The 71,300-nt window shown below is 46.3% G+C and overlaps 2 protein-coding genes across 5 annotated transcripts; one reads left to right on the top strand and one right to left on the bottom strand.

Annotated features, from left to right (window-relative positions):
* Nucleotides 1-11,542: 11,542 nt before the first annotated feature.
* On the bottom strand, nucleotides 11,543-35,123 carry ATPSCKMT (ATP synthase c subunit lysine N-methyltransferase). Of its 4 annotated transcripts, XM_045003756.1 has the most exons (6): nucleotides 34,912-35,123; nucleotides 25,937-26,234; nucleotides 24,736-24,804; nucleotides 24,214-24,351; nucleotides 22,357-22,407; nucleotides 11,543-12,096 (listed from the first exon to the last, which is right to left on the bottom strand). In XM_045003756.1, exons 1-6 carry the CDS (start codon nucleotides 35,121-35,123, stop codon nucleotides 11,896-11,898), a joined length of 969 nt encoding a protein of 322 aa, XP_044859691.1. In that variant the 3' UTR covers nucleotides 11,543-11,895. The 4 variants fall into 4 exon arrangements, with proteins under 4 accessions (XP_044859691.1, XP_044859692.1, XP_044859693.1 ...); XM_045003757.1 differs by lacking the exon at nucleotides 22,357-22,407; XM_045003758.1 differs by lacking the exon at nucleotides 24,736-24,804.
* Nucleotides 35,101-47,202, top strand: CCT5 (chaperonin containing TCP1 subunit 5). Its single transcript, XM_045003754.1, has 11 exons — nucleotides 35,101-35,341; nucleotides 39,435-39,495; nucleotides 39,588-39,752; nucleotides 40,255-40,453; nucleotides 40,668-40,860; nucleotides 41,086-41,235; nucleotides 41,569-41,688; nucleotides 42,102-42,287; nucleotides 43,306-43,443; nucleotides 44,342-44,522; nucleotides 46,898-47,202. Exons 1-11 carry the CDS (start codon nucleotides 35,237-35,239, stop codon nucleotides 47,023-47,025), a joined length of 1,626 nt encoding a protein of 541 aa, XP_044859689.1. The 5' UTR covers nucleotides 35,101-35,236; the 3' UTR covers nucleotides 47,026-47,202.
* The last annotated feature ends 24,098 nt before the right edge of the window (nucleotides 47,203-71,300 follow it).

The raw sequence follows: 71,300 nt of genomic DNA, 5'->3' as shown, positions 1-71,300 counted from the left end.
CCGCAGCTCCGGCTCCCGGAGCACCAACCCCGTCAACCTCCGACGGAGGAGACAGAGGAAGGGCTCGATCGCCAGAGCGTACAGCTGACCCGAGAGGGGGCACCCCTGCCGTACTCCTCGCCCGAAGCTGACCGGCTCGGTCAGGGTCCAGTTGAGCCTGACCAGACACTCCGCGGAAGCGTACAGCACCTGGAGAAAACCCACAAACTGGGGTCCGAAGCCTAACGCTTGCAGAGTGCCCAGGAGATACCCGTGATCCACCCTGTCGAACGCCTTCTCCTGATCCAGGGACAGGAGGGCGAACGACAGACCATCCCTACACCCTAATTCCAGAAGGTCCCGGACCAGATACAAGTTATCAAAGATTGTGCGGCCCGGGACGGTGTAGGTCTGGTCCGGGTGGACCACGTCCGCCAGCACGGACCCTAGCCGAATCGAAATGGCCTTCGCAACGATTTTATAGTCCGTGCTGAGGAGCGAGATGGGACGCCAATTCCGTAAATCGCGGAGGTCCCCCCTCTTCGGCAATAAGGCGAGCACAGCTCGCCTGCACGAAAGAGGGAGGACCCCGCTCCGCAAAGACTCGGCCCAGACGGTGACTAGGTCTGGGCCGAGGACGTCCCAGAACACGCGGTAGAACTCCACGGTCAGCCCGTCCATGCCCGGAGATTTATTGGTGGGCATGCGACGGAGGGCTTCCGAGAACTCGGCCAGAGTGAGAGGCAGCTCTAGCCGGTCCCGGTCGCCCGCGCTGACCGTCGGGAGTCCGTCCCAGAGCACTTTGCAAGCGTTAAGATCGGTCGGATCCGGGGAGAAAAGAGCCGCGTAGAAGGCCCTGGCCCTCCCGCAGATCTCCGCCGGATCCGTGAGGGGGGTGCCGTCCTCCGCCAGGAGGCAGGTGACGTGCTTTTTGGCCCCCCCTCCTTTTCTCCAGGGCGTAGAAGAAGCGGGAGCCGCGATCCATCTCCCGAAGGAGGCGGATGCGGGATCGAACAAAGGCACCCCGGGCTCGATGATCCTCGAGGGCCCGGAGCTCCTCCCGCTTCTCCCGGCACGCTCCGCAGAGGGATGGATCCTCGGGGCTGGCGGCCAGACGCCTCTCCAGCTTCAAAACCTCCCGTTCCAACTGCCCTATCGCCGCATCCCTCCGTCGGCTGGCGCCCCGGGTGTAGTCGCGGCAGAAGAGCCGGGCGCGCACCTTCCCCAGGTCCCACCATCGCCGCGCCGAGGGAAAGGCGCGTCTCTGCCCTCGCCAGGCCAGCCAGAACTCCCGGAAGGACGCCACGAAGCCCACGTCCTCCAGCAAACTATTATTAAAATGCCAGTAGGCCGGCCCCGGCCTCTCCGCGCAGAGAGAGGCCGTCACGGTGGCAAGGTGGTGATCAGAAAAGGGGGCCGGCCGAACGCTGGAGGAGTGGGCTCGTGAAAGGTGGAAACGTGACAGATAAATGCGGTCCAGCCGGGAGTGGCGCGACCGATGGGCCTCCACCCGGACGAAGGTGAAAGTCGAGACGTCGTCCGGGTGGTGGTCGCGCCAGACGTCCACCAGGGAGTGGTGTTCGACGATCTCCCGGAGGACGTCCGCTGCGGCCGGGCACTGCTCGGTCCCCGAGCGGTCCCGTTCCTCGAGGGTGGTGTTAAAGTCCCCGCCCAGGACCAGGCACTCATGAGGATCCAGGGAGCCGAGGAAGGCGGACGCCTGCCGATAAAAACGCAACCTCTCCGGGCCCGATGTCGGGGCGTAGACGTTGACGAGATTAACCACAAGCCCCTCCATGCGGACCCGGAGGTGCAGCAGGCGGCCCGGCACAGCCTCGGCGACCCCCAGCACCTCGGGCCGTAGGTCGGGGGAGAACAGGGTCGCCACTCCCGCCGAGCGAACCGAGAGGTGGCTAAAGTAGACCCTGTCCCCCCACTCCAGCCGCCAGCTAGCTTCAGCGGCCGGATCCGTATGGGTCTCCTGCAGGAAAACCACAGAGTACCCTCCGTCCCGAAGGAAGGAGAGCACCTGGCTCCTGCGGAGACCCATCCTACAGCCCCGGGCGTTCAAAGTGGCAAAGATGATCGTCGCCATGAGGAGTGTTGGGGGGGATCCTCGCCGGCAGACACGCCCACGGCCTCCGTCGGGCCGCGCAGCAATCCGTGACCAAACCCGTGGGTGAGTAGAGAGTCACGGAAGAAGCAGACCCGCCGGTAGGCCGCGGCGGCCTGCTTCCCGGTCCCCTTACCCTCCCCTATGAGGGCCTTTGCGGCCCGGAGGATTAGATGGAAATCCCCCCACCGCTGGAGCGCGAGTTGGACTTTGTTACGGGAGCCACGGACGTCCTCAAGGAACGCCCGCAGCTCCTCCCTCAGCACATGGGGGGGCGGGGTAACGGATCGATGACCGTCCCCTAGCGGGGCCCCCATCACAGCCCCGTGGCCCACCAAGGCGGGCAGGCAGGGGGCAGACCCTCGACGTGGCGTCCGATGGGCCGACGCCACGCGGCCCGCCCCGCTCCCCAGTTCAACAGGGGGCGGCGGAAGGAGAGCAGCAGCCCCTGATGGGTCAGAGCAGGGAAAAACAACTAAGGCCGCACCCTGGGGCGTATCCTGAGGGGCGGCAATGGCATCACGGGAGGTGGAGGGGACAAGAGTAGGGCAAGGGGTCGGTTGGCCCACACCCAAGAGGGACACCCCCTGGGAATCGGGTCCGGGCAGCGGGGCATCGGTCGTCGCCTCGATGGGCTCGGCGGCCGTCAGCGGGGTGCCACCCGCAGCCGGGATGATGGAGGATCCCAGGGGACCCTCAGAGGCAGGAGCAGAAGCGGCAGTCAGGGGAGGGGAAACCGGGGACAGGGGGACCGAGGTGAGGTCATTCAGATCGAGGCCCGCTAGTAAAGGGTCGTCCTCCCCCTGCGTAACCGGGGTCAGACCCAGGGCCTCGATCTCCTCGTAGATGGAGGGGAGATCGCCGTCCGCCACCCCGGGGCCCTCCCCGCCAACACCCGAAGCGACGCCCACCTCAGTCCTCGCGGAGGCTGCGGATGGCAAGCGGGCAAGGGGGGCTCCCTCGGGGGCTTCCTCAGGAAGGGACCCTGGAGGAGGGGCAGCGTCACCGTCCGGTGCTGCCACGTCGCGCCCAGCCGGCACCACAAAACGGGCGTCGTCGGGGGGCAAGGCGGAAGGCTCGTCATCAGAGACCCCCTTCCTGCTCTTCCGGGGGGCCTCCGAATCCGAAAGATGTAATGGGACCGGAGCCTTCCGCTTGCCCCGCTTCCCCTGCACTAAGGACCAGCCCTCCATGGCATCATCCGGGGGCTGGCTAACAGGGGTCAGGTCTGGGGGCAAGGGCAGCGGCTTAGGGACTCGGGGAGGCAACGGAGGGGCAACAGGAACGAGGGAGGAGTCTCCCTGGGGCGGGCCCTCTCCCATGCCCGGCGTTATCTCTGCCGCACCCTCCTCCACAGCGGTGGACTGAGAAGGAGGAGGGGCAGCTTCAGGTGCTGGGCAGCTAGGGGCACTGGCGGTGACGGGGCCGGCGCCATACCGGGGCTCGGGGGTCCCGGACGCTCCTCCGTGCCGGGCCAAGGGGCAGTCCCTCCGGACATGTCCCATCGCCCGGCAGAGGTAGCACCGGGCCTCCCCCGTTGAATAATGCACCCGGTAGCAGGCTCCCTGGTAGGGGACCACAAAGGACCCCTCGAGCGCCTCTCCATCACGTGCCGCCGGCGGCAGTTGAAGCTGCACTTGCCGGCGGAACGAGAGGACGTGACGGAGGGTGGGGTCCTTGCAGCCCAACGGGAGAGGGCTGATGACAGAAATAGGGCGCCCCAGGGCAGAAAGGGCGGGCAGCAGGGCGGCATTGGGCAGGAAGGGAGGGACGGAGGTCAGGACCAAGCGGACCCCCAGGTCTTCCAAGGGCTCCAGGGGCACGAACACACCCCCCACCGCCAGACCCGCCTCTACCGCTTCCTGGGCGGCGGCCTCCGACGCCAGGAAGAAGACCACCTTCCCGTACATTTTGGAGGCCGCCACAATGGCCGTGGGCCCCACTACCCTCGCCAACGCCCTCACATAGGTTTCGACGTGGGGCGAGGCGGGCACCAGGAGGCAACGGACGCCGTGCTTCCTAGTCAAGGTGGGAAAGGGGCCCCGGCCGCTAGAGATGGTAGTGGAAGCGGCAGGCGGAGGAGTAGCGGCAGGCGGGGGGGCCGCCGCCACCTGGGCATATGCCCTGGGGGGCCGGGGGAGGGACACCTGCGGAGCTGGTAGAGGGAACAGCGGGGAGGGATGCCGCGGCCGGTAGCGGGACCACGGCAGCGGGGGTAGTCCCCGCCATGGAGGGCCTGGTCTTTATAGCTGGGCCCTTACCCTTCTTCCCACCCCGACCTTTCCGACCGGCTGGGGGGGCTCCCTCCGAATCGGAAGGGGCGAAGGACGTGGCAGCAGCGGACGTCTCCCCGATACTCGCCGTTGCCGGTGCCCCAGCGGGGGCAGTGGCAGGTAAACCGGCAGCGGCGGTCGAGGTAGAGGCTTGGGGATTGGACACGGGGGTTTCGGGAGGAGGGGCGGTGGGAGCATCGCGAGGGGTCTCCCCCGCCGCATCCCCCGCCATAACGAGAGCGGGAAGGGGGACAAACAGCGAGGGGAGGGGAGGGAAAGGAGGCGACCACCCCTCCCCGCTAGGCTGCAGGCAGGGGAGGAGGGTGCCAGAAAGGGAAGGCTAAAGGGGCGTGGGGAGCAAGCAAGGACCCAGGGGCGGGAGGGTGGCAGGCCACCGACCCAGAGGGGAATTCCGGCTCCTCTAGTTGCACTAGGGGATCAGGGGGGCTAACAACATGGGGGGGGTGCAGTGAACAAGGGCAAACTCAAATGGGGGAAGGGCACAAGCGCATGGGAGGGGGCATGGGCGCACGAGGGGAGGGGCCAATCAGGGCTGGGGGATCACGGGGGGGGGGGAAGTTGAGCTAGGAGCGGGGTAGAGGAACCACGGGGCTAGCTACAGGGCTGGGGCAGGACAATCAGGGCCACAGAGGGAAATGGGTGGGGCAAACAAATGTGGCAAAGGAGAGGGGGCCAGGCCAAGGGGGTGGGGGTGGGGGGTGCGCCCACGGGCACTTGTGCAAATAGTCTATGCAGCTGGCTGCTGCAGCAGGCCCAAATGGTGGAGGTGGGCGTGGCAAGCCAGGTGAGCAGCTCAGTCCCAGAGGCAGGAGAATGAGGCAGATGGAAAAAACGCCAGCGGGGGTGGTGGAGGGGGCAACGACGGTGGTGGGGGCGAAGGGGGACACAGATAGACCGAGGGCAGGCTCCACGCCACACCCCCAGTGTCCCAACAGACACAGTCCAAGCCCCCACCACAAGAGCACAGTCCGAAAAATACTCAGTCCTTAGGTGCCCCCTCCACGGTGGCCTTCAGAGTCTCTACGAGGTCCTCCAGCAGCAGCAGGCAGCACTCTCCTTCTCCTCGGGGCTCCAGCAGCTCCCCAGCAGCCAACACAGCAGCTCCAGCAGCTCCAGGTGGTGGTCTGGTGGCTAGGCAGGAGGGACCCCGCTCAGAAGATGGTGGTGGTGGCTTCCTCAGCAACAAGGCCTGGAGCTGGGGTCCCTCACTCCCCTCCTCTGGGGAGCGGGCCAGCAGCCCCCCCCCCAGGGGCTGTAGGTGGAGTAACAGCAGCAACTGGGTGGTGGGGGGGAAATCTACTAGCCAGCCAGCAAGCAGACAGCAGAGAAAGGGGGTGGGTGGGTGGTGGTGTCTAGCCCAGCCAGGGGAGCAGCCGGAGCAGCAGCAGCAATGAGGGCCCAGCAGGAACAACAGCAGCAGCAGCCCTCTCCCTCCTACCCTCTACAGCAGAGGAGTCAAAGGGAGGTCTTCTGGCCACTGGAGAAAGAGTTTTCTGTTCCCTGAGTGACCAGAGCAGGGGCTGCACTAGAGTAATCAAGAACCTGCTAGAACCAATTAAGGCAGACAGGCTGATTAGAACACCTGCAGCCAATCAAGGCAGGCTAATCAAGGCACCTGGGTTTAAAAAGGAGCTCACTCCAGTCAGGCCAGAGGAGAGGAAGTGCATGTGAGGAGCTGGGAGCAAGAGGCGTAAGGAGCAGAGAGAGGAGCGAGCACGCACGCGCTGCTGGAGGACTAAGGAGTACAAGCGTTATCAGACACCAGGAAGAAGGTCTTGTGGTGAGGACAAAGAAGGTGTTTGGAGGAGGCCATGGGGAAGTAGCCCAGGGAGGTGTATCTGTCATGCAGCTGTTACAGGAGGCACTATAGACAGCTGCAATCCACAGGGCCCTGGGCTGGAACCCAGAGTAGAGGGCGGGCCCGGGTTCCCCCCAAACCTCCCAACTCCTGGTCAAACACAGGAGGAGTTGACCCAGTCTGTGGGGAAGATCACTGAGGTGAGCAAAATCTGCCAATAAGCGCAGGACCCACCAAGGTAGAGGAGGAACTTTGTCACAGCACCACAACTCTGCCCAGTGGATAGTGGGGACTACAAAGGAGCTGGTTGATCCTGGCATACTTTAGAGCAGACTTAGGGCTTCTCGGAAGCATGCTGGCTGACTATGGCCCCTCAGAAGCTGTTATGCCAGCCCAGAAAAGCTGGAATACTGTACCACTCCAGCCCCCCTCCTCTACTCCAGGGACTGCAAGTAGCCGGTGTGGAAACCAGCTATGGAAGCTCTACTCTAGCTGGGGACTCCTCCATGCCAGAATACCCCACTGGGAAAGTTCAGTGGCCTTTTCAGAGGCTGCTGTGAAGAAAATAACCTGGTTCAAAAGAGATGCCCTAGTTATGAGCACCAGCCTATAGATTAGCCACCAGACACAATCTAATATTCATTCCTGGACAGCAACTGCACATTTATCTTCCAGCAGCCTGAAAACAGGAGCCCTAAGTCTGCTCCTGTAACTAAATTTCCCACATATTAAGAGTCATGCATTATATTTTATGAAGCTAGCTGACATAGGAACTGCAGCAGTGCATACAAGTAGACTTTGGTTCAAACATCAAAAGTAGAGATCAAGGGCTATCACAAAACTTGATGTGCTGAATAAAAAGTGAAGTGCTAAGTAAATATTAAGAGATTAGATAATCTGTCCAATCATATTTGATAGATTAGAATATTAAGAATGACTTTTTAAAATTTTTTAAAAAGAGTCTAAGATAACACTTTCATCCAAAATAATTAACATATGAAAGCATGGTCCTGAAGGTCAGCAGAAAAAGCAGTCATCTTTGGGTGGGATTTTTATTTTTTTAAGAGGGAGAGGAGGAACAGGAAAACAGAACTGAAACTCTTTATCCAAAGCCATAAGAGAAAAAGAGACAAAGGCTTTTATTCTAGTCCAACTAAACCTAAGGCAAATCTATCTGGCTTAGTTTTTGCTCAGTACTGTGATCTGATAGACACAGGTGGAAATAGGACCATAGATGAGAATCATATTTAAGGAGCATAGTAACTGATATACAAAGAGAGCCTGAATATTTTTGTGGGGGAAGAGTGGGAGGGGCTTCTGCTTGTTGTTTTTGCATTAGAAATACCAGGTCTTGTGTTCTCTATTTTGGCTCCAGCCCTTCCCTGACCTTGAAGGACTAGAAAACTAGTTTTTTGGGCCTCAAACATGCAGCAGTGCTGAGTCTCTCAAAAAAAGCTCTTCTCTCAAGTGTTTGCCAAGAAGTTAAATAGGTTTTATAAAACCAAACTAAATTCAAGTATCAGAGGGGTAGCCGTGTTAGTCTGTATCCAGAAAAACAATGAGGAGTGCGGTGACACCTCTTCAGATGCATGGAGTGAGAATTACAGATACAGGCATAAATATATAGATATGTAATTTGTTACTATCTGTAATGTTCACTTTTCTTTTATATATATTTATGCCTGTATCTGTAATTTTCACTCCATGCATCTGAAGTGGGGTTTTTTACCCGTGAAAGCTTATGCCCAAATAAATCTGTTAATCTTTAAGGTGCCACCAAACTAAATTCAAGGAGTTTTAAATAGTGACACACAAATTCTCTCTCTCCCAGTTGCAGATTTCAACCTCCTCTGATCTCTCACTAGCTCTCCAGTCTTCCAAAATGCCCTTCTACAAAAAATGGAAGGGAGGGGGATTTTCAGGCTTTTTTGATATATGATAAAGCAGCAGAAAGGACACAAACATTTTTTTATCCCCAGGTCACAATTAAGTCCTTTGTTTTGTCTCATTTCCCAACAGAGAGAGTGAGTGACTCTGGTGTAAGGAAAGTCTTGATAATTTGCAAACACATATAACAGTAGACGTCTCTCCTAAATCATCATTTCTGCAATTTTGCCTAAAAGGAGTTAATTAAAATAAGTTAACTCAATTTAACAAGGCTATCAAGATGTGTATATGCCCTACTGAGTAGCTGGGTTAGCTTCATATTGTAACCCAGGTCCTTCCTCTTCCCTCTATGACTGACTTGTTCGTCAATCTGAATTTAGATGTAAGCTACTCAGGTCCAGGGCTATGGGCCTGGTTCTGCACTGCCTTGCACAATGAAGTCCAGTGAGAGTAAGGTAGATGCAGATCAGAGTGCTAACATTTTACACTAATTTTATAGATGTATAAATGACTCCACTACTTTGCACTTCGTTGTTTCAGGCTTCAAGTCATTACTTGTTTCTGCAAAGCAGCTTGCCAACCACTGGCAAAAGAATCTGACACATCAGAAAATGGCAGACAAATAAACAGGGACAAGTTTTTAAAGTGCTTGTACACAAATGCTAGAAGTCTAAATAATAAGATGGGTGAACTAGAGTGCCTTGTGATAAAGGAGGATATTGATATAATAGGCATCACAGAAACCTGGTGGACTGAGAGCAATCAATGGGACACAATCATTCCGGGGTACAAAATATATCGGAAGGACAGAACAAGTCAATTATAGTGAGGGATTTCAATTATTCCCATATTGACTGGGAACATTTCACTTCAGGATGAAATGCAGAGAGAAAATTTCTTGATACTTTAAATGACTGCTTTGTGGAGCAGCTGGTATGGGAATCCACAAGGGGAGAGGCAACTCTAGATTTAATCCTGAGTGGAGCGCAGGAGTTGGTCCAAGAGGTAACTATAGCAGGACCGCTTGGAAATAGTAATACAATAGCATTCAACATTCCTATGGTGGGAAGAACATCTCAACAGCCCAACACTGTGGCATTTAATTTCAAAAGGGGGAACTATGCAAAAATGAGGGGGTTAGTTAAACAGAAGTTAAAAGGTACAGTGACTAAAGTGAAATCCCTGCAAGCTGCATGGGTGCTTTTTAAAGACATCATAATAGAGGCCCAACTTCAATGTATACCTCAAATTAAGAAACACAGTAAAAACTAAAAAAGAGCCACCGTGGCTTAACAACCATGTAAAACAAGCAGTGAGAGAGATAAAAGGACTTCCTTTAAAAAGTGGAAGTCAAATCCTAGTGAGGCAAATAGAAAGGAGCATAAACACTGCCAAATTAAGTGCAAGAGTGTAATAAGAAAAGCCAAAGAGGAGTTTGAAGAACGGCTAACCAAAAACTCCAAAGGTGGTAATGTTTTTTAAGAACATCAGAAGCAGGAAGCCTGCTAAACAACCAGTGGGGCCCCTTGATGATCGAGATACAAAAGGAGTGCTTAAAGATGATAGTCATTGCGGAGAAACTAAATGGATTCTTTGCTTCAGTCTTCACGGCTGAGGATGTTAGGGAGATTCCCAAACCTGAGCTGGCTTTTGTAGGTGACAAATCTGAGGAACTGTCACAGATTGAAGTGTCACTAGAGGTGGTTTTGGAATTAATTGATAAACTCAACATTAACAAGTCACCGGGACCAGATGGCATTCACCCAAGAGTTTTGAAAAAACTCAAATGTGAAGTTGCGGAACTATTAACTAAGATTTGTAACCTGTCCTTTAAATCAGCTTCGGTACCCAATGACTGGAAGTTAGCTAATGTAATGCCAATATTTAAAAAGGGCTCTAGAGGTGATCCTGGCAATTACAGATCGGTAAGTCTAATGTTGGTGCCGGGCAAATTAGTCGAAACAATAGTTAAGAATATAATTGTCAGACACATAGAAAAACAAACTGTTGAGCAATAGTCAACATGGTTTCTGTAAAGGGAAATCGTGTCTTACTAATCTATTAGAGTTCTTTGAAGGGGTCAACAAACATGTGGACAAGGGGGATCCAGTGGACATAGTATACTTAGATTACCAGAAAGCCTTTGACAAGGTCCCTCACCAAAGGCTCTTATGCAAATTAAGCTGTCATGGGATAAAAGGGAAGGTCCTTTCATGGATTGAGAACTGGTTAAAAGACGGAACAAAGGGTAGGAATTAATGGTAAATTCTCAGAATGGAGAGGGGTAACTAGTGGTGGTCCCCCAGGGTCAGTCCTCGGACCAATCCTATTCAATTTATTCATAAATGATCTGGAGAAAGGGGTAAACAGTGAGGTGGCCAAGTTTGCAGATGAGACTAAACTGCTCAAGATAGTTAAGACCAAAGCAGACTATAAAGAACTTCAGAAAGATCTCACAAAATTAAGTGGTTGGGCAACAAAATGGCAAATGAAATTTAATGTAGATAAATGTAAAGTAATGCACATTGGAAAAAATAACCCCAACTATACATACAATATGATGGGGGCTAATTTAGCTACAATGAGTCAGGAAAAATCTTGGCGCCATCGTGGATAGTTCTCTGAAGATGTCCACGCAGTGTGCAGAGGTGGTCAAAAAAGCAAACAGGATGTTAGGAATCATTAAAAAGGGGATAGAGAATAAGACTGAGAATATGTTATTGCCCTTATATAAATCCATGGTACGCCCACATCTCGAATACTGTGTACAGATGTGGTCGTCTCACCTCAAAAAAGATATACTGGCACTAGAAAAGGTTCAGAAAAGGGCAACTAAAATGATTAGGGGTTTGGAGAGGGTCCCATACGAGGAAAGATTAAAGAGGCTAGGACTCTTCAGCTTGGAAAAGAGGATACTAAGGGGGGATATGATAGAGGTATATAAAATCATGAGTGATGTGGAGAAAGTGGATAAGGAAAAGTTATTTACTTATTCCCATAATAGAAAAACTAATTAATAGGCAGCAGGTTTAAAACAAATAAAAGGAAGTTCTTCTTCACACAGCGCACAGTCAACTTGTGGAACTCCTTACCTGAGGAGGTTGTGAAGGCTAGGACTATAACAGGGTTTAAAAGAGAACTGGATAAATTCATGGTGTGGGTAAGGAATGGTGTCCCTAGCCTCTGTTCGTCAGAGGATGGAGATGGATGGCAGGAGAGAGATCACTTGATCATTGCCTGTTAGGTTCACTCCCTCTGGGGCACCTGGCATTGGCCACTGTCGATAGACAGATACTGGGCTAGATGGACCTTTGGTCTGACCCGGTACGGCCGTTCTTATGTACTTCTGGATACCCAAAAGTAATAAATAAGCTTATGAGCACCAATGATGAGAGCTCAAAATATGGCCAGAACAAAAACAGTTAAAAATAACTTTAATATTAGTAGAACATTTAGTTTATACGTGTGTCCTTAACACTACTGAACCCTTTCTGCATCCTACCACTTTTCATGTAAAAGATAATTTTTTTTTAGAAATACTAACAAAATTTCTTCTTGTAATCAATGCATACAAGTCTTCTTTGCTTTTTTCCATTGTACACTTTGTCTACATTTTACTGGCCTTCGCTTTGCTGTAATATAAAATAAGACTACAGTGCAGTTTTGCTTAACACCACAAGACATTCTGACATTGAAATGGGTTTGAGAAACATTCAGTGTTAATTATCGTCCCACCACTTTAAGTATACTAAGAACCAAATCAGACGGTCACTATTTATTTAAAGTTTAAAATTAGTTCCAACAACATTTTTTAACCTGAAATCTTACAAAGGATGCATCTTTTGCACAGTTTCTGAGCATGTCTTTTCATTTCCTTTGAAAGCTTTTGAATCATAGGCCCACACCACGTCTATTCCTTCTCCAGTAGTATGATCTGGCATCCAGTGTGGGAAAGGAAAACGGCAAGCAACGACTCTGGCATTGTGATCAAGTTCTTCTTCAAGCTTCTTCTCTAACTGTGGCATCTGTGGAACAACAACAAAAGCCCTTCAGATGGTGTGCAAGACAGAAGCGTTCCCACTTGAAACTACTTCAGACACTCAAAACTAATCCAAGGCTTGAAGATCTCTGTTTTAGTCTTAGAAAGCTTCCATGATGCAGGGTCATATGCTAACTTTGATGTGCAGGTACACAGTATATGAAGCCAAAACACGGTCTTTAATTTATTCTGATTAATGGTAAGATCAAGAAAGTTTTAAGTTTACATAACTTTTTAAAACTTATATCACATTTATTGGGAGCTATATCATCCTCTACAGAGAAACATGTGTAGGGGGACAGGATACTCCACAAATTTTGACTCAATTTAATCCAGCTCACAGGACTAGGGGTGGGGTTTGACCCTCTATGGAACATCCATGTGGTTTCAGTCCCCTAAAGTTTTATGTTCCAGGATCCATACACATCTTGGAGAGTTCTGGAGTTTAGTGCCTCTATGCTGCTTCATGCCCCTATGGCAGCTTTTGGAGAAGTCAATGGATCCCTGGTGGCTAATGATCAAATCAACAGGAGTGGGGGTTGGAAGGTGGAGTTACTGAATAATATTGTGATTGAAGAGGAAACAATATTACAGAAAGGCCAATCCTCTTGGGTCTACCCTCACGCTTTCTGCAGGTTAATCCCTCCCACAATAGCACAGGGCCAATATGCACAACTCCCCTCACATGTACAACCCTCTGGTCCGAGATCCACTCAATCCAGCTTCCCTCCTCTTGCAGAAGGCTGAGTATATAGTTAGGGACAAAGAAAATAGGATTTGCCAGACCAGAACAGACCAATGGTTCGTCTAATTGGTCATTTTACCTCCAACAATAACTTATACCAGATGCTCAGAGGAAAGTGAAAGATCCAAAATGTACCTAGACCTATAAGGAATTCCTTCCTAACCCCAGATGCTCACCACTTTATGACCTGAAGCAAGAATGCTGACAGACCTTCTAATTTGTATCCTGGCTCAGAAAAAGGCTCATGGTATGCATATACCTATCCAAGTTTAACTGTTTAGATTTGCCTCAAAATCTGCTTGTGGCAGTGAGTTATACAGACTAGCTGTAGTGCTGTGAGAAAAAGTATTTCCTTTTATTTACTATAAATTATTTTTTTTATTTTCTAAAAAAATGACCACGTATCAAAGAAGAAAAGACTAATTTATGCATATAAATAAGTTTAAAAAGCCACAAATCAAAATTGTTAAACCAAAAGTTTCTCAAAAATACAAAAAATGTTTTATATGGGATTCTCCGTGTCATCAGTGGCCTTAGTCAGACAATAAGACATTCTTTCACTAGTACCAGAAGACAAATTTAGAGAAACATCATCAAAGGTTGCAAATAGCTTCCACTATCAAAAACTTTTCTACAGCTGCAGAATACCTGTCATAATAATTCTATTAATAGCTAAATTAAAGTTTCAAGTAGATCCCTTACTTTGAGGCAATGACATAACAATGTACCAAAGAGAACTTTAAAATAATGTAGTCCCACACAAAGAATGATTGTAAACATTCATGTTGATATTTTATAGTTTCCATTATTTTAAAATGACATTAGAATCTCAGACTGAGCCAAGATAAACCTGAAAATAAAGGAGCCAATTATGTATAGAAATTAAATCACTAAAGCATGCATAAATATGCAACTAATCTAATTCTTAATATATAGAATACAAAGTGGTTGTGTGTCATGTTTGCATAATATCAGGCATAATTATGTTTGAGAGTTATATAAATTCATTAATTGTAACCCAGTTATAACTTTTATCCCTCAGCTGACAAAGTAGAGATATAAAAGAAATCTTAAAATAAACTAGAATTTACCCATAAAATTATTAGTAACAATAAATGTCTCAGACATTGACTGTTTAGATAATTGGGTTTTTATAGAAGGATGCTGATTTTTATTTTGTGCCAGCACATGCTCATAGATTTATTTACTTCAGCTTAACAAACACTAAAGCAATAGGCACTATACAAATTTATTATAAAATATATATAAAATTTTCACTATTAACATGTTTAAAAAAATTTCCCCAACCCATCCCAAGTTCTTTCAATTCACCCAATATGCACAAAACAACATCTCCATCCACCACAGATAAGATCCTCTCCCTTCAATCCACCCACACGCATATACTGATCAACCCTCTCCTTCAGAGAAAGTTTGTGGGAACAGAGGTCTTGCTGTGTGGCCTGTGGATCAATAAATCCAGGCCCTGTCTTTGTAAGTTAGTCTTGGACATTAAATAGAAAAAAAGTAATATGCTCATGGCTTCAAACTAGGCCAACACTGTAACTGATCTTTCTATAAGTAATAAGATATATTCATCCACAGAAAAAATGATAGAGAAACTGTGTTACAAAGCATCCTGAGGCTGGGCACTCTCAACCACGATACTGAAGTCAATGGGGGCATTCCACAACCCTAAGAAGGTCCTCAGCATTTACTTCAGACATTTGGGCCCACTGCATTTATGGCAACATTTGTGATCATATCAAAAAGTATTTTATTACTGGAGGGATTTAAAAACACAAACAAACAAACAAAACACACTACTACAATACCGGATGAAGTAGTAAAATACTGTTTTCTTTGCAAATGTTGTGGCTCTTCCTTCTACCTTATTAGGTCAGATAGCAACAATGACTAATTTACCTCATCTTAGGCTGCCACTAATTCTGAAGTTTGTTCCAAACACGTATGTATAATCAATTTGCTCACATTTGTTTTTCTGTGCAACTGTTAACTTCCTATTTGCCAAATAGTCTTCCTGCCTCTGCACCTTTGCCCTTAGAGATTCTGCAATGCGGCTACAGAATTTCTAATTGCAAATTCATATCTGTACTGGCAAGTGAACCAAAGTGTGATCATAATATCACTCAGTTCAGAAAGGGTGGTCTAATTTCCTCACAAATTAACTGCTTCAAAGAACAATTACTACATGACAGTCTTGTAAAAATCATGCAACTGAACACTTGGTTTTGTAATTACAGATATCCCTGTAAAAAAGGCATCTACTGCCCTCTCCTGGAACAAAGACTGCTACGCTGCAGTAAATCAACCAAAATGGTTGGGTTATTATCCAGTCTCTTGGGAATGCATACAATAAAACTGCTGGAACACTTGATAATGCAGACTTTCCTTCAGTATGCCAACTACAGAAGTAGAAATAAAACTACATTTTAAAATACAGAGTTTTCAAAATGAGAGTGCTGTGGTTCGTGTCTGAATCAGATAAGCTTTTAGTCCTACTACTTACAAGAGAAAAAAAGGACAGAAAACAAAACAGAATGTAGGTATTATTATGCTTCCGACTGTGATGCCCTGTTTATGTTACAATAATATTTTATCACACACTGTTCCCATTTTATACTATGACCATATAACACACTGCTCTGGCATAAACTCTTCACACATTCCATCCCACACAGTCGCCTGCCCTAAGGAATGAAACTACTTACAAACATTAATGGGGGAGTGAAAAGGAGATCTCTCTGTGCATTCATAACACATACAAGGCAAGTGCTCTTATAATACTACTGTCATAAAAGTATGTAAATGGAAAAACGGTTACTTACCTTTGTAACTGTTGTTCTTTGAGATGTGTTGCTCATATCCATTCCATGTAGGTGTGTGCGCGCCGCGCGCACGTTCGTCGGAAGACTTTTACCCTAGCAACTCAGTGGGTCGGCTGGGCGCCCCCTGGAGTGGCGCCACCATGGCGCCGGATAGATACACCAGCCGACCCACCCACTCCTCAGTTCCTTCTTGCCGGCTACTCCGACAGTGGGGAAGGAGGGTGGGTTTGGAATGGATATGAGCAACACATCTCGAAGAACAACAGTTACAAAGGTAAGTAACCGTTTTTTCTTCTTCGAGTGATTGCTCATATCCATTCCATATAGGTGATTCCCAAGCCTTACGTAGGCGGTGGGGTCGGAGTGAGATGTTGCAGAATGCAACTGCTGAGCCAAAGGCTGCATCATCTCTGGACAGTTAGACCAAGAGGCAAAGGTCCGGATAGAGGACCAGGTAGTAGCATGACATAGCCCCTGGAAGGGTATGTGAGTCGGAAAGGCAGCAGAAGAAGCCTGAGCCCTGGTGAAACGAGCAGTAAGGTGGCTCGACGGAACATGGGCCAGTCACAGGAGGTGCAAAGGCATGACGTCACCCAAGATGGAAAGCTCTGGGAGGAGACAGGTAGGCCCTTCATCCGGTCTGCCAATACAACGAAGAGTTGGGGGCGTACAAAAAGGCTTGTCCGCTTGACATAAAAATCGAGCGCCCTACGGACGTCTAGGGAGGGCAAATGTGCTCCCGTCGCAATGAATGGGGCTTCGGAAAGAAGACCGGAAGGAAGATATTCCGGATGATATGAAAGGTCAACAGCACCTTAGGGAGGAAGGCCGGACGTGGCCACAACCGCCCCTTGTCCTTACGCAACATAGTGTACCGTGGGTCCACTGTGAGAGCCCGAAGCTCAGAGACTTGTCCAGCTGATGCAAAGGCTACAAGGAAAAAGCTGTCCCTCAGGACAGGTATCACAGCGAGCATGTTGTCAGTGGTTCGAATGGAGCAGGCATAAGTCTGCTTATAACCAGGTTGAAGACCCAGGAGTTGGTGGGGCGGTGAACCTGGGGGTATAAATGCCCCAATCCCTTGAGGAACCTAGAAACCACAGCGTGTGAGAATATGAAGCGGCCACTCTCCCTTGGGAGGAAGGTAGAGATGGCTGCCAAGTGCACCCTTAATGATGAACTGCGCCCGGCGCTGCTGTTTGAAGATCATAGGCAATCCCAGAGGAAATAGATCGGAACCTCTGTGGGGGAAACCTTGTGTTTTGTAGCAGCAAGAGAAAGACTGCCAGTTGGGCAGAAACGTTAACCGAGTGGAAGGCTTCCTACCACCCAGGAGAATCCTGTAAAACCGAGGCAGAACAATGTAACTCGGATCGGTTTAGGCCCGCAGCAGGCATGCGGAGATGTGCAGGGATTGCAGGTCTAGTGGTAAAGTTTGCCGTGATCCAGCATTATGAGGTCTGGGCAAAGAGGCAGGGGAATCGGTTGGCTACCGAGAGGTCTAGCAACATGGTGTACCAGTGCTGCCTGGACCACGCTGGAGCGATCATGATCAGATGCGCTCTGTCCCTGCGGAGTGTTAGCTGGACCTTGCGAACCAGCGGGAGCGGTGGGAAAGCGGATGGCAGATGGCTCGTCCATGGCATCAGAAAAGCAGCCAAGAGCGAGTCCTGGGAGAGGCCTTGGCATGAGCAGAACTTCTCTCTCGTTCCGTTACCGCGAGAGCGAAGTTCCAGAAACGTAGGGATAACATCCGGTGGAATCAACCACTTGAGAGACCGGAAGGAGCTGCTGAGGCGATCTGCCAGAGTGTTCCGGACCCCTAGGAGAAAGGACGCTACCAGGTCCGTCAATGGAGCTGTGCAGGAGTCCCGGCTGGATAGCTCCCTGCAAAGAGAGGAGGACCGTGCTCCTCCGTGCTTGTTTATGCAACGGGTGTCCGTTGTGTTATCTGTGAACACCGAGACACAGAGCCTTGTAGGTGCAGCTGAAGCACCTGGTACACAAGGCAGACTGTTCTCAACTCCCGGACATTGATGTGCAAGGGCAGCTGTTGAGCCAACCAAAGGTCTGGAGTGGGAAACTGACCCAAGTGAGCACCCCAGTCAAGAGATGAGGCATCCATCATGAGGGACACCGAGGGTGAGGTGGATGGAACAGCACTCCTGCACACATCAGGGAGGGCGTCGACCCCCAGTCGAAGGAGCCTAGGACGCTCGGGGGGATCGAGGCGACCATGACCATGCTGTCTTTGGCCGGGTGGTACACTGAGGTGAGTCACGATTAAAGTGTACGGAGGCGAAGCCTGGCATGTTCGGTTACGCACGTACAGGCAGCCATGTGGCCCAGAAAACCTAGGCAAGTGCAAGCCAAAGTCGCCGGGAAGGTCCGTAGACCTTGTACAATGGTTACCAACGCGTGAAAGCAAGGCGTAGGTCAGCAGGCTGTGCGATATTGAAGTCCAGGGTGGCCTCAGTTACGTCTATTCCCTGAGCGGGAATCCGGGTGGATTTCGCTATATGGATCCTCAGGCCTAAACGCAGGAACAGGACCTCGTCGACGCCCACACGAGTGGTAACTTGGGCCCCAGTGGCCCCTGGAATGAGCCAATCATCCAGATACGGAAAACGTGTATCCAACAGTGGCGGAGAGGGCGGCGACTACAGCCAGACACTGTGAATACACAGGGGGCTGGATAGAGGTCAGCCGGGAGGACCGTAAACTGGAAATGACGGTTGGCCACAAACCGGAGGTACCTGCTGTGCAGAGGATAAACGGCGACGTGAAAATACGCGCCCTGCATATCGAGGGCGGCATACCAGTCTCCGGGATCCAAGGATGGGATGACGGCCCCCATGGATACCATGCGCAACTCCAGGTATATCATAACTTGTTGAGCTCCCGCAGGTCTAGGATAGGTCTGAGACCTCCCTTCACCTTGGGGATTAGGAACTAGTGGGGCTAGAACCTTTTGTCCCTTTCGACCATGGAACCTCCTCTATAGCTCCGATGGTGAGGAGCGCCCGCACCTCTTGCAAAAGGAATTGCTCGTGAGAGGGGTCCCTAAGGAGGACGAGGAGGGATAGGCTTTTGCCCGATTGGTGGTTAGGAGGACCCTGATTTTGGCCCCTTAGGGGTCTCGACCAACGCCTACGACTGCCTCAGCGTCGCCTGCTGGCAAAGCCCTGTCTTTGTCTAGGCGCAGGGTAAGGGCGGCGAGGCTGGGCGGAAAGGGCGGCGGTGAGACGTCGGCATGTACATGCCGAGAGGGAGTGCATAGTGTCCTCGCTGACCTTTGGGCCTTGCAGCCTAGGGCCAGTTTTGAGAACAGGGCTTTGTCATTGAAGGACAAGTCCTGTATAGTGTATAGCAGCTGCGAGGGAAGGCTTGATAACTGGAGCCATGAAATGCACCTCGTGGCAACACCCGAGGCCAGAGCCGTGGCTGTGGAGTCCGCTACCTCCAACAAGGTGTGGAGGGAAGCTCTCGCCACTTTGAGCCCTTTTTCCAGGAGGGCATCAAACTCTTGACGGGAGATCCGAGAACCCGACTCCGTAAAGTCTCCCACTAGATGACAAGGGAGCAGGGGGAAAGACGTACATATAGGTGCCCGTCGCCCCTGGAGGATACCATGCACATGCATTCGACTCCCGTGCCTACGGGCGGGATAGTGGCCACTTGGAGATTCATAATGAATGCCACCCGTCTCGGGAGGTCCTGATGGGCCCCCAGGCCAATTAGGAGAGGGTCCAAGGAGCACGCTTCTGCCACCGCCTCATCTGGGGAGGAGGGAGACGAAAAGCCGGGGCAAGTGGGTCTTGTGTGGGCTCACGCTCCTGGACGACCTGTTGATCTGGTGGGATGTGGGAATGCGGTGGCAGAACCGGACTCCCTCCGTAGCGGTCGGAGGGGGGTGACTAACTGTCACCCCTGGTTCCCAGTGCTCTGACGGAACAGAGCACGATGGAAGCACAGGTAGCGCGCCCAAGATGTACAGGGCAGCCACTGATGGATGTCAGGGTCCTGTCCTGGAGCACCCGGAAGACTCTGGTGTCCACATCCGAATGGATGGCCATGGAGAAGTTAAAGCCCTGAGCGGAGTTTCCCTCTCCAGCTCATGGCGCTCGACGCGGCACCGGGAATCGGTACCGTGAGGCCTAACGGTACCGGGAGCAAGAATGGGACCTGCGACCGGAGCGATGCTGGGAGGCTGGCTGAGATCTCGAGGCTCGATGCCGGGAGTGGCTACCTGAGTCCAGTGCCTGGAGCGGTGCCGGGAGCTGGATCTGCACCGAGTGTACCAGGCTGGGGAACGGGCCGCTGATCGGTGCCACGGGTACGACCGGTAACGATATGGGGAACGGTGCCAGGACCGTGAACGGTGCTGGCACTGGGCTTGACGAGAGGACCGAGAACATCTGCGGGACTGCGATCGTGAACGGTGCCGCTCTGTGGTGCCGACGCTGGGTGGCGTGAGCAAGACAGGCTCGCGATAGACAATGCAACCCGCACCGGCGGGTTAAAGCAGCGCAGGTTCTGCCCTTGTCATTAACACCCTCGCTGTGGAAATGTTTCCTGCGTGGAGGGAATAATGAGCACAACCACAGCTCGCATCGGGGAGCGTTCAGGTGCTGGACTCGACGGCTCCTGCGTGGCCGGAGTCTACGGTGCTGATACTGTCGGTGCCGCAGCAGGTACCGGCACCGGGCAGTGCGACGTAGTAGAGCGCTCGGGCTGCGGAGCAGGGGGTCGGACACAGCTTAATAGCGAGCTCAACCACGGTTCGTACCGGGGAACTTTCCAGCACCGGACTCGACGGCTCTTGCCTGGCCAGAGTTAACGGTGCGGATATCGTAGGTGCCGCGGCAGACATCGGTGCCGGGCGATCCCAGTGATCATAGCGTTCGGCTGCGGAGCAGGGGGCGCGGACGCAGCTTCATAGCGAGCTCGACCACGGTCCGTACCGGGGAGCTTTCCAGCACCGGACTCGACGGCTCTTGCCTGGCCGGAGTTAATGGTGCGGATATTGTTGGTGCCGCGGCAGACATCGGTGCCGGGCGATCCGACTGAGCATAGCGCTCGGCTGCGGAGCAGGCGGCTCGGACGCAGCAAGGATATTGTGCCTCTTCATCCTCCAGGCCGAGTAGACGTCGGAGCCAGCGACGGTCGGCGCCGAGAGGCCTTGGCGGTACTGGCGATCTGGTGCCGAGGGAGCGCTCCTGAAGATTAACCAGCGCTCGGTGCCGAGAGCGGAGGAGCAAGAGCTGCCTCCCTCAGGAGCTGTTTAAGACGAAAGTCCCGCTCCCCTATGATCTCAGATTAAAGGCCTCACAAATGCGGCACTTATCTGTGAGGTGAGATTCCTCGAGGCACTTAGGAGAGGATCTCATGTCGGCATCGGCTTGTGGCCGGCCGAGCATTATAAAACCCTGTGGACCGGGCATCGGACCCGGCACCGGGTGAGGGGAAGGGGATAAACCCCAAACCCCTGTGAAATAAATACTATACTACAAACAAATAAAGTTAACTACAACTATAAACATCTGAACTATATACTTAACGAGAGAACTACGAGTAGCTAGGGAAGTGGAGGTCAGCTAAGCCGCGCTCCACTGTTCCAACGACCGACACGGGCGGTAAGAAGGAACTGAGGAGTGGGTGGGTCGGCTGGTGTATATATCCGGCGCCATGGTGGCGCCACTCCAGGGGGTGCCCAGCCGACCCACTGAGTTGCTAGGGTAAAAGTCTTCTGACGAACGTGCACGCGGCGCGCACACACCTACATGGAATGGATATGAGCAATCACTCGAAGAAGAATAAAGAAATACTGAATTTTCTTGCCCTTTGAAGGAAAATGTAAACATAACCAAATAGCACTTGAAAAAACACAAAAATGAATTTTAAAGTTTGAATTAGTCCATCTACTGTACCATAAAAGTGGTCTCTCTAGAAATACCATTTTCACAGTAATTTTAAAAAGCCATACAATTTCATCTGGAACCTGACATTTTATGGGGGATACACAGCTTTCTCAAAGTGAAAAACAATTTCCCTGTATGCTCTGCAAACTAGCAATTATATTAAAAGCACCCAAGGTAATTGAAGACTATTGCAGTATGACGAACTGATACATCACTGAGGTGCTTTCAGTTTTTGAAAAGTGCATAATCAAAGTTCAATACTCTGTTCTTTTTAACATACAAGTCCACAGAAGTGAGTTGAAACTAGTCAATACTCATCCTCCCTGAAAACTATTTTACTGAAAATCTGGAGAATGATCAATTTCAATGATCAAATAGAAATTGGAATTTCAAAATGGAATTTGGAACATTCCATTAACTTTTCAAGTAATTTAAGCTGTTTGTAAGAGTTTACAGAATTATGGTTCTGAACTATATTGGAATTTGGACTTCATGAGGCAGTACACAAATTGGAATTTTGGAACAGACAGACAATTGAGTTTCAAGTTATAACAGGTTATATTATTTAAATGTATATAAACTTTGATCAGCATTTTGTCAAACCAAAGACTTGAATGTCAAAGGTCCTGATAAGTGGACTCACTTTACAGATCAATATCTCTATGCTGAATGCCTTGCTATTATGGTCATAAAACACAATATAGACAATGAAAGAATGAAAAAAGACTTACCATTTGAGGTACCCCAAAAACAACAACATTTGTATACTGGGAAAAGCTAACCTATTAAAAAAAAATTATATTACCATCATTGTGGACGATGAATATTTATAATATGAGTGGATACTGGGGGGAATGTTAGTAATAATAGTCTTTCCTTTATTCACACCCTTTTTCACGGCCAGGCCTCCTATACCAGGGACAAGGACAGGAAATGATACAGAAGCCACTATGCCAGCTCAACATAGCCAAGGATTCCCCAACACAGGTAGCTTTGCACCAACTGAGAAGCACAAAACTGCTTCAATGTCACCAAGGCTCTGGCCCTAAGTTCTCTGAATTGATTAATATTCTGGAAGTTGCACAGATTTACTCATTTTTACTGCTGTTCTTATCCCTAAGGAAAACATTTATCATTTAACATCCTAACTTTGCCCATGTCAATTAAGTCTTTAGCAATATATCTAGAGTTAAAACTGACTAACCATTTCTATTCAAGTCTGTGTTTTGAGTCCCTCACAACTTTCTGCAGTTTTTAATTATTGGGAAGGAATTATCTGTGTCAGTTCTCTGCCTTAAGGAGAATTTTTTTTAAAAACTCTCATTCAAAAATAGTTGATCTGTTTTTGAACATGGAGAGGGGAGGGGGAGATACACTTTTCCCTTTATATAAAATTCTTGCCATTCTTTTTCTTTATCACTCAAAGGCTGAAACAGCAGGGGGTAGGTAAACTGAAATCTTGCAGAGAATTAATCGCTAGGAAGTGTTCTGATAGAAAATTATTCTGATTCATCTAAATTATGAGGTTTCTGAAAAAAATCAAAACCGTACTATGTTTCTTTAAAACAGCTTTGTTCAAAAATTGATTGTGTGCGTGCACGCACGCTCGCACATATTATATACACATATAAAATGAAAGAAAGTGCTACGTGACATGTATGCACAATACGGAAGCTGCATGTGAACATGCACATCTCATACAGTGCCCATTGAAGCCTGATCCTGCACTATTACGGAGAATAGCCTTGCCACTGATTTCAGTGAGTGCAGGATCAAGATCTGTCTACGGCAGGGCTTTGTAGCACCCAGCCTCATTCAGTAAGTACTTAAATGTGAGCAAAATACTCCAAAAGAACCCTTGCAAAGGGAGTATATCTGAGGACCAAAAAACAGCAAAGCATTTAAGCTAGTGAGTAGTCATAGTTAGTATGTGCTTGTGTACTTTGCTGTATCAGGGCTTGAAAGAGCACATTATGGGGGACAACATTCCAGTGGTGTCTAATAAAATAATTCCAGATTATGAAATTTATTTTTTTCTTTCTTTTACAAGAAATACCTGAGACTTCCATTATATAAAAAAAAAAATACTGCAATAAGAGAATGTTGAGGCTGCACAGTAGCATACTCAAGACAGTAAATGCTAAAGTTGAACTTGCTAGTGCAATCATAACTCTTTTCCCTTGTGCACATGAATCAGTTACATAATACTACACTATTCTCAAATAATACAAAATAATCTAGTTAAAGTCGTAGAAACTATATATTTTTATACATTAGCATATTTAAAGTTGTAGAAAATATTATATGATATAGGGTATTATTTGAGAAACTGTGTGATTATCTAATTAATATCTGCATCATAATGCATAAGCACATTAGCTTTGCATCTTTACCTTTGGTATTTCCTGACTTTTGAATGCCTAGATGTATAACATTAACATTATTTTAGCAGTTTTTTTTTTTAATAATAATAATAATAATAATATTATCTGCAGCTGTGTGTTTTCAAATTGATCACTTGTAATTCACCAGTGGAAATTATTATTACATACTTGGATTTCTATAGGGCTTTTTCACAAAACACCTACCTTCCACAAATCTGAAATATAAAATTTGGCATTATGATGCATCCCTTCTCTCCAAGCACGATATCTGGAGTACCAGACTAGCCAGGGATTTAATTCATAACCAACAGCTTTGAATCCTTCTTTTGCAGCTGCTATCACCTACAAAAAGACAAAGTACACTTCATTCAGGGCCAGAATAAACTACAGTATGACACTATTTATGATAGAATTGTGCTTGCAGGAAACATGAGAATAGTGTAATTTTATTAACAGCAGAACCCCCCAAAAAACAAGTGCTATATGTCTTTATTAGTTGTGTTTATCCACCTTTGGCGGTTGAATACTAAAGCCCCAATCTGCAAACAAACACTTACATGTGCTTAACTTGAGTATCATGAGAAGCCCCATTTAAATCAATAGAACTACTCATGGTAGTGAAGTTAAGCACAGGAGTATTTGCTGGATCAGAGCATAAGGCCCCCATAGTGCCATGACATATCCATGTGCTCCATTTCAAGCATGCAAGTAGTTTCAGTGACTTACCTGTATATTAAATGTACAATTGGCCAGGGGCACAGCAGTAAACAACAATATACACGTACATGCACTCACCTAAGATCAAAAATACAAAGTGACCTACCAACACGGAAAGTTTCACAGTGAAAGATTATATACTCAAAAAACATTCTTTGACACAGGCAGTTATAACATATTTTCCTAATTCACAGTATAGCACTCTGAAATGCCAGATGGATATGCAATTTAAAAAGTTAATTTTATCATAACTTCAAGCACACGCTAGCTGATTTTTTGGTTTTTTGTTTTTTTTTTAAATAAAGTAGTTTAGACAATACATTTTCAAGATTTAAAATTGATAATTTAGCAAATGTCTTTCGATGACTTAAATTCTGCTTGGTGTATTGATATGAGTTATCCCACTGAACTCAGTTGGGCAAACTAATCTAGTACGGAAATAAATTTTGTTCCCAAGTCTGCTGTATTTATTGAACTGTAGCATGAATCACTCTCACTCTCCATGTAATTTTTTAAATAAAGAAAACATACTGCAAATCCCACATATAAATAAAGCCGTGTATCCATGCCCTCATTTTTCAGAGGGGGATTAGATAATTAAAATACATTATAGATTAATCGGGGAATATGTGGTAACAAAATTAGCAACTTTAAATCTTACATATTGCATATTTTAAAACTACTTGACAAGCATCTTTAAATAAAATGACTCAAATCGTGTAAAAATAAAATTTAAAAATTCTGTATTAGAAACGTATGGAAAAGTAGAAAAGGGTAAGAAAGTAAATATTTTGTTCCTGAATAAAACTAGTCAAATATTCAAATAGTTTATTCCACACATTTTGAAGTTTTCCATATCAATTATTTAATGCAATTTTTTTCCATTATGCACCATAAAAAAAATTCACAAACATTCAAATAACCTGACACTTTCATATTATTTGAATAATACTATTTTCATTATTTGTCCAAAGGTATTCTTGAATAAGTGTCAAACATTCTGAAGCCTGTAATAAATACTCTTAAAAACAGTCCAATTGATTGTCTGAATTTTTGTGGGATGGGGAGGAAAACTTAACACAGGGTATAAAACCTTCACAAATACCAGGAAAAAAGGGGTGCATAATGAAAAATATCTACTACAGTAGCTCACTTCTTTAACACTGTTTGATGTACATGAATTTAGAGGAGCCAGAGTTTTATAACTCACAATACGTCCATCGCCGCTACCTATGTCAACCAGAGATCCACTTCTGTATTGTAACATTTTCAAAACATTTTCAATCTGAGCTGAAGTTGCAGGTACAAAAGGAAGGCAAATTTTTCTCAGTGCTGGAGTTAGGAATGGAGTGGCAACAGCATACAGTACCACCAATGTCCCCCCAACAATGCCAGTGACCAACAATCCCCAATTTCTTTTTCTTGATCTGTCATTATCAAGATTCATATGCAAAATGTCTTGGGTATGGCTTTCTCCTTGAAGTACTTTTGACATCGACAAAGTGTACCTGAAGAAAAGGAAAAACATACGTAACATGACTCCTTTGAAATGCCAAGTACATATCTATTTATTTCTACAGACAAAACCTTGCTGGTAAACAGCATACAATAATAGAATCACATACTAAACTCTAAGGCTTTAGCTACGCTTTATATAAAGCTTACCTCCTTTTGAGCTGGGATATATTCATAAATCCTATTAAAATATTAAGTGGCCTTCGCGAAAATCATCAGAAAATAATTGAATTTTAAAATCTGTTCTTTCTACCATACTTGACTTTTTTGCTCACCTAGGGCCCTCATAAATGTATTGGAGAGCAAGGAATACATACTAAGAAGCACATCGTCTATTTTCATCTAGAAGACAGGGAAATTACATATTTACCTCCCATTAATGCAAATAGAAGTTAAGTACATAAATCCCACATACACAGAAATGAAAACAACACCTCCACTCAAAAAAACCTGTTCTTGTGCATAATGATTGCAAAGTTTTTATTTTAAAGTATCAGTAGCGGTTTTCTCATCAAAATAGAATGATTTTCAGTCATGAAAGGAGCAGGGTCTCTTCCACTTAGAACAGAGAAAAATAGGTAAAAAATCAAGTAGTTAAGAAAGCACAGTGCACAGCCTGCTAATAAACCTATGGTTAAATGTAGTGTACAACACATTCTTCATGTACTGTATTTAATATCCAAAGCTAGCCAAGCGTTCTTTGGAATACTATGTTAGCACCCTGGTCCTTAAGAAACACAGATACATTATTTCTGTACAACTGTTTAAACCTGATTATTTTTCTTTCAACTCATTGTAATATCATATTAACACTCCAAAAACAATATGCCTTTAAAAATCTTAGAGGGAATCTGAATGTCATATTTTTATGTGACATGAATATAGTGCTCATGAAAGGTGTTGACCTGACAACACTGTCTTATATTTTGCTACATAATACAGCAAAGTCAGTGTAAGTACAGGCTTCCCCACATTGTCCCACTAGTGTGCTTCCATCTTGACCAATTTCTTTGAGAACATCAAACAGTTCATACGATGTTGCTAAACTTACATACACAGGAGGCCCCCCCATGTCATAAGGCATTGTCCATACAAGTGTGACGTTTACCACTCATGATCCAGTACCACATGGTGTTGAGAGCAAGCTGCTTTGTGCCAAAAGAGCTATGGCGTGATAGAAGTTTGAGTCCTTTACAGAATCAATGGCCAAGACTTTTAAAAATGAGCTCCCAAAGTGCCTAAGCTCTATTTTCAGGTACCTAAGTAACTGTCCTAAATTTTCAAAAGTGACAAGCAACTAACAGCTACTGTTGACTTAAAATAAGAACAGCCACACTGGGTCAGACCAAAGGTCAATCTAGCCCAGTATCCTGTCTTCCAACAGTGGCCAGTACCAGGTGCCCCAGAGGACTGAACAGAACAGGTAATCATCAAGTGATCCATTCCCTGTCGCTCATTCCCAGCTTCTGGCAAACAGAGGCTAGGGACACCATCCCCGCCCCATCCTGGCTAATAGCCATTGATGGACCTATTCTCCATTAATTTATCTAGTTCTTTTTTGAACCCTGTTAAAGTCTTGGCCTTCACAACATCCTCTGGAAAGGAGTTCCACAAGTTGACTGTGCATTGTGTGAAGAAATACTTCCTTTTGTTTGTTTTAAACTGCTGCCTACTAATTTCAGTTGGTAACCCCTAGTTCTTGTGTTATGAGAAGGAGTATTTACTTTCTTCACACCAGTCATGATTTTACAGACCTCTATCATATCTCCCCTTAGTCATTTCTTTTCCAAGCTGAAAAGTCCCAGTCTTATTAATCTCTCCTCATATGGAAGCCGTTCCATACCGCTAATAATTTTTGTTGCCCTTTTCTAAACCTTTTCCAATTCCTATATATCTTTTTCAAGATGAGGCGACCACATCTGCACACAGTATTCAAGATGTGGGCATACAATGGATTTATATAGAGGCAATATGATATTTTCTGTCTTATTATCTATCCCTTTCTTAATGATTCCCAACATTCTGTTAGCTTTTTTGACTGCCACTGCACACTGAGTGGATGTTTTCAGAGAACTATCCACAATGACTTCAATGGAAATTAATGTAAAGTACTTTGAGATCCTCAGATGGAAGACCTTACAGAAGTGAAAAGCAATGTTACTACAAACATGTTTTATAAATTTGACTGTAAAAATATTTCTCATGATGACCTGCTCAACAGTCTTCTGGCAATGCAATGAGAGATACCTGAGGACTGCAGAAGGGGCAAATTTAGTACCTATCTTTAAAAAGGGGGAAAAAAGAGAACTTAGTGATTTACAGATGGGGCAGCCTAACTTTGATACCTGGAAAGATACAGGAACAAATTGCTAGAAAATCCATTTGTAAGCACATAGAACAGTGGTTTTCAAACTGCGGGTCGCGACCCAGTACTAGGTCACGGAATGTAAGGCACTGGGTCGCGGCAACTCTGGTCAGCACCGCCAACCAAGCCATTAAAAGTCCCATTGGCGGTGCTGCCCAGCTAAGCCAGGCTAGTCCCTACCTGTCCTGACATCGTGCTGCGCCCCAGAAGCAGCCAGCAGCATGTCTGGCTCCTAGCCGGGGGACCACGGGGCTCCACGCACTGCCCCCACCCCGAGCACTGGCTCTGCACCCTCACAGGTCAGGAACCAGCCAATGGGAGTTGGGGGGGCGGCGCAGCACCTGCGGGCCAGAGTCACGCGTCTCCGCCTACCAGCCCGACCTGTTGCTGGCTGCTTCCGGGGCACAGAACGGTCCACAGTGCCAGGACAGGCAGGAAGCCTGCCTTAATACCTCCACTGCGCCGCTGACTGGGAACCGCCCGAGGTAATCACGCACCTCAATCGACTGCCCCAGCCCTGAGTCTCCCCAAACCCAGAGACCTTTCCTGCATACCAAACCTCTCATCACCAGCTCCACCCCAAGCCCAGAGCCCTGATCCCCTCCCACACCCCAACCCTCTGCCCCTGCCCAGAGGCCCCCTCCCACACCCTGAACCCCTCATTCCTGGCTCCACCCTGCAGCCCTTACCCCCATACCCCATCTTTCTGCCCCAGCCCTGAGCCTCTCCCACACCCCAAACCCTTCATCCTCAGCTCTGTTGGGTCATGGGCATCAACAATTTTCTTCAACTGGGTTGCCAGAAAAAAAGTTTGAAAACCACTGACCTAGAAGATAACAGGGTGGTAAGTAATAGGCAACATGGATTTGTGCAGAACAACTCGTGCCAAACCAGCCTAATTTCTTTCTTTGACTGGGTTACTGGCCTAGTGGATGGTGGGAGAACACTAGGTATTATGTATCTTGATTTTAGAAAAGCTTTAGGCAGTCTCATGAGAAAACTGAAGAAATACAGTCTAGATGAAATAATGACGTAGGTGTGCAACTGATTGAAAAATAATATTCAGTTATCAATGTACAGATACAAAATGAGGAATAACTAGCTAGGCAGAAGTACTGCTGAAAAGGATCTGCGACTTATAGTGGATAACAAATGAGAATAAACAATGTGATGCAGATGCAAAAAAGGCTAATATTTTGGAGAGTATTAGCAGGAGTGTTTTAAGACCTGGGAAGTAATTGTCACACTTTATTCAGCACTGGTGAGGCCTCATCTGAAGTATTCTATCCAGTTCTGGGCACCACACTTTAGAATACATGTGGATAAATTGGAGAGAGTCCAAAGGAGAGAAACAAAAATAATAAAAGGTTCCAAAAACCTGACCTATAAGGAAAGGTTAAAAAAAAAAACAGGCATGTAAAATCTTAAGAAAAGACGACAGGGGAGGAGAACCTGGTAACAGTCATCAAATATATTAAAGGCTATCATAGAGAGGATGGTGATCAATTTTTCTTAAAGTACACCAAGGATCAGACAAGAGCAAATGGGCTTCATCTGCAAGAAGACAGATTTAGGTTAGATATTAGGAAAAGCTTTCTAACTATAAGGGAAGTTAAGTTCTGGAACAGGCTTTCAATGAATGTTACAGAATTCCCAATAGTGGAGGTTTAGAAGAAGAGGTGAGACAAACACCTACCAGGGATGGTCTAGGTCAGTGATTCTCAAACTTTTTTTTTCGCAGTCCACTTGAAAATTGGCAAGGATCTTGGCAGACCACTTAATGAGCTTTCTAAATGTTGTTTGTACTGTTAGCTAACTACTGTAAAGCGCTTTGGATAAAAACCCTGTATAAAAAAACCTTAATAATAATTAATGTTTTTTGTTCTACAAATAAAATTACACAACTCATCTTTTAATATCAGTAGTCTTACCTTTCTAATGCAATGGAGATGCCCTCTCTCCCCTGCCGTGGCAGCCACCAAACTGGGCCTGAGAAAGAGGGCCATCTCTCCCTGGCAGCCACATCCCTGGAGTTGGGGAAAGTCATCTCTTTCTCTGGCCATCACAGCCCTGCACATCCCACATTCCCCCCATCCCCTCTTCTCACCCTACTGTCCCCTCCCATCTACCCCCTATTCCTCCCCCTCTCAAGGCCTCCACCTCATCTTACAGGTGCATCTTTCTCCAGGGTCCAGGTACCTAATTAGCGGAGCCACGCCTACGCGGCTCCACTAATTAGGTGGGTGGCCCTTCATTCTCTTGTGTGCGGCTGCCCAGGTGCGCAACTTAGAGGGAACTGTCCACAGACCACTTGAATCGAGCTCGCGGACCACTGGTGGTCAATGGACCACAGTTTGAGAACCTCTGGTCTAGGTTTACTTGTTCCTGCCTCAGTGTAGGTAGCTGGACTTAATGACCTCTCAAGGTCCCTTCTAGCCCTATATTTCTATGAGTCTATAATTTAAAACTACAGTGGAACTTCAGAGTAACCAACACCAGAGTTACGAACTGACCACTCAGCCACACACCTCATTTGTAACCGGGAGCACACAATCAGGCAGTAGCAGAGACGAAAAAAAGAGCAAATACAGTACAGTATTGTATTAAACTACTAAAAAAATAAAAGGAAAGCAGCATTTTTCTTCTGCATAGAATGAGTACCTCGAGCCTTGGCAAGAGCAGCAGCCCCGAGCCCGGGCAGGAGCCACGGGGAGAGGGTGGAAGCCCCAAACCCAGGTGCCCCAAACCCCAATAGGAGCCGTGTACCACCCTCACTTCTGTGTTGCCTGTGGAGGTGGGTCTGATCTCCCCCCATAACAGCCATGCAGGGGAAGGACAACTAGCAGATTTTGGGGAGATCCGATTTCACGGGGTAAGACTTTTTTCACAGTCCATAACATGTTTTTCATGGCCATGAAATTGGTAGGGCCCTAATTATGATGATCAACAGATGGCTCTGGCAACAGTGCTATAAGGAGGGGTTTTTAGATGTCTGGACATTCACTGGCCGATGAGTGTTCTCATGGGATGGACTCCACCTGAGTAGGGAGGGAAATAGACTTCTGAGATAGAGGTTGGCACAACTGATAGAAGAGCTTTGAACCAGGAATTCGGGGGAGGCAGTTGGGGGATGCTCATGTTACCTCCACTCCTGATGCTAATATAGGGGGAGGAAAATCAATAAGAGAGGATACAGCAAAGGAACCAAGTGTAGGAGAATGGATATCAAGATAGTGTCTTGGTATTGTTATTAACAGTCAAGTAAGCAATAGTGGCTAGTAGAATGACTGTACCAAATTGGACAAGGAATCTGGGTAAAGCCAAGCAGAAGCAACTAAGATATCTATACACCAATGCAAGGAGCCTGGATAACAAAATGGAGGAATTAGAACTACTGGTGCAGGAAGTGAAATCAGACATTATAAGGATAACAGAAACATGGTGGCATAATAGTTATGACTGGAGTACAGGTATTGAAGGGTATGTGCTGTTCACAAAAGACGGAAATATAAGTAGTATTGCATATTAATGACAAGGTAAACTGCAAAGAAATGAGAAGTGACGGAATGGATAAAACAGAATCTGTTTGGGTCAAAATCATATTGGGGAAGAAAGCTAACAGAGATTCGACTGGGATAGTGCTTGGGCTATGCTACAGACCCCAGGATCCAATATGGATAGAGACTGCTTTAATAATTTTAATGAAATAAATGCTAGTGGGGATTGTCTGATTATGGAAGACTAACTTCCCAGATATAGGTTGGAAGACAAATGCTACTGACAGTGGTAGGGCCCAGATATTCCTTGATGTGACAGCTGACAGATTTCTTCACCAAATAGTCACTGAACCAACAAGAGGTAATGCCATTTTAGATTTAGTATTGGTAAGTAGCAAAGACCTCAGAAAAGCCGGTTGAAGACGACAACCTGATCATGAGCTAATTCTGTTTAAACTAAATGGAAGGATAAACAAAAATAGATCTGCAACTAGGGTCCTTGATTTCAAAAGGGTAATCGTTAAAAAAAGTAAGGGAAGTAGTTAGGGAAGTGGACTGGATGGAAGAACTCAAGGATCTGAATGTGTACAAGGCTTGGAATTACTTTAAGTCAAACATGTTTTTACAAAATGGTAGATTGTGACAGACCAACCTGATTTCTTTCTTTAAAAAGATAACTGATTTTTTTTTAAAAAGGAAATGCAGACGGCCTAATCTACCTGGATTTTAATAAAGCATTTGATATAGTTCCACATGGAAAATTATTAAACTGGAGAAGATGGAGATTCATACAAGAATTGAAAGGTGGGTAAGGAACTGGTTAAAGAGAAGACTACAACAGATCATATTAAAAGGGGAACTGTAAGGCTGGAGAGAGGTTACTAGAGGAGTTCCTCAGGGATCAGTCTTGGGACAAATCTTATTTAACATTTTCATTGATGACCTTGGCATAAAAAGTGGGTGTGCCCTAATAAAATCTGCAGATGACACAAAGTTGGAAGTACTGCCAATAGTCCGTTCTGGCCTTAAAATCTGAGTCTATGAGCACTGGTTATGGTGGAAGACTCCATCACCACTGCAACAACATAGAAGACTGGCTATCAGCCATTATTAACTAGCTACTTGCAACTTTCTTTACTTCACCTGAAGTTTTGCAGGCCACTATAATTTTAAAAAGTGACTTTTAGGTTTTCAGACTTTAAGTAATCAGTTTTAATCTTGTTTTACATTTGTACTTTTATATGTTCCTAAAGAAAGGCTTATTCGCACTGAAACATAGATTCATAGATATGTAGGGCTGAAAGGGACCTTGAGGGATCATTAATCCCAGCCCCCTGCCTTTAGGTAGTAAACCTAGAACATCCTTGAGAGGTGTTTGTCCCACCACTCCTTCAAAACCTCCACTAAGGGGGATTCCACAACCATGCTTTGAAACCTATTCCAAAGCGTAACTACCCATATAGTTAGAAAACTTTTCCTAAATATCCACCCTGAATCTCTCTTGCTGCATGTTAAGCCCATAACTTTTTTTTTCCTACTTTCAGTGGACATGCAGAATTGATCACCATCCTCTTTATACAGACCTTAAATTAGAGGACTGTTGTATCAAGTCTCCCCTCAGTCTTCTTTTCTCAAGAAGAAACCACTCCAATTTTTTAAAATCTTTCCTCCGAGATAAGGTTTTATTATTTTTGTTGCTCTCCTCTATACTCTATCCAATTTATCCACATCTGTCTTAAAGAATGGCACCCAAAACTGGACAAAGTACTACAGCTCAGGCCTCACCAGTACCAAGTAGAGCAAAATAATTATCTTCTAATGTTTGATATATGAGACGCCTGTTAATACGCTCCAGAATATTAGTCTTTTTGGCAACTGCATCGCACTGCTGACTCATTCAATTTGTGATACACTATAACTTGCAGATCCTTTTCAAGAGTACTACCACCTAGTTAGTTAGTTCTCCATTTTGCAGTTGCTAATTTGACTTTTTCTCCCTAGTGCAGTACTTTGCACTTGTCTCTATTTACGTTTATTTTGTTGATTTCAGACCAATTCTCTAATTCAGGGGTGGGCAAACTGCGGCCCGCGAGCCGCACAAGCGGCTCGGCCCCGCTCCAGTGCTCCAGCCGGGGTGCTGGGTCGGGGGCCGCACCACAAGGACAGGACAAGTGATTGGCTAAAACTGCAGCAGAGATGAGCTACACATGAGAAAAAAAACTTCCTGTCGGGGTGGTTAAGCACTGCCACAAATTGCCTAGGTAGGTTATGGACTCTGTCACTGGAGGGTTAAAAGAGCAGGTTAGAGAAGCACGTGTCAGGGTCACTCTCTAGCCAATACCTGGTCCTGCCTCAGTGCAGGGGGCAGGACTGGGCCATCTACCACGGGCCCTTCCACTCCTGCGTCGCTCTGGCTCTAGGGCAGCAACTCCCACTCTTAGCCCCTCAACAGGCTTCGCTTCAGGAGCCACCGCTGCAGGGGCGGGCGCGGCTGAGCGGGGTCCCGGCCAGCGGGCGGTGCCTGGCCAAGGCGCTGCGCACCCGCCGGGGCGGCTCCACCGTTACCCAACCCGGAGCAGACAGGCCCCGCCCCTAGCAGCAGGGACCCGGCCCCGCACGGAGGGACCCTGCCTCGCCTATCCAGGCCAGCGCCACCCCCCCACTCACCGAGGGGCCGATATCGCGAGACTCGGAGGAGCAGGCGGGAACTCGGACCGACGCAGGCGCAGGGGAGTGGATGATACCACCGGAAACGCGGGGGGGGGGACTCGCCTGTGGCAGGCTGTCTAGCACTGTAGAGTAACGTACCCTGCCTCGCAGCGCGCATTTGCGCTGTCTCTTTTTGCTCTCACTGTAGTGCCGTGGCCCCTGCCAATATGACGTGTGTCGGAGTTCCGCTCAGTGGTCTCGCCCACTCCGACTTGCGCCCTTCTTTCCCTCAGACGCTTCCAGAAGGGCTCAGTGGAGGCGCCACATTGGTCCCAGCTAAGAAATCCTTCCGGTAGTAACCCGCTGCGCATGCGCGGCGCAGAATCGCCCGCCCCTCACGTTACGTTGCGTTGGGCGCAGTGGGCAGCAGCCGCAGCTCGTGCTCAGTCGGTTGGTGTCGGAGCGGCTGCGGGGCGGCGGGACCATGTCGGCGATGGGGACTCTCGCGTTCGATGAGTACGGGCGGCCCTTCCTGATCCTCAAGGACCAGGATCGCAAGAGCCGCCTCATGGGGCTGGAGGCGCTCAAGGTATTTGCGCATGCGCCACCGGGGAACCGCCGGCTCCCGGCCCCGGCTCCATGTGCTTCCCCGCCCCCACCCCGGTGGTCGGTCGCTCGCTCATCCCCTTCCCGCTGTAGGGTCTGGAGCCGCCGGGCTGTTGTGTGTCCCACCCCCCACCCCCACCCCCGGGGCTTCGGGCCGGGCCGGGCGGGTGCAGGAAAAGCCGCGACCGGTGCGCGGAGCTCCTAGCCCCGCCCCCATCGGGCCGCCCCGCCGCGGCCCGAGCGAAGCCCTTGGTGACGCGCCCCGGGGCCGCCCTGAGCTGCCGCCTCGTGCGGGTGGAGCGGGGCGGCTGGACCCGCCGGGCGCTTTGTTAAACGCCGCGGCCGGGCCTTGCGGTCGCTCAGTCACTAAACTCACAATTAAGCTGCGGCTTCCCCGTAAATCTCTCACACACTGAACCAGGCTCTTCTCCCCCGGTGTCTCCTGCCTTAAACCCCCCGCCCCCCCCGGTTATCGTCCCATCTCCCTTCCACCTTATAACCGCCTTGAGCACATTGTTCACAGCCCGTTTCGTCCAGGGGTCTCTGCCTTGCACTCAGCTGAAACCACTCAGAGCCGCTAATGATCTCAAAGCTCAAACCAGGCTGTTATCCTCATCCTCTTTGACCTGCCAGCTGCTTTTGATACAGTTAACTACACTCCTCCTCTTGACATTTTGTTCTGCCTTGGCTTCCTGGACTCTGTTTTCTCTCCTACCTCTGTAACTGCTCCTTCAGCATGTCCTTTGGAGGATGCTCTTCACCCCCTCCCCCTTTCAGCTTTGGGGCGGGAGGGGTCCACAGGGCACTGTACCTTTCTCTTTTCCCTTTACACCTTATTTCTGGGTAATCCATTTCATACACAAATACAATGTATGTTGACAACTCAGGCCCTGCAGCAAACCTGTCTCTTTCTGCTCAAGCTAAAATCTTGGTGCCTCTCTCTGACATTTCATGGATATCTAGCTGTCAGCTCCAGGTGAATATGGCTGTAACAGAGCTCCTAATCTGCTCTCCCTGTTACTTCCTTTCTCAATCGCTGTGGACACCACCACCATCCTGCCTGTCATGCCCTTAAACTGGGCATTGTCTTTGACTTGGACCTCTGTATTGGTCTTCATATCCAGGTGGTGTGTGAATCTTGCCAATTCTTTCTGGCTAACATGGCTAAGATATGGCCTAACTACTCCTTCCACACAACTAAAATTCTTGTCCAGGCTCTTGTCATCTTGCATCTACATTACTGCAACATTCATTTCTCTGATTTGACAGATGCAGTTGTGCCCTGTTCATATCCATTCCGAATGCTGTTGCAAAAATTTTCCTAACCTGTTGCTTTGACCATATCAGTCCTCTCTTTGCTTCCCTCCACTGGCTCCCCCTTCTCAGTCACTTCAAACATAAGCTACTTGTTTTAATTTTCATGGTGTTTCATGGTCATGCTACCTATTATCTGCCATAGGCTATTGAGCTGTCCATATTCACCTCCAATCAGCCCATGATGTCAGCCTCCATTGCCCACTTGTTACGTTTTTCAAAGTACTTTTGTCCTTTCTCTCATGCTACCTCTCATATTTGGGAAGCACTCCTCATAAACATTTTCAAAGCTACCTCATTATCCTGCTGATCCTTCTGCCTAAGGGCTTGTCTACATGGATTTGAATTATGGGGGTGTGAATTGCAGTGCAATATGGCGTTGTATTTAACTACCTAGTGTAAACCCTGCTAGTGTAAACTAAAAAGTTCCCAGTTCACATCAACGTAGTCCTGGAAACATGAATTAGGAAACAGGGTTTACATGGTGCATTTACAGTACAGTACTTCGGGGCATGTGACTCATATGCCCGATAGTCCAAACTTCAAGGCCGTATAGACAAGACCTAAAATTTTGTTTTAACATGTTGCCTATGAAATACTGGGCAGCAGGTGTGCCGAGACCATGTATTGTCTCATTGTTTACTTGTACTCCATTGTATGTCTGCCTATATCCATCTGTTGGCTCTTGTCTCGTACTTAGGGTACATCTACGCTTAAAATGCTACAGCAGCGCCTCTGTAGCTCTTCAGCCCAGATACAGTGTACAGTAACGAGAAGGCTGCTCCCATCACTGTAATTAATCTACTTCCTTGAGAAGTGGTAGCTAGGTCAATGGAGGAATTTTTCCATCGACCTAGTACTGAGGGTTAGGTCGGCATAATTGCGTCTCTCAGGTGAAGTTTTCAGTGTAGACCAGTCTTTAGGTTTTCAGATTGGGCAGGGACCATATTTTTTTGTTCCGTGTTCGTACAGTATATAGCACAATGAGGTCCTGGTCCATTATTAGAGCTCTTAAGCGCGTTGGTAACACAAATAATAAATGTGTTGCATTTCAGTCATTCACCTGTTGCAGCGCTGAAGGAGACTAAAAGTATAATTTTAAAAATCCATGATGTTTGGTGTTTTGCGCCTGCAGAGGTGGGATGCTTTTGTTGTATCCTAGTGGATAATCTGAGCAGTTTGGCTACACTAGTAATGCAATGGTATGTTGAAAGGCCCAACAGATTTTAAAGAATGACTGAATGTCAACAATCCTTTATCTGGTGAAAGTCCGTCCCAGATCATCACTTTTGTATGAGAGAGTTAGGGTACGTCTACACTACCAGCCAGATCGGTGGGCAGCGATCGATCTATCAGGGATCAATTTATCGCATGTAGTGTAGACATGATAAATCGATCCCCGATCGCTCTCCCGTCAACTGTTGGACTCCAGCAGTGCGAGAGGCGGAAGCAGAGTCAATGGCCATTGATCCAGTGTGCCCTTGTTGCCAAGAAGGCTAATGGCATTTTGGGTTGTATAAGTAGGGGCATTTCCAGCAGATCAAGGGATGTGATCATCCCCCTCTACTCAGCACTGGTGAGGCCTCATTTGGAGTACTGTGTCCAGTTTTGGGCCCCACACTACAAGAAGGATGTGGATAAATTGGAGAGAGTCCAGCGGAGGGCAACAAAAATGATTAGGGGGCTGGAGCACATGACTTATGAGGAGAGGCTGAGGGAACTGGGATTGTTTAGTCTGCAGAAGAGAAGAATGAGGGGGGATTTGATAGCTGCTTTCAACTACCTGAAAGGGGGTTCCAAAGAGGATGGATCTAGACTGTTCTCAGTGGTAGAAGATGACAGAACAAGGAGTAATGGTCTCAAGTTGCAGAGGGGGAGGTTTAGGTTGGATATTAGGAAAAACTTTTTCACTAGTAGGGTGGTGAAGAACTGGAATGGGTTACCTAGGGAGGTAGTGGAATCTCCTTCCTTAGAGGTTTTTAAGGTCAGGCTTGACAAAGCCCTGGCTGGGATGATTTAGTTGGGTTTGGTCCTGCTTTGAGCAGGGGGTTGGACTAGATGACCTCCTGAGGTCCCTTCCAACCCTGAGATTCTATGATTCAGTGCCGCAAGGATGCAAAGTAAGTAATTTTAATTCGATCTAAGGTATGTCAACTTCAGCTATGCTGTTCTCTTTGCTGAAGTTGCGTATCTCAGATCGATCCCCCTCCCCCCCCCCAGTGTAGACCAGCCCTTAGAGCTCACAGGCAAAGGTCCAGCCCACTAGTCAAATGCCTTTAATGCATCTGCTAGCGGGAGGGCAGAAGGAGAAAAGTTTGGGTATATCAGTTATAGATCAACACACACAATTTGCGTGATCTAGGAATAATTATAATATAAATTTTCACATAGTTTAACTTCTGCTTGAAATAGAGCAAAATCATCTGTAGCAGTTGTTTTGTGTCTCACCCCCACTTAATACTGTTTTTATAAACAAAGGCGGGGGTGGGGGAGAAGCTACTATGCCTTTTTCATTGCCAGTGCAAGTTTTATTCATATTTGCACCGATGGAAAACATTGGAGATGGGAATTGCTACTGGCTAAGCGATGGCCCTGAAAATACAGACACCTAATTTTCTCTGACACATAAGTGTACCTGCAGACAGCTAGAATCAAAGGACTTTCTTTTTCACTATTTGTTTGCATAGTGTTACTAACAAAGCATTGTATTTTAAAGGATGTGTCATAATGACTGAATTTATGTTTGCATTTTTGTTTCATAGTCTCATATAATGGCAGCAAAGGCTGTGGCAAATACACTGAGAACATCACTGGGGCCCAATGGTAAGTATGAGAATGTAAGTTTAAACACTTTTTTTTTGTAAGGTTTCTTTGATTTATTTATAACTTGTATACTTTTTGAACATCTATTTTAGGTCTTGATAAAATGATGGTGGACAAGGATGGTGAGGTGACTGTCACGAATGATGGTGCCACCATTCTGAGTATGATGGATGTGGATCATCAAATAGCTAAACTTATGGTAGAGTTGTCTAAATCGCAGGATGATGAGATTGGGGATGGAACTACAGGGGTTGTTGGTAAGAGCCATTTCAAATCTGTTACCTTTGAAATCAGGTTATTTAAAGAGTTGGCCCTACATAAACAATTAGCATCTCAAACTTAGTAGAGTAGCTAACATTTTAATTCTCTTGCAGCTCCTGTATTGCAGGCTCTCTATCAGAAGGATGGGGGACGGGGGTTGTTTGTTTTTGTTTTTAAAGGGGTAGGCTAAATTTGCAGGCAGTATTGACACTTCATCCCTTGTATTAAATGCATCCATGTATTTATTTTTTCACATATCTTAAATAGTTTTCTTCCAATTCCATCTTCACTCCTTAAGAAAAAGCAGTAATTGAGTAGTTTCCTCACTAAGATTGGTCAACAGCTGTTGATGAATTTTAGAAACTTGTGTCTGGCATAGTGTAAGCCTGCGAGGGCAAGTCTGTTAAACACACTTTCTGTGCTCTAACAACGTAAAATAACTTAGTAAATTGATGGAGGAAAGTAAATTTTTGGGGTTTTTTTTGTTTTGTTTTGTAGTTCTGGCTGGTGCATTATTGGAACAGGCTGAGCAGTTGTTAGATCGCGGTATTCACCCTATGAGAATAGCAGATGGTTATGAGCAGGCTGCACGCATTGCCATTGAGAATCTAGACAAAATCAGCGACAGTTTTCCAGTTGATCCACAGAACACTGAACCTCTCATCCAGACTGCAAAGACAACTCTAGGTTCTAAAGTGTAAGTTTATACTGGGAAAACCTAACTAATAAAGTTTCATACTTGAAAGCATTTTTGGGAAGAATCATTGACAGTTGTTTAACTTTTTTAGCTGGAATATAAAATTTGTTACATTCCTCAATGAAATTTTTCCTTAATGCTAAACATCACTTTTTATTTTTATTTGAGTTTTGAACAATCTTAACTAACTTCATTACATTTTGCTTACATTTAGAATTAATCGTTGCAACAGACAAATGGCAGAAATCGCTGTAAATGCTGTACTGACAGTGGCTGATATGGAACGCAAAGATGTTGATTTTGAGCTAATCAAAGTGCAAGGCAAAGTGGGAGGGAGACTGGAAGATACCCAGTTGGTCAAAGGAGTGATTGTGGATAAAGATTTCAGCCATCCACAGATGCCTAAAGTGAGTCAGTCTTTTCTGGTAGTGTCTTTATTTAAACCATCAAGGAACTTTTCTTTGCCCCTCTAACTGCTGTATCTGAACACCTCTCATGTACTGTAAAACAGAAGTTTCTCTTTCCTAGCTTGTAGAAATAATAACTTTATTAGTATGGGGTGTGGGAGGGGAGAGAGTGCAGATATTATTGAGGTCAAAATAATTAATCTTAATCTTTATTTTAACATGTAGGAAGTTAAAGATGCTAAAATTGCAATTCTCACTTGTCCATTTGAGCCACCTAAGCCTAAAACCAAGCACAAGCTTGATGTAACATCTGTGGAAGATTACAAGGCACTGCAGAAATATGAAAAGGAGAAATTTGAAGAGATGGTGAAACAGGTTAGAGTTTATAAACATATTTATCCCTGATGACTTTTCCCCAGTGTATACAAAAGTGAAATATTTTGCTTTTTATGTATGATTTGGCTAGCAGTCTCATAAGAAGCAGACCTGTTTGCATACATATACTTTTAAAAATTACAACTGAATGATGAACTATTAGGAAAAAAGAATAGCTGTAATTAATTAACAGACTGCAGTTTGAAATTCAGTTCCATGGTTAGTGTCTTTACGGGTCATCCTTTGTATCTATAGTATTTTTGTACTTGTGAGTTCAAATTAAACCCATTGTATTGCTTTTAACTTAGCAACATATATTGGAATTGTTTTCAGATTAAAGACACTGGTGCAAACCTAGCTATTTGCCAGTGGGGTTTTGATGACGAGGCAAATCACTTATTGCTTCAGAATGAGCTGCCTGCTGTTCGTTGGGTTGGTGGACCTGAAATAGAAGTAAGTAAACTTCTCTCCAACTTCATGTATTAAATCCTTTGTCAGCCAGTCAAGGCAGATGCAAAATGATCACTTCAGAAGCTCTGGCTTCAGGAGGAGAGCAGCACAACTAATATACATGAGTCTAAATCACTGACTGTAAAATAGCACTTGTGAGAAGGGCCCACTGTGAATGGGGCCACGATTCACAAATTGAGCTTAAAAAGTGTGATGGATAATAGGTGACCTAAGACTCCATGTTTAAAATCTCATTCCTTGCTCTGCAGAAGCAACTCATTCCCTGAAATACTCTGAAGGAGGGGAAGCATACATTTCAGTCTAATCCATAAGCTGGCGTTCTTCCACCTACGTCCCACAATTTAAAAAAACCCTTGAAAAAATTCTTTTCAAAATGACTGTTTTTTTACTTGTAGTTGATTGCCATTGCAACTGGAGGGCGCATCGTTCCTCGTTTCTGCGAACTCACGTCTGAGAAACTAGGCTTCGCTGGCATTGTCAGGGAGATCTCATTTGGAACAACAAAAGATAAAATGCTTGTTATTGAGCAATGTCAGAATTCCAGAGCTGTGACCATCTTCATTAGAGGAGGAAATAAGATGGTGAGATGCTCAATATGTAAATGAGAGTTTGAACATGTCTTCTGCTAATTCCTATCAGCTTGCAAAATCAGCAGGTGCATCCAAAAGAAGCCTCAGTTTTGTACTGTCTTATCTGAAGTGAGGCTAGAGGGAGTGAACAAGTTAGTAGTCCACTTGACTGGGACAGTCAACAGTGATTGCTTGTTAAGAGTGGCAACTTACTGTGCAAAGTACCACTAGATTCACATTGTTTGGTGTTGAGTAAAACTAATGATCCTTTGTTATCATGCACTACGAGTAACTTTATTCTTGTGCCTAGTGCCTTTTACTTTTAAGGGACTGCTCGTGTGAATAAAATTATATTGAATAATTTGGAGGATCAGGCACATAGCAGTAGATATCTAATCTTCATCTGTAAATCTTGGCTTGACCTTTAAATAAGAATGGTGTCTCCTGTACACAGAAACCAAATTTCAGAACTTTGCACTAAATCGATTGGTGTCTAGTGTGTTGCTCTTATCCTGCTGGGACTTAAGTCCTATTTGGAGCCAAAAGCATAAGAAAGAGGGGAAAACTGAGAGGGTACAAATTTAAAAAAAAAAAAAAAAAAAGTACAAATCTCTTTAACAAAAACTGCTTTTGAGGTTTAGTTTAAAAAAAAAAAAAACGCATCAAGATATTAAATGGACCTTCTAAAGTATGAACCATAAATATTTTAGTGTAAAAACCTTGTTTTTATCTTGGAAATACCCCAGGCTTGAAAAGCAATTTGGTCATCCAAGTGAAGGATTGAAAATCTTTTAAAATGTGCATGTGTAATTTCTAAGTATTGAAAAGCTGATTATTTCAAAATGTAAAGTTTTATGAAAACAGTGAATTAAAAAAATCTAGGTCATTACAACAATAGATTTCTATTCAGATATTACTTGGCTGTGTGGAGTTTCTAATTCTGTACTAGGAAACCTTGATGAAGTAAGATTTTCGGGATTCTCTTAACTTTACATACTGTAACATAACTTGTTATATTCTAAAATTCAAGATTATCGAAGAAGCAAAACGATCTCTTCATGATGCCTTGTGTGTAATCCGGAACCTGGTTCGTGATAACCGCATTGTGTATGGAGGAGGTGCTGCTGAGATCTCTTGTGCTTTGGCAGTTAGTGAAACAGCAGATAAGGTAAAAAAAAACAAAAACCCTTTTTCATCATTCTCCTGCTCAACAAAAACATCAACCTTTAGTATCTGTAACTGAAAAACAAGTGTGTTAAGGAATTTCATGCTTTCACTTACGCACAGTGTCATGTAGCTTTAGTTTTTCACATAGTAATTGCTGCTGCTTCACCATAAAAAAAAGCAAAGTAGAAGAAGAAAAGCTGTTGTGCTTTTAAAAAAAAAAAAAAAAGGCTGTTATGCTTTAGTAAATTACTTTGTGGTTAGTGATTAAATGATACTGTGAAATTTTCTATTGGGTTGCTAGCTCTCTTTCCAGACTGATGTACTGTTATCAGTGAAGTTCCTTTTGCAATACTGATATTGTCTTTTGACAGATGAAATAGGACAACTTAAATTTATCAAAGTCATGTCTGAATTCAAGTACAGATCTTAGGGTTTGGTTTTAAAAGGTTGTAACCTTAGCCAGGTCAAAATGTGCAGCTCCTGGAATAGACACTATGGTTGTAGATGGGGCATTCAGTGGCACATGACTCCATCCCCTACCCCTAGACCCTCATTTCAATATGATGATAAGATTGCAATCACTCCCACCATTTCATGCCAGGACTTTTACTGCATTGTAGCAGGGTCCATGTGGTCAGTTACTGAGCTGCCAGCAGATGCATTGTAGATTCACACAGTGAAATGGCTTGCCATGTAAACAAGCCATTTGTCCTTAAGACTGATGTAGGATGCATTATGCATATAAGTATGTTGGCACCACATATAAACATCCTGTTGGGTAGGATGGGCCATGTTTTTAAGGAACACTTGCATTTATAGTATATGGATAAAGTCTTTCACTGTTTCAGTGTGGTGATCTGGTTTTGCCAACAGTCTAATATAAGCCTATACTCTCCTAGTGCCCCTCTTTGGAACAGTATGCTATGAGGGCTTTTGCTGATGCCCTAGAAGTCATTCCCATGGCACTTTCTGAAAACAGTGGAATGAATCCCATTCAGACTATGACTGAAGTGCGAGCTAGACAAGTGAAAGAAAACAATCCTGCTCTTGGGATCGATTGTTTGCGCAAAGGAACAAATGGTAAGAAATCCTTAATATGTTGTGACTATTGTGAGAGGAGCTAAATGGAAGGAATTTCTCAACAAATGTAAAAAGCCATAATAGACTTACCATGAGTACTACAAAGACTTTGGAAAATTTCCTATGAAGAATTTAACTTTTTTGGGTTACTGTGTATAATGAAGTTCTTGTTTGCAGCTACTTATTGGACTAATATGGCTCCTAAATTTTCTGGTAATTTTTGTAATGGGTTAAAAACACCTGTTGTATCTAATAGAAAACTATGGTTCTAACTTTTTCTTCATTCTTTTCTCTTAAAACACTTGTGTAGAAATTGTCCTCTCTCTAAAAAAAATAGTGTTATTTATCCCATCAAATGTCCAGTTCAAGTTACTAGAACAGAGTTAAGAATTTGTATAATCTGAACACTGGATCCCAGAATTGTTTTGGTACAGAACATTATAAGAGTAGTGATTTTTTTCAGAACAGTATTATAGTTTTTAAAAATAAAAAGTGATGGTGTGAAAAAAAAATCATCAAGGCTAGGTCTGCGCTATGAGCTAGGGACGGGATTCCCCTGCTCGTGTACACATGCTTGTGGTAGCTTGATGAGAGCTAGCAGTAGCATAAATAGCAGTGTAGTTTAGGCAGCTGTAATGGAGAGACAATCAAGCTATTCTGAGTACAAACCTGCCTGAAACAGGTACGTATGTACCATCCTGGCTCAGCCACGCCTCTTTTGCCACTACCTGTGCGACTGCATCTTCACTACAACATTGTTTCATCCATGCTGTTTTCCTACTTAAGACATCTTTTTCAGAAAAGAAACTCACTTGTTCAAGTTACTACTTTAAGGCACAGTGGGAAGTTTGTCATAATATGGTATTGGCACATTTATCCATACAAAATATACTGTGTAATTTTCTTTATGCCTGGTTGACTTCCTTGTGATGAAAGTACTTAAGCTTCTACATAAAGGACTGTTGTCAGTGTGCCTTATGGTAGTCTATCACTGGCACATGGAAGCTGCATTTATTCTTTTCTATGAAGTTAAAAATCATGCTAGAGGGGAAAGAGATGGGAATATTGAGGGAGTGGAATGTTAGAAAAGAGAATCTGGATCCTCTTATTTAAGATCACTGTGAAAGCTCTAAAAGTTACTCACTTTGTAAATAAATGTGTAGCTTGATGAGATTTTTAAAAACCCTCAGGGTTGGAAGCAGTAATCAAAATACGTTGTAGGGGATCACACAGTAAATTACTTACTCTTAAATTTCTTGGATTAAATTATTTTATGACATATAAACAATAAAAAGTAAAAGCAGCAAAGAATCCTGTGGCACCTTATAGACTAACAGAAGTTTTGCAGCATGAGCTTTCGTGGGTGAATACCCACTTCTTCGGATGCATGTTTGAGCAACATGTTTTGAATCAGATGCCTTCAGGAGGCCATAAGTTCTTTATTGCTCTGCTGAGCATTTTTGTTGTTTATTTTAATTTAACCCCAAATAATTATATGTAATGTTTGTTAAACTCACTTGTATGTGAGGTCACCCACAACATGTAAAAAATCAAGGCTGCAACAAACAGGTGAGTGTCCAAATGTATGTTTATGTACTCCAAATTTGGGTGCCTATTAACAGATTTTCTAAATGAGCTCCTAACTGGGATTGATTTTTGGATTTTCTGGGTGGTTGACTTTATTTTGAAGAATGGTTATCTACCAAACATCATCTATTGCAACATGAATTTCTGAATTCAAGCTCTTGAAACATCAGTTAATCACTTAGTACTTCTTCATATTTGGAATAAAAACCTTAATTTTATACCACATGAGCAAAACATTTGGGCATAAGTAGAATGAGTTCAGATGAGGATTTGATTTGGAACTGTTTTTACTTTTGTAGGTATCATGTTCCCTTCACTGTTTTACTGCTGTGCCTTATTATCATGATTAATGTAATGCGTTGCCCTAGTGGATATAGAGAAGTTTAAAAAAAAAAAAAATACTGTGCTCCAAGTTGGGAACTTTCAGCTCAGAGCAATTTTTGAGACTGGGATGTAAACCTGAAGTCTTTTTTCAGGAAATGTCTCAACTGTAGTATGAGCACTTGACTGGCCAAACAAAGTGTACAATGTCAGAGAAATAAGTCAGCTGCTTGTACCAGCATGTTTTTCTTCACTATACCTCACTATGATCTCTAAACAGCTGAAAGGGAATAATATGCATGTAGAATAAAATTTTGCATTTTCGTAGAAGGGCGTGATTGTACAGTACTAGAATTTTAAATCTGATATGTGATTTGCTCTCTGCAGGCTCTTTTAATGTGTCTTTAATTTGGTGGGTTTTGACTTTTGGGGGGATGTCTAATTAATTATTTCCCTTCTTCTGACAGATATGAAGAAACAACATGTCATAGAAACCTTAATTGGTAAAAAGCAACAGATTGCTCTGGCTACTCAGATGGTTAGAATGATTCTAAAGATTGATGATATTCGTAGGCCAGGAGAATCTGAAGAATGAAGGCTGAAAGACAAGGAATAAAATGTAGTGGAGCCACTGCAGTAAGAAAAATCAGTGGGATCTCAACAGTTCATCTTCAGCTATTTATTTCTTGACAACTTTTCTTTTTGTTTTAAATACTGTAACTGCTCGTTGTTGAAGACAATAAAGTACCATTTAGCAGTTGTGGCTTCAAGAGTTGTTTGAGGTATCATTGTACGTTCTTACGTGTTTCCTAACAAATATTCACATCCTTTTATATTGACATGTGTCAAGAAAGATAGCTCAGATGTTCTATTGTTCAAATTATTTATGGCCCTTCATCCAATGTCCCTGCAGCAGACTCCTTCTGTTGCCTGTAGGCAGAATCTCTTACCATTGCATGTCCAATGGTCTGGATTATCTAGCTCTTCAGTGCAGCAGACTGGAAATTCTGTGTCAATTTACATAAACTGTTTAAAAATGGAGTCTTGTATGGAATTAAATATGCAAATGAACAATGCAGTATTCTTTGTTCACATAATAATAAATTTGATTTTACACTCTCATCCTCCCTAATTTTCAGTTTGTTGCAGAATTTTGTGTTAGTCATAGCTGCATTTTAGAAATGTAGAAAGTCCAGTCCTTTCATTTTCCTCTAAAATTGGACTACTTCATTTGTTCTTATCTTTATTTTGGCTCAGTTCCAGCAAATCACCTAAATCTGCGCTTAACTTTAGGAACTCGGACTACTTGTGCTGAAAATTATGTATGTTAAAGTGCTTTGCTGAATAAAACTACTTATATGCTTCAGTGCTTTGCTGAATTAGGGGTCTTTATAGCCAGTCTGTTTTAAAGCTTCCATTTCCCTTATGTGAGCATTTAATTTTTATTGTTGTCTAAACTAGTAGTTTTAGCTGCTTTTATTTAACAGTATTTCATTTTAAAATGAAAACTTGTGATCATCTTAATGATTAGTGCTACTCCCTATTGTTGCCACTTGGGGTACAGCTACACAAGGATAAAAGACCCACAGCATGGTCATGGTTGGCCCGGGTCAGCTGACTTGAGCTTCGGGGCTAAAAGTTGTTGTGTATATGGTTGAGCTCAGGCTGGAGTCAGCTCTGGGACCCTCCACCCTCACAGGCTCCCAAAGCTCAAGCTCCAGCCTGGGCCCAAATATCTACATAGCAGTTTTTCAGCCTGAGTCTGTCAGCTGACTGGCCAGCCATGGGTTTCTATACCTGTGTAGTCATACCCTTGAATGCTGACTCATGATGAAAGACCACCTCACTGGAGAAACTAAAGCTTAACATGGTAAAACTCAATGGAGACCCAAGGGCATTGTTTTTACTGCAGTTTAAGAAGGAAAGATTAAATTCTTCCACTTGGGAAATTTAAACCATAAAAAAAAGCTACTTTCCTAATAATTAAGCATGTCACCCATTTCTAATAAATGAAGTAAAACTGAACTTCAACTTCCAGGTGCTCCAACTGCACAGAGGAGCTCTCTACTATGGAAAGTGACATACTAAAGAATAATCTACATTATGTTTCAGTAATGGCTATTTATAGTGTAAACATTGAGAGGTGTGGATTCTAAGCAATTTCAAAAATTAATTATCAATCATGCCAACAGCTCCAGTATTGTTTTCCAGAAATATTGTAGCTGTCATTTCAAGATATACTTGTTTCAAAAGTGTTCCAGTACTACATAGTATATTGATAATGGTACAATAAAATTGCTCAGAAGACCTTAAATGAGAAGTGGCTGGCAAGTTACTATTCCACTGTAAGTTATTTGTGTGTTAAATCTCAAAAGATATAAGCTAATATCTAAAAGACCTTTTCATCGATGCCTACCTGCTAAATAGATCTTTAAATGTGCAATTCTATAGGAAGAATTGAGGATTTGTTGACTCAAGTCCAAAGATTAGATTAACATCAAATTATATTTTTTTAAAAAATCAAATACCCTAAAGTTTTAGTTGAGACTTTAATAGGGAAATTCAGTTTATGGTTTCCTAACTCACCCGTGTTAACTGCATGCATCCATTTCAATAGTTGTGCTGTGGGGGGCCACCACAATCTGCCTGAGCATTAGGGCTGCCAAAAGTTATAGGATCCTTCATGGGCCTTGCCCTACTACCATGTTTCCATAGTCGCATGCAAAGTGCTAGCTTGGTGCTTCTAAGGAATCCTCTGCCAGATTCTGGGGCAGCAGATAGATATAGGAGCAGCTGCCTTGTACAGTTTTGAGGCTATAACTTCAAGCTCTCCTTTTTTTGCTACAGAACTTACATCAGCTCTCATACATGGGCAACATGTTTAGTTTTTGGGGAATGCCGAGATGATCAGCCATGAAGTAGGGGAGGAAGAAGACAAAAGAAATTAAAGCCCTCAAATCCTCTTTCCTCCCAAAATTAACAGTTGAGAGAAAATAAGAGTGGAGCTAGTTCACTATGTGTTCATAGTTCACACCCATCTATGCAGCCTTTGGAAGGCAGGGGTGGAGAGGGCTCCTACAAAATGGATTGTGAATCATAAGATTAAAGTGGAGTTTCTTTTATGTTGTGTTACTGGCAGGAGATTGTCTCCTTGCTTACTGTGTGATTCTGTACTCAAAAGCTATTATAGGCAGGGCTGATACTTCCCATTATAAGATCCTGTGTTCAGTTGCTTAAACTTTGCCAAACTTCAACTCTTCAGAGTGAAATTTTCCAAGCCAGGTGTCCGCCTCAGGCTGAATCTCTTTGGAAAATTTCAGACAAAACTGTTCCATTTCCAAGAACAAGGTTAGAGATTAGTACATTTTTGCCCATGTTAAATTGTGGAAACCTTTTCTTTGAGATGGTCTAGCACCTCCAGGCCATAGAGTAGGGCTTTTGCCATCCCTGTGAAAATTCACCTAAATTTGGCCAAATGCTATGCGTTTGAAAAATTGCAGTTCACACATTCTTGGGGTGATGTGGGAGCTTGGCAGCTAAATTCCCTAAAGCTTCCATTTGTTCTGAGCAGGACTTTCCCTGCAGTTGTAGCTGTTGGCTCCTGCTTGTGCTGTCAGTGCCTTCCCTGATGACACAATCACCATGGAGGAGGAAGTTAACTGCTTTGAATGCAAAAGGGGAAAGATCCACAGGTTTTAGTGGGGATGGGGGAGATTTGGAAAAGGATCCTTTGTGGAGGGGAGAGTGACTGGCTGGACTAAGAGGCTGGGACTATGAAAAGAAGTCTGAGGAATGGAAACAAATTGGGTAGGCAAGGAGAAGGGGACGCATGAGGAGCCGGGGGTGTGGAAGTGATAGGACAGGGACAGATTGGAGGGAATAGAGCAGAAGTGTCTGTTCCCCGCTATGCTACAGAGCCTGGAATGGAACTGAAGATTCCTGCGTCTCATCATTCCTCTGCTGTCAGCAAATATCTGTGAAACCCACAGACAGAGTCTCTCCCTCTTGTAATGCTGGTCTATGTGGAGAATGACAACCTACTGTTGCTATCAATTATTCCTTTAGTTCAAGTGTCAGAGGTCTGTGCAGTGAATCTAAAGGTTCCAACCCTTCTGAAAAAACACGGGGGCTCAATATGGTTCCACAAGACAGAATTTGATTTTTATTTTGTTTTTTTAATTTAGAAAATTACATAAAAAATATATTACAAATGTTGCAAAGTCAAGCACTCAGAAGTTAGGAAATGTCAGAGTTAAGATTACCAGTGTGTTGTGCAGTATGACAGTATTTAATTACATGATCACATACAATTTTTCCAGAAGACCATTCAGTGCACAGACTGGACTCTGCTCTGGGAATGAATCAGGGTTAAATACTATGTAAAGTACTGGTACAGGCGAGTATGGGCCTACCCAAAACTAAAAGTCCTTCCCTTCAACTAAGGGAGAAGAACCACTAAGTCCAGGTGCCAATTGATTATGGAGGACAACAAAGGAGAAAACAGGAACACCAGTGAGGTCAAAGATTAAAAATCAAGAAACCAGAAGGGGACACCAACAAGAGAACCCCAGACAGAGCCCACTGTCCCTCAGGATTTTAGGGAGTCAGTGGGCACTGCCCAGAAGAACTCTGCCAGGAGATGTGCTAGGGCAAGGGAATGGAAACAGGCCCCACAGTTGCAAAGTACCCACCCCCATCCCACTTCCTCCCCCTGGTATGGTAGATGGCCACCATGGCCAGTGTCAGGAGGAAGTTGATGAGGAGGTCCCATGACTTTGTGGGGCCACAGATGGGGTGTGTAGAAATCAGACGATGCAGGGAAAAGTGAAGCCAGAACCTCAGCAAGAGATGCTGCAACCTGATACACCATACAGAGATCTCCCTCTTCCTGCAAAAGGGACAGGTGTCCAGTGAGTTCACGAACCACAACAGGTACACACACCTGTGCTCAAGGCTCCACGAAGGCACTGCCAGCTAATATTCCTGGAGGGCCCACCAGGGTTTCTCACCCTCCTTAGGTGACAACAGGTCCTGCCATTTTATGTCAGGGTGGGACACAAGGGCAAGAAAGTGGATGGTGTGAAGCACAAACTTGTACAGATGTTGGGTGCAGTTCAGAGGTGGACCAGCTGAATGTCATGCAGCCAGCTGAGGTGGCATGTTGGGTGGGGACAGACAGGGAGGGTCATTGGGCAGGGTACCAAGGGGGAATTCTGGAGGGCCAGGGGTGAGGCATGGGTGGGGAGCATCCTACCACAGGATCCACTTATGGAAAGTGAGAGAAACAGGAGACAAGGCTGCCCTCATTTCCTGGAGTACACAATTTGCAGGAGTGTTGAGCAACCACAGCTGTAATTAATGTCAATGGGAGCTGTGCTTTGTACATTTAAAGTTCTGCATAATGCTGGGTGTCCACATACTCAGTTATGTTCCTGTGGGACCCTTCCATTCTGAAGTCTTTGAGTAGTGATTAAAATCTCAGCCTTAACCTTGCATATACATAGTGATATACATGTACCAATTTTTTCAATGTAAACATGAAAAAGAAAATACTAGAGCTACAGTTAGAACTGCAGGGGGCAGTATAACTCCATGACTCCCCTCTGGGTGGAACTATCATACATACTATAGAACAGAAATACATTTACAATAACTTTTGTCTTGTTTCTTACCAAAATCAAACTCTACTTTAAAAAGTTCATTTCACAACCAGAATTGGGTTATAGTTCCTAATCATGCTTTACCAACAAGTATAATCCTAACAGTCAAACCCTGTTAAGGTAATGGAAATGTAAGCTCCACGTGTGCCTATCAGCAATGTTCTGACAAACTTTTCTTGATCATTTTGCTCCTGGTTGCCTGACCTTCCTGCCCCTATTGCATGCACTTGCCACTAAGAATTTTGTGTGCACAATGACTGCAGGATTAAACCTGGAAGAACACCAGCCTGATAATTAGTTGCAGGTCTACCTTTATTTCATCACAACACAACTTAATCATTTTTAAACTAATTGGAAGTCATGTAATGTTTTTGAATTAGTTTGTAATATTCCAAAACCACCACCTTTAAAAATACAATTAGAATACTGTTTTAAGTATCAGGTCACTATTAAAGTAATATCTTTTCTATGATGCTGTGCACTTCATCTATCTTGGACAGTGAAAAGAGACAAGGCAGTTTAACATTTGTCTATACTCACTGTGGGTGGGACCCACAAAGGGATTTAGGCAATGCAATGCTGAGCATCATTCATGGTGCCTAACTTTCAGGTGCCTAGGAAATCACAGGGTCAGCACTGAGATCCACAAGCCTAGGCTCCCTTTAGAAAGAATGGGATAAGATAGGCACCTTAGGTGAGGTCTACACAAAAAAGTTAAATTAACGCAGCTACATTGTTCAGGAGTGTGAAGAATACACATCCCTGAGTGACAGTTAAGCAGATCTAATCTCCAGTGTAGACAGCACTAGGTCTAAGGAAGAACTTTTCCATCGACCTAGCTACTGCAATGGGAGAACCTCTGCCATCACTTTGGTGAATGGCTACACTGAAACACTACAGATGCAGTGATGAAGCTGCACCACTGTAGTGGTTTAAGAGTAGACATAGTCTTAGATTGCAATCAACAAAGCCAGCATGCTAGGCAATCATCTAAGGCATCCAGTGGGAGATACCAAAACAAAAGAGGTGTGTGCTAAGCCCCACCCCTCTCTGGTAGGTAGATGCCTAAGTCTGGGTTCCAGGGAGGCACCTATCTCTGCTTAGCAATCTACAAACAGGAACCCACCACCTTGAGTCAGGTGTTTCTTGCAGGAATGAATTAGATGCCTGACTTGCTCCCTGCAAAAAGTTCAGAGAAGCAGGTGCTGATCTTGTAACTTTTAGCCCCATGGTCAGAACATGCTCCTGGGAGACCCACGTTCAATTTCCCCCTCCCTGCTAGATGAGGAGAAAGGATTTGAACAGGAGGCTTTAAGCAATGAGCTATAGGGTCTTATGATGTGAGGCTCCCTAAGATTCTCCTGTTGCAACAGTTCCATTCAGGAATCTTGGGTTCCTTTAGGGCTCTAGAGGGGAGTGTTCTTGAATATTGAGCCAACAGAAGTTTGAATATTAGCCTTACATATGTCCTCTCCATTTCCAGCAAAATGACAGTTGTGAATTAGTAGCATTAACTGGACACAATGCTTTGTGAGCACAATTGTTATAGAGCTCCCTAGACTTTTATTTTTCCCAACTAGGGCCTCTCTCTGTAAATCCTTCCCTCTTCTGTAAAGAGCTTCTCCATGGCCTTACGAAGGATGGCTTCCCCCATGCTCTCCGGGGAGGTATCTGCACTTAGTTCTATGGCAAACTTTATTTGGCTTTTGCTTGCACTGAGAGCTGTCTCAGCTAAGGGTGGTGAATCCTCACTCCCCTCCCTTAGAGACTCATGACTACTTTCTGCTGCTAACAGTGCACAAGACTCCTCTCCCTTCTCAACTACCTCTTTCTTCTCAAAGCTTACCTCTGGGAACCTGGGACCCTCTTGCTACAGGTTACAATATTAACAGCTTTGTGGAGTAAGATATTATGGAGTAAGATACTCTGCGGTGCAATCCCTCTCCCTGTAACTCAGGCACAGTGTGTCCCAGCTGTGTGCTCCCTGTGAGGAGTACACAGGGGCTGAGGGCTCTGTCCTTGTAATTCCAGCTTTTTAAGCTCATACTGCCTTTTTCTTGGGCTGCCATTTCCCCTCCTCCTTTTTTTCCACAGGCTTCTGCTACCCACTTTCACTCTTCTGCCTCCAGCTCTTTTCCTGTCCTGGGTTCTTTCCACTATATCCAGTTTTATTGCTTGGCCCATTCTCCCTTTCACAACAAGCTATTAACCCCCTCTCCCTGTCTCAGTAAACACCAGGCCCTGTTGCAAACTAACAATCTAGCTCTGACAGTGGTGTTTTGCCAGCTTTTTAATATTGCCCCATAGAAGGACGTGATTAAATTGTGGGAAAGCAGCGTGTTGATCCTCTGTCCTCTACGTTGTCTCTCTCTGCATAGAAGTGCTTCTGCACTTCCGCTTTTGGAGGGGTTCCCAGAAACTCACCTGCTGCCAAGAGAACATTTCTCACCCTGTTAAAGAGCCAGTTAAATGGATTGACAGTGTTTGGATTATAACTACCTCAACAAATCATCTCTGGTGCAACAGGCAGCACACTGATCTTTGAACCTATCCAGGGATGTAGCTACTTCCTCTGTTTGTAACTTATCATCCTGGGATGGCTGCCTTCTGCAGGCGGGCACTGCCTGACACACTTGTGCTGTTAGTGTGGGACCTCTGTGTGAGTGCTGCTAGAACTAACATTCACCAGCAACAGTTGGATGGGAGTTCTTGCTGAGAAATGAAGTTGTGACCTAGTATACTTAAGAAGAAGTTACATGGTGAAAGAACTAATATGAAGACAGGTGCACACTCTCTCTCTGACAGTGGCCCTCCTGGGTGGGGAAGGGTAGGTGAGTAATTGTTCCATTATTGAAGAAGACTGGGGCAGAAGTCTTTTCATTCACACCGTGCAGTGTGGTGTGACATTACAGCCCTCAACTCTGTGCAGCAGCAACTACTCCAGGTCCTTCAAGCGAAGAGGATAGGTTACATGAGAGTTTAAGTGTGAAGCTGCAGCTTAACCCATTATCGTGCTTTCTGCTCTTCAAGGGCTTCTACTCAGCTGTGTGTACAGGCTTTGGTCACATTAGGGGACATCCTTCTGGCTCTGTGTGAATGCCTCTTTGTCTTCTTTCTATAACTGGCCTGCTCCTTCTCTCTTCTCTGCTTTCTTCTTGTACCAGGAAAACTTGCCTTCAACTCAGTCAAACGCAACCCTAGCTTGGTGACTAAAACACTCCCCCTATTTTTGCCCATCTGCAGATGGTTACAGGAAATGAGCTCATTTATTCACCGAAATCCTGCCAGGGAAAAAAGAGAAAGCTTGTCATGCTTTTATTTCCCTAGTTTGTGCTTTTTCCCCAGTGAAGCCGCAGAATGCTGAGCTGATCAGTGGCTAGAAGAGAGCTCTATTAAATGGCAAGCCACAACTCCACCTTTATGTTCATTGTTCTATAGCCAGGTGTCATGTGCACACTCCCCATATCCCCCAGAGTCAGGGATGGCCTTAGGGCCAGGCAATCAGGGAATCACCCTAGGTGCCAACTTCCAGGGGTGCCAAATCAACATCTGGCAGGAGTGCCACCCACCCACCCACTCACTCACTCACTCACTCAGCTGTTTGTTTTATTTTTCTCAGGCACTTGGGGCACCAAAAATGTTTTTCTGGACAGCAAAACATGTAAGGCTGGGCGTGCCCACTCTTCCTTTAATAACAACTCTTCCACCAGGTCGGGTGCTAATGGCTCTACCTTCTTCTGATCTAGCTCTGTCCAGTGCATTTTGGACCTGCCTTATATGAGACTAAGTGTGAGGTGTGGGTGCAGAGAGTCTTTAAAAGCCCTGGGCTCAACTCTCTCTCTAAAGAGCCAGCACAGCTTATCTCCCGGGTTCTATTACAAGGAAATGGAATGTACAATTGGAAGAGAGTCTAGTTTCATTCCCTCATAAAGGGCAATGAAAATGTGAGGGTGAGGTTTGGGGACACTGCTGGTTGATCTTCTGTCCTCTAAACTCCCCTCTCCCCTGCCACAGGCAGATAATTCCAATCTTCAGATCATACAAGGCTGTCAATAAACTGAGCTGGAGCAACAGTCTCCCATTGCCAGTTCCACCCCTCTGATTCTTCTTACTTTGGTAAAATATCGGTGGCACAAGAGATTGCATTTAGCTCTCAGCAGGTTGGTGGTTGAGCTCCTCCAAGCAATCTTGCCATGGCCTCTCTCATTGCCAGTTCTTGGTTCGTCCATGGGCATCGCCTCGCCCCCGGCTTGCTGATCTCAGATGGGATCCTGTGGATGCTAACAGTGGCATTAACTGGCAACAATTTTCTGAAAATGTATCATTACCCTAAATGACAACTTGTCTGAATCACCCAGATGAATAAAGAAAATGGACCTGAGGCCAAAGGGCAAGAATCAGAAATGAAAGATTCTGTCTGAGGACACTGAGATGCTCCTTGCTACCCCACATCACATGGGAACCTGGAGAAAAGGGAACAGCTAGAAAAGAGACTTGATGCCTACCATTCCTGAAGGGAGTTGCTCCTTGCAAATGCTCGCTCTCTCTCATCAAGCACACATTCCTTATTGCTCTGAGCAAACAGCTCCAATTCCAAGTCTTCCTCTCTGCCTCCTCCCTCCCATCACCCATGGGGGCTGGGGTGACTATGGACAATCGGCAATTCACCTGCATCACCCACAGAGCACTGAGATTGAACTAGGGGTGAGTACCGTGCAAATTATAAATAAGAGAGCAAAAGCCTGATCATTCTAGCCTGCTTGTTCTCTCTCACCTGCTCCCCTCATCCGTACAGCTGCAATTGCAGGACGCTTCTCTAGCTTAGCCCAGGCAGGATCCTGGGAGCAGGGACTGAAGACAAGTTTCAGAATGCCCATGCTCCAAGAAATAAAACCCAGAGCAAAGCTATGGGTCTGAATTGTCCCTAGAAAAGCTGGGAACATGGAGCCATTTTGCCCCATGACCCCTGCCTGCCCCAGCACTGGAGCTTCTGAGGAGAGTGATGAGGTAAGTGCTAAAAGTTGGCATCTTATGCTCCAAACAGAATGAGGTCTATTTCAGACAACTGAAAAAAATCAGGCCATAACTGGAGGGAAGGCCAAGAGCAGGGTGTAACACTGTATGATTAAAACATGACTAGTTATATCATTAATATTGCAACTGTTATCAAATTGCAACAAATCTTGAAAAACGTATGTCATGTAAGATATCTATGGATAAGTTACAATCTATCAAATATGATTATCCTGTTTGTATGCATGTATCCTCTTTGTATCTAAACTTATGAATATTGACTATGTACCAATATTCCAAATGTGTTCTCTCCTGGGGTAACACCCAGAATGTAATTTACATCCAGTCTGGCCAGCACATTGTGAATGGACTATTCAAGTTGATGGCCTATCAAAGAACACTTAGCTCCCACAATGGATATAGAAGAAGCTCATCTCTGCCCGGTTAGCCTTCCTGTACATGTTTTAGCCAGAATATGGGTAATGGCTGCTCCTATGAGTCATCAAAGCATACAAGGGCATGTGACTTGCTCATGTGACCCTGGACTCCATTTTGTGCCTGTAATTTTCCACAAACAACTAAGACTGAGAGCATCCCTTCCACATGGGAGAAAGTATAAAAGGCCCTTGGAAGCATCTCCATTTTGCCTCTTTCCTGCTCTGATCTCTGGACTTACACTAAAAGAAGCATTCTGATCAATGGACTGAGAACCTTCCAGTCTTTTGGAAGTTACCAGAAACTTTACAAGCCAGCAGTTATTCCATCAGTGCTTCAAACTCTGATATAAGAACTCTGCAACAGTTGTATGTATTTGATGCCTTTGACCATTTTAACTCTCTCCTTTTTTTTTCTTATAAATAAACCTTTAGATATTAGATACTAAAGGATTGGCACCAGCTTGATTATTGGGTAAGATCTGAGTTATATATTGACCTGGCTATGTGGCTGATCTCTTGGGATTAGAAGAACCCTTTGTTTGATTAAATTGGTTTTAAATAACCACTCATCATAAAACCTAGTGTCTGGATGATGAAACAAGGGCTGGGATGCCTAAAGAGACTGCCATTTGGACTTCTTGTTAACCAGTGCGGTGAGACAGAAGTTTACTTTTGTTACTGGCTTGGTATATTTTATGGAAGAATAACCACCAGTTTGGGATGGGTCTTCCCCATTTATTGCCAGTTTGTCCTGAATCTGGTATTCTCGGCTGTGACCCACTGAGGCACAGTGACACAGGGCTAGCTATCAACACCTTATCTCCTATGGGAATCTAGTTTGACTGGACAGAGAGTAGAGGAACAGAGAACTCCTCTTAAGCAACTTTCTTCATCTGTAAATGTAAATGTAGGATAGGAATGAGACCCAAACACCTCATTTTTGTCAAGATTTAGTAGGGATGGGTGGGTGTACAAGTGTATTAGAACTCGTGAATCTCCAGATGACCAGCTTCTTATTCTACAATCCATGGTCAAATAATAAACTTCTTGACTGAGGTAGTTGAAGGTTTCATTAGTGTCTTGCTGTAGTGATGAATTCTGTGCAATCAAAATCATTTGCCTTTTTCTTGTTTCTTTCCTATTGTGTCCTATGTTGTCATACTCCTGGCTGGGCTGTTCCATTGAATTCTAAACTATTCGATGATGAGGAGGGGCAGTCTTGTCTGTGGTGAAGGAATGCACTCTGATTGGGGTGTCCTAATTCCAAATTACTGTGTGAGCACTAAAAATGACCTTACTAGAGGAACCCAGTGTTGACACAGCAGATAATGCGCCATGGCCATAAATACAGAAAGGGCTAGAAGTTAAAACATACTCTAGTGAGTAAATCAGTTATTGAATCACTATAGTATGCTGCTTTCACTCCAAAATCAGCTAGCACCCCTATCGGCCTACACAGCACTGCACTTTAGTGTGGAGGTAATTACAAACTTGTCCAACAGAGGAAATGCAGGGAGGCAGCATGTTGCTAATCAGAACATGCTGACATAGGCCAGAGGCAGAGCTGGGCTAGTCATTCCATGCAAGCCATATTTCTTGTTATATTAGCCCTTCCTCCCATTCCTGAGTTGCTCAGGACCTACCCCTGATTTCTGCTAGTGCTTGTTGTTCACCAGTGGTGGGTTACAGGAAAGCAACTGTGGAAAAAACGGGATGGGGTGGGGGGTAATAGGCACCTATATAAGAAAAAGTCCCAAAAAACGGGACTGTCCCTTTAAAAATGGGACATCTGGTCACTCTAACCAGTGAGAACAATCCCAGCCCATGGGACATTTGCCCCCAGTCACTTGACTCTTGGCTGTGGTCTATCACCTATGCCCCGTGTTCCTGTCACTAGAAGGAACTATCCCTTTTCAACAGGATGGCAGTGAATAATAAATAGGTTATTTTCTGGGGGGCATTTTTAGATGGGGAATAATCATGATCAAATGCCTGCAGCTTTGGGGATCTGTGCACATTTTTATCAATAAATTGGCTGTCTTCGGTGCTCCCTCCCAGGAAACATCACTGAACAAGACAGAAGTGAAATGCACATAGGGTTGCATTCTGCTGTCAGACAGCTTGGCTCAGGACACCAGCAGTCACAGCCCAGCCATCACAGAAAGGGTCACAGGATCTCTTGTCCAAAGCCACCCAAAAGCTTATGGCAAAGCCAAGATTAGAAGTCTGGCCCTCCGGAGTTCTAGCCCGAGTCTTCACTGTCCAGAGCACAGACTTGACATTTTAGTGAAAGGGGTTCACAGGTTGTTGAAGTTTGGGAACCACTGCCCTAGGGGAAGCACCTTGTGCTTCCACAAGGAGGGGCACGGCTTTTGGCACCAGTGTCACTGCAAACCCAAACCCTCAGCTCATCTTGGAAATAGATGGAGCTTCTTGAGTCTTACTGTGAGATGGAGCTTCCAGACCTTGAATCTCACTTGTTTGGAAGTGTGGACACCAGAAGTAGAGACAGTATTCTCGTAACTGTCTCCCTAATGACATACACAGAGGTAATGCCACTTTCCTATCCCCCACTCAATACTCCCCTGCTTATACATCCAAGGATTTGTGTTTGCCCTCTTAGCTACAGCATCACACTGAGAGCCTGTGTTCAGTTGGTTTCCACCTCTAAATCCTTTTCAAAATCACTGCTTTCCAGAATATAGCCTCTCGTCTTACAAGTGAGACCTGCGTTCTTTGTCCCTAGATGTAAAACTCTGCATTAAATCACTTTAAATGTTATACCCACTCCTAATCCCTGACCGTCTGCTGTCCCTAGTGTCCCTTGTATAACACAACACCCTTCATGACAAGAGGGGTTTGATCCATCCAGGAATTATCCCCTCGTGGAAGGGCTAGGGATCCCCTTTGCTCCCTGACAGGGAGTTGGATCCAGCCAGGGAATCATTCCTCCAGCAGAAGGGCTGCAAGCCCTGTTGCTCCCCAATACAGGGATGAATTCCTTGGCTGCAATATCCCTAACAGCAGTTATGAGCTGCCAAAATCTTAACAACCGGTTCCCTATAAAAAGTTCTGATTTAAGGGGGGAGGGAGTGGGGGTGGGGGGAGACATACTCATGGGGCCGGGGGCCCCTGCAGGGCCTGGTCCAATTGCCCCACTTGCCCCCTCCCCTCCTCTCCCCTCTGGCCAGCCCTGGAGCTTGTAGCAGCCCCACCACCACCACCACCTTGCCGGGCCACTGAAAAAGCAGCAGCAGGACAACTCCCGAGCTCAGCTGAGCTGTCCAGCTGGTGCTGGTGGCTGGCCACGCTGCAGCTGGAGGGAAGCAGGGGAGGGGCCCAGGGAGCCTCAGCCTCCCCAGCTGGGAATCCTGGGAGCAACAGGATGATCCGGCCTGCGGATGGAGTTCTTTGCCCACCTCCTGGCCCTTTAACAACCGGTTCTCCACAGAGGTCTAATTTTAGCAACCAGTTCTTGAGAACCTGTGGGAACCGGCTCCAGCTCATCACTACCTAACAGATAAACTCTGAAGAAAGTTGCTGAGATGCTGGTGGATTGAAAGTAGTGGGTAGGGGATGGGAAGGCTGCCTGCAGCTGTGAACATGTGGGTTATAGATGATCACTCAGTGCTTTGCTTGCTGAAGGCAGTTAGAGAAATGCTGGGTCTGAGCTCTGAGCAGAGGGGATACAGCAGGGATGTTGGTGCAGGCATAGGGAAAGGCCAGGGCTGGAATCCCCAGAAAGTCAGATAGAACAGGGTGTGGTTTCTAATGGAGGGCTGGGAGTCCGGACTTGTCGATTCTATCCCCAAACTCTGCTGCTCATTTGCTGTGTGACCTGGGGTACAGATTAAATCTTTGCTCTGTGCCAGAGTTTCTCGCCCTGGATCCTTGCTGGTTGCGGAACTGAATGGATCCTGCTGGGCATGGGGCACGGGAAGTGCTGCTGAGGCAATGAATGAGGTTGAACCTGTCCCATCACTGACTCCTGCCCACCTTGTCCCCACAGCCTGATCCTGCCAGCCCCTTTGTGGCTCCGGGGAGGCCACGAGACACCACATGCTGTAAGCTCATCTCCTCTCCCCGGGTGACGAAAGGAAGGGAAAGGACAGAGGGCTCCTGTTTCAGCCTGGCTCTGCAAGCCATATCCAATTCCTGACATGTGCCTGTTTAGCCAATGGTTTGGCGCTGGGCAGCAGCCTTGGTTGGGGGCTTCAGCTCCTGCCTGGCCTTGGTCAGTCACAGCCCTCGGCAGCCGTGGCTCCCAGTTAATCCCCATACACCCAGTTTAGAGTGTGCCTGCCCCCGCAAAAGGGACTGTGTGGCTTAGCTGTTCCTTGGGAGCCTCACACAGCAGCCCCCCATTCCCTTTGCTGTGCAGATGTGCAAGCTCAGGCACAGATGGGAAATGACTGCAGTAAAGCCATGCAGCAGGTCAGCAGGAGTTAGAACCCTGGAGTGCTAGCTCTCAACCCCCTGCCCTGGCCATTAGACCCCACTCACCTCCCAGAACTGGTGATAGAACCCAGGAGTCCTGGCTGCCAGCCCACCTCGTTCTAACCAGCAAGCTGTTGCTCTCGGGGTGAGTATTTCCATATGCTCCTAGCAGAGGGACACACAATGCCGCTGTGAGATGTTCAGTGTGGGGTGGGAGGCCACACAGTTGTTAGAGCCTTCACTGGAGAGAGGGACTTAAGGTGTGAAAGGGGAAAGGTCCCCGCTGCCTAGTCTCTCGGTGTGTGCCGCTATCGCACTAATAAGGATGGGCAGTGCCCAGTTACCCCATTGCAGGGTTGGCTGGGCAGCCCCTGGAGACTGAATCCGCAGTGCATGGGGTGGCAGCAGGCAGAGCTCCCTCCTCACACAACTCCCTCTGGGAGTGGGGCAGAGGGGCAATCAGTGTCCTGGCTGGGCAGAAGTGACCTGCGGTGCCCCCAGTACTGGTGGGTAGCAGTGTGCACACAGGCCCCGGCCCAGAGGTGCTGGACAACTACACTTACTGCTGCTCCCCATCTCAGCCCTGGGGGGGTGGGGGGAGGAATGAACTGATTCCAGTGAGTGGAGTGTAGGTGTGAGAAAGAAAGCAGCACCTCCCCCTGGCTGGAGGGGAAGGAGCTCAGCTGTGCACCAAGCACCCTCTACTGCTCCCTGCCAGTGCAGAGTCTCCCACAGCTCACAGGCAGGGAGGCTGTGGTTGGAGCAGAGGGGTCTGAGCTCCAGAGAGGATGAGGGGAAGGAAGGAGGAAAGAGAGAGCAAGATGGAGACTGGGCTAAGGAGAAGGATGGGTCAGAGAGTAAGAGCAGTGAAATGGTAATGAGGGAGGGGGTTCCCCACAGGCTCCAGGGCAGCCGAGGGGTATATGATTCTTCTTCCCAAGCCTGTTGGGGCTGTGTGGCATTCCCCACCCTCATGCGGACAGTCAAGCTCACTGCCCAGGCAGGCCATATGCCAGCTGGCCCATTTGGATCCCCGCATATGTCTCAATAATGATGAAAGTGCCTCTGTGGTAGGCATAGAAGTAAGTCATGTTATGAGTACTGAGCTGTAACCATTTTATGAAAACTGGATCAGTGAGGGGAAGTGATTGTATATTGAGTTATTAGAATTCCCTATGTGACTGTATTGATCTAGCTTATATTGGGGATAGTGGAATGTTTATTATACACTTCCAATGTCTAGGGAAGGTGACAAAATGGCTTCCCACATAAACACACCAAACCGGACACTTGAAAGACAACAAGACAGGCTGCTGGCTTCAAAAATCCTCTCTCCTGTTGTAAGCCTTGTTTTGCCTGTAGACATGTAGCAAGAGAGAGCCTGAGTCATGAGGCTTGGTATAAGTGGCCTGGTATGAGGCCCAAAGCTTTGGGCAGTTTGATCAGAGCCCGATATACTGGGTACCTGGCCGGAGCCAGTTCAGCACCCAGAGAGAACACACACGCAGACCACAGACTGGGTTCAGTAGCGAAGGCACTCAGACAGGTTTATTGTCAATGAAGCATTGTCCTAGTGCCCTGGCTCAATGATTACAGGTACATTAATATATGTATGCTCGTTACAATGGACCAGCCCAAGAACGGCAGGATTTTCCACTCCCTCCTTGGCCAGTCAAAGATACCCCCTCTGTGACCCCTCTTTTATACACTGATACAAACAAGTAACCTAGTGCCCCTCTAACGTGGTTAGTTACCACCCTTTATCTTATACCTGTTGGTTTGATCAAAACATCTCTAATCCATCACCCTGTTACCTCGACCTGATCTTTAGGAGGGGTCTGTGTGTCCCTCTGGTGCCGCAGGGGACTTGGGGTTCCAGCCAGTCCAGGGGGGCTTCTCTGGCTGCGAGAGGGGAGGTTGCAGGGTCTCAGGGTTCTGGCCAGCCCTTGGGGGGCTTCTCCGGCCACGGGGAGGCCGGGGGGGGCTTGGGGTTCTGGCCATGGGGGGCAGGGCCTCATGCTGAAAGGGGAGGGCTGGGGGCTAGCCTCCCTGAAGGAGGGGTTTACTCGCCACCCATGCTCATCACCATACAATTGGGACATCTTCCAGTAGTGCATTAAGCAGCATGACTAACATCTGCCTCAAGTTGTTTGTTCTCTCATCCTCTCCCAGGGGGAGAAACATGTGCAGTGGAATGTCTTGCTTTGGCAGGGATTTTTTAAAATATACTTGTTGCTATGAGTTTACAAGAGAAGGTAAGGCCAAAGAAATTGCACTTAGAGTGGAAGGTGGTGAAGTTTGTGATGGTCCTTTGTTCCTGGGGGAGTTCATTCCACAGTCCTGGATCACCACCAGAGAAAGTTTTGTCTCCTGTGCAGATGAGCTTTACTCTTATTGTTGAGAGCTTCATTGTGAGAGAGGAGCAGAGTTGTTGACCATGGTCTTCATCCCAGAGCTTTAGATAGTCTTTTAGGTATCGTGGGCTCAGGCCATGGAGCAGTTTGAAGATAAGGACCGAGACCTTGAATTTGATTCAAAATTCCATGGAAAGCCAGTATAGAGAGTGGAGCACAGGTTTCATGTGCTCCCAGTAGTCTGTGTTGCTGAGGAGACATACTGCAGTGTTTTGTACTAGCTGGAAATTCCTAAATGCTAGATTCCTTCCTGCCCAGGTTTATTGCATTGATGTAATCTAGCTGAGAGGTGACGAAGAGGCATGAATAACTGAAGCCAGGTCTTCATTTGCCAGGATGGGACAGAGTCTCCTAGCCAACTGGACATAATGGAAAGCAATACTCACAGATGCTGCTAATGGAGCTCAGTGTTAGCAAGGAATCCAAGAGCACTCCTAGACTATGGACTGAATTAACCAATTGTGGGTGTGCGCCTTCAACCAAAGGAGATTGAACGATGGCTTCAAACTCTTCAAAATGCTTTACACTTTACCACCAGCAACAACAGACCAAAGGGCACTATGAACAATTAATCAGTGTTTTGAATCATGCAAAGAGGGGTGAGTTGCCAGGAAGTGTCAGTAAAGTCTGAGTGGGAGTAAAGTTGACACTGAGCATAGAGGAGTCCATAGGGAATTAGTCTGTCCAGGGTTGCCCATGGAACATGGTTAGACCCTTTGTAAGCAGGCATGCACAGAGGCTGTTTTATTGTTTTTAAGACACATTTTCTCTGAAGTGCTTTTGTTCTAAATAAACAATCCTTTGCGTTGCTGTCATTGCACTAGAGGGAACAGAACTGCAGGGTCTGAGTCTAAGTCAGACTTCCTGAAGTAGTCACAGTGGATACACAGCAGACTGTAACCCAGCACCCAGTCCAAGAGTGGGTAAATTATCTGATTCCACCCCAAGAGACTACTAGGGACCTGAGACCTAGATAGGGTGCCCCCGGAGACACCTGTAGGGTCAGTGGTGCAGTTAGAGCCATGTGACAATTATGACAACATCCTGTCGCCATCTTGGGCCTAGCCAAACCCCCCTTCCCTCTCTCCCACACACAACCGAGCCAGTACATGAGTCTTGTAAATATGCCCAGCTGCCAGTCAGCCCGGGGGAAGGAAACAAATGCCCCCATAGCAACAGGCAGCCCTGAATGCCCACAGCTCCCCACTGGGACAGCCACAGGGCCAGAGCACAGGCCTCGCCATGTCAGGCTTTGTGTGGAAGACAGCCCAGGAAACCCAGAGTGCTGCAGAGAGCAAAGTGGGAGCTTGAAAAGGGGCACCCTCCTCACAGCCATTGCACACCCCAATGCTTCAGCACAGCATTAGGAGCAGAAAGCTTGGAATCGAATCCCTGCATCTCTCCAGGTCAGCATGGGATTATGTTACACGGTCCACCACACTGCTCCCCAGCTCGAGGGGCCCAGGCACTCTCCACGCTGCTCCACTGGGCATGGAAGACATCAGGCTAGTCACTTTGGGCCCCTCAATACAAGGCATTTCCCTCTGGCTCACGCTGTCCCTGACCTCTGGGCTGAAAACGGAGGGGCCTGGGCTGCAGCACCACAAGGCATTGCATTCCTGTCTACACATTTTCCTGCCAAGAACATGTCTCTCCTGTACAGCTTCTCCAGCCCATCTGGCTCTGAGCCTAGAGGTCTCAGTCCCTCTGGGCTGCAATAAGATCATCTGATGTTGTCATGACTCCTCAGCCAGTGACAGTTATGGACCATTTCAGAGCTGTTGTCTCAGGCTCTCTGCAGACTCAAGCAGGCGGCACTGTGTCAGTTATTCTGGTTGAGATCATGATCCTCACTGTGGCTGATGGGAATGGAGGGTGCTAAACAGCTTGCAAGCTCCCACTCAGAATATTCCCCAACTGCTGCTGCTTCCCTCCCTGTCATGTTTTGCAGTAAGTGTAAGGGCTCCAGGCTGGCTTTCCTTTGAAATGCAAGCTGAGATTCTGGTGAAGAAGGGAGCCTGAGAGGGGGGGCAGCATTGCAGCCCTGTGCAGCCCCATTCCAGCCTGTCAGCACATGCAGGAATACCAGTCCTCCCCCCCTCCATACCCCACAAAACCTTCAGTTGCTGGCCCTACTCCTGCAATAGTATCTGCCACTCTGTTACTTAAACCTGTAGTGAGTAGGGATCTGCATGGCCGCAAGGGTCCCCTTGCACCATCAAGGCCTGACATGGTGGCATATGGGAATATTTAGGGCCACGCCCTTTCTAAGCACAGTACCTCTGCTCTGGGAAGCTCCCAGCCCCAGTGTATCACAAGTATCACCCTGTACCAGTTCTGGGCCTATAGCCCTCTCATAGTTTCCCCATCCATGCTGGCTTCTTTGCCCCCTCAACTCCCACTCCACTTGCTCCCAGGCTGGTCTGGCCAGGTGGGCTCCCCAGCCACTGCCATGCTGCTTCCATCCCCAAAATGCCACCATTCATCTGCTTTCTAACTATTGTGGCATGGAGAACTGCACTGAGCTGCCTGCAGGGCACGGGCTGAAGAGCTCCCAGCTCCAAGCATCATCTGGCCCTGAAAACACAGCCCGGCCCTGCCCTTCCCCACTCTGCTGCTGCCCTGTCCTCACCTGCCTAGCCCTGTCTGCATCACAGCCCACATGCTGTTGCAGAAGTACATACATGGGGAATGCATATTTCATAACGGGCTCTTCAAGTCTAGTAGAGAAAGGTAGAACATGATGCAAGGCTGGAAGTTGAAGCTAGACAAATTAAGACTGGAAATAGGGTGTACATTTTAAGCAGTGAGAGAATTAACCACAGGAACAACTTACCAAGGGTTGTGCTTAGGGTTGCCAGTTTTGGTAGGATGTATTTCTGGAAGTTTCATCACATAACATAATCTTTAATTAAGATTAATCTTTAATTCCTGGAGACTCCAGGACAATCTTGGAGGGTTGGCAACCTTACTTGTGATGGATTCTCCATCACTGACTATTGTTAATTCAAGGTTGGCTGTTTTTGTAAAAGTTGTGTTCTAGCCGTTAGTTTGGGGAAGTTCTATGGCCTGTGCTATATAGGAGGTCGGTCTGGATGATCACAATGGTCCTTTCTGGCCTTGGAATCTATGAATCTGTTAAAAAGCAACTGCCCACACAGCCGAGCAGAGCACTCAGTGCACGACTAAAAAGTGAATAGCCCTGTCCTGGGTGCAGAAGGGTCCAGACACCATGATGCCAATGCTGGAATCCTAACTCCCAAGCCTGAGCCTCTCAATATTGACATCCCTGGCCTATGGGTTTAGTGGGCTCTGGGCACCAGGGCATTAGTGCCAGGATTCACACAGTGCAGTGGGCTCTGTACTTACCCCTGTTTCTCTCTTCATTCCATTTCAGGGAGGAGATAAGTGCTGGGTTCTTTCCTCCCCTTTTCAGCCACTCGATACCTCCTCAGGGATGTCACCAGATCCGCCCCATGCCTGCATTAGCTGAAGTGTTGCCCTTTAGTGTGCCCGGCATCTGGCCAGCCCCCCACCCCCCTCCACCCAGCCGTGGGTGGCTGAGCGTGCAAAGGTCTGGCATGTTTGCACACAGAGCTGTTCTGTTTGGCTTCTTTCAGCAGCTGCTGCAGGGGTGACAAGGGTGAGAAGATCCATTTCCAGCCCTCCCGCAGAGAGAGACTTCAACATGCCTGCTTATTAGTTGATTTAAGAAACCTGACTGTGAGCATGAGGACCCAGGGAAAGGGAGCCCAGCCCAGGGGCAGGTGCGGCGCATCCGTCCCAGCCTGCCCAGGGACTTGTGCCTCTGAGCCAGGGGCGGCTCCAGGCCCCAGCACGCCAAGCGCGTGCTTGGGGCGGCATGCCGCGGGGGGCGCTCTGCCAGTCGCCGTGAGGGCGGCAGGTGGCTCCAGTGGACCGGCGACTGGCAGAGCGCCCCCCGCTGCGTGCCGCCGTGCTTGGGGCGGCGAAATGGCTAGAGCCGCCCCTGCTCTGAGTCCTACCTGTGGGGAAGCCAGGAGCACTGTCTTTATGCTGGTTTCACCAACACCAAAGGTGTGGTGCAGTCAGAGTGCTGACCTGAGCTGTGCACCAGACAGAGCTTCCTGGAGGCAGAGATCCTGCCTATCCAAAGGGTCAGGACTCTTTGAGTTAGAGCAGGACAGTGACAGACAATCCTGGCTGGGCACTGCCATAGCTGCGCACTTCACCTTGCAGCCCCTCTGGGGTGGCTCAGAATCACTGCACCCCACTGGCAGAGGTGGACACTGCACCACACAAAAGGTAAGTCAGGAGTGGGTGGAGAGCAGTGATTCCATTTTGTGAAGAAACTTGCTTGGAACTTGGAAGGAGGAGCACAGGTTGCAGGAAGGAAGAGTTTGGCTGAGGCACCAGGAAGTCAATCTATGTGCACATGGTTAGAATGGCTGCTGCTGATGCAGCACCTCTCTAAACAGTCCTCTTATTAAGCACCAGTTTAGTTTAGAGCCAGTAACATGGTCCTGTTATGTTGTTACCCAGTACGCAGTACATGAAACATAGTGGCTGTTGACCAGTCAGTCTAGTGAGACTCACAGCAAGGAACAGAGTGTTATTAACAGGCAAACAAAGCTGAGCACCTAGAAACAGAGCACAGGCAGCATGGAGGGACTCAGACCACTGGGAATACTGGATTTCAACAAAAAAGTCTCGCACAAACATGCAAGTAAGAACTGAATCTGTACACAGAGCTGACCATGGGGTAAACATGAGAAAATGAAGGTAAAGCTTTTTTAGTATCTCATTGGGGGAAAAAAGACGAAGTGAGTGAGACACTATTGCCAGGAATAATGCCCAAAATACTGGAACTGCTGATAAAGATGTTAGATGACTACTTTGATCCCAGACGGAATGAGGCTGTAGACAGAAGCTGTTGTTTACCCAAAGCCAAGAAGCAGAAGAGGGAATAGATATTAGGTTACAGAACTGAGAACTGTGGCATCCGCATATAACTTTGGAGACATTAAAGATTTCCTATTAGAGACAGCATCATTTGTGGGACGCATGATTCCACCTTACAGGTGAGATTGTTGAGAGATACAGATCTAACGCTAGAGAAATGCCTCCAAATAGCAAGGGCAGCTGAACTCCCCAGGGAAAGATCAAAACAGTGACAGACACCAGTACAGAACAAGTAAACAGGCTCAAGCTAAAGAAACCCCAGAGACAGGCTGACCAAGAATGAAGGTATCATGGTCCTGTATATATATTAAGGAAAGCAATCCGAAAGGCAGAAAGAAAAAAGCCCATCAACAATGGAAGGTGTGGATGAGAAATAGAACGACTCCTGTGTCCCAATGCTGCAGCTACTCTAGGAAGAAAAAAGCAGCAGTACATGCTGTGATTCAGGACCTAGACTTACATCAAAGAGGACAGTATTTGCAGTATGACTTTAGCACAGGGGTCAGCAACCTTTGGCATGCGGCCCATCAGGGTAATCTGTTGGCGGGCCGCGAGACATTTTGTTTACATTGACTGTCCGCATGAACGGCCCCCCGCAGCTCCCAGTGGCCGTGGTTCACCACTGGGAGCTGCGGGAGGCTGTGCCTGGGTACGGTCAATGTAAACAAAATGTCTCACAGGCCACCAGCAGATTACACTGATGGGCCACATACCGAAGGTTGCCGACCCCTGCGTTAGCAGATCCAAAGAATCTCAGTGTACATGCACTGCAGAAGAAGGCTGCCAGTCATTCAGCTGCCATATTTGTAACTATGCTATTAGATCAACAAGCAATTTGATTCCAGATTGGATTCTGGAGCCAGCTGCAATGTAATCCCAGCAACACTGGTAAGCAGCAACATTAGATGAGACAAAGAAATGTGGAGAAATGTGGCCAAGTGCTTGTGATGGGCTGTCAATAAGAAACTCACAGAACAAGAAACGTTATCGTTTGGAGTTTAGCGCAGTTGACACAACAGTACCACCCACGCTAGAGTCCCTATCAGGAACCTGTGAGCCCTCCAGCCCCAGCAGTTGACATTCAATGATGCAGCATGGGAAAGGTCAGAGACCCAAGAACAAGCATTTGAAAGAGTAAAGAAAACCATAAGCAATGCACCAGTCCTAAAGTGCTACAACCCTAAAGAGCAGCTACAATGTGATGCTCAAAAGGAAGTCTAGAAACAGCACTGATGCAAAGCCTCCAGCCCATAACATTTGCTAGCAGAGCTCTGACAGACACAGAAAGGGACTATACTCAGGTAGAAAAGGAGCTACAAGCTGTGGTCTTTGGAATGGTACAATTCCAGTTCACTGTTGATCACAACTTGGATGTGGAGTGTGATTACATGCCATTAGAAAGCATCATGAAAAATCCAGTGCTGAGTGCACCCAAGTGGCTACAACACGTGTTACTGAGAATCCAGCGCTATGATGTTAGGGTAAGTTCCTGCTCAGAAGAGTCACTACTGGTGGCAGATACAGTGAGCAGGACGTAGCTTCCAGACTAGAACACAGATGGCTCTGTGGAACAGGAGACAGAATCTACCAACATGCTACAATCCCTTCGCATCTCTGATGAGAGGCTCCAGACAATCTAACAAAACACCAGGCAGTAGAATGACTCATACTCTGGGTTTGGCCAGATCTCAAGAAGCAAGTGCCACAGGAGGTTACCCCTACTACCGGGTGAGGGATGAGCTGTGTGTGCAAGGTGGGATTCTGTTTAAAGCAAAGTGAGCAGTAACCCCGGCAGATTTAGGAGCTGACATCATGAGATGGATACACGGCTCACACGTGGGTATAAAGCCATGCTGCAAAACAGCCAGGGAATCTACTGGCCAGGCATGAATGCCCATTTGTGAGCATACATGGAATAGTGTAAGGTGTACAAATAGTATAGTGATCAACATAGGTAGCGTGTGAGTC

This window comes from Mauremys mutica, chromosome 2, assembly GCF_020497125.1.
Source record: "Mauremys mutica isolate MM-2020 ecotype Southern chromosome 2, ASM2049712v1, whole genome shotgun sequence".
NCBI classification, from domain to species: Eukaryota; Metazoa; Chordata; order Testudines; family Geoemydidae; genus Mauremys; species Mauremys mutica.
The sequence above is the reverse complement of the archived record's forward strand: the minus strand, read 5'-3'. Positions and strand labels throughout refer to the sequence as shown.

What these genes read in the sequence shown, in the direction of transcription:
- ATPSCKMT (XM_045003756.1), bottom strand. Translation starts at nt 35,123, where the DNA reads ATGCGCAGCGGGTTACTACCGGAAGGATTTCTTAGCTGGGACCAATGT. An exon ending in GTAGCGGCGATGGACGTATT is followed by an intron (nt 24,805 to 25,936) that starts GTGAGTTATAAA and finishes TTTTGATCTTAG; the next exon opens with GTGAGTGCATGTACGTGTAT. An exon ending in ATTGTACATTTAATATACAG is followed by an intron (nt 24,352 to 24,735) that starts GTAAGTCACTGA and finishes GTCTTTTTGTAG; the next exon opens with GTGATAGCAGCTGCAAAAGA.
- CCT5 (XM_045003754.1), top strand. Translation starts at nt 35,237, where the DNA reads ATGTCGGCGATGGGGACTCTCGCGTTCGATGAGTACGGGCGGCCCTTC. An exon ending in TTGAAGAGATGGTGAAACAG is followed by an intron (nt 41,236 to 41,568) that starts GTTAGAGTTTAT and finishes AATTGTTTTCAG; the next exon opens with ATTAAAGACACTGGTGCAAA. An exon ending in TTAGTGAAACAGCAGATAAG is followed by an intron (nt 43,444 to 44,341) that starts GTAAAAAAAAAC and finishes ATACTCTCCTAG; the next exon opens with TGCCCCTCTTTGGAACAGTA.